The sequence below is a fragment of the Diadema antillarum genome, unplaced genomic scaffold, assembly GCF_040938485.1.
Source record: "Diadema antillarum isolate AM-2024a unplaced genomic scaffold, OU_Dant_1.0 seq00001381_RagTag, whole genome shotgun sequence".
In the NCBI taxonomy this organism is placed as follows: domain Eukaryota; kingdom Metazoa; phylum Echinodermata; class Echinoidea; order Diadematoida; family Diadematidae; genus Diadema; species Diadema antillarum.
This window is the reverse complement of record NW_027272139.1, coordinates 4,015-70,000: the sequence shown is the minus strand read 5'-3', so window position 1 is coordinate 70,000 and position 65,986 is coordinate 4,015. Positions and strand designations below refer to the sequence as shown.

General features: G+C 40.3%; 1 protein-coding gene across 1 annotated transcript; it reads right to left on the bottom strand.

Annotated features, from left to right (window-relative positions):
* Positions 1-5,411: 5,411 nt before the first annotated feature.
* LOC139708883 (uncharacterized) lies at positions 5,412-33,654 on the bottom strand. The gene is made up of 3 exons (XM_071620846.1): positions 33,362-33,654; positions 8,215-9,087; positions 5,412-7,847 (listed from the first exon to the last, which is right to left on the bottom strand). The coding sequence occupies exons 1-3, from the start codon at positions 33,468-33,470 to the stop codon at positions 6,121-6,123; spliced, it is 2,709 nt and encodes a 902-aa protein (XP_071476947.1). The 5' UTR covers positions 33,471-33,654; the 3' UTR covers positions 5,412-6,120.
* Between the last annotated feature and the right edge of the window lie 32,332 nt (positions 33,655-65,986).

The window sequence follows — 65,986 nt, the reverse complement described above, 5'->3', positions numbered from 1 at the left end:
GATATTATCATGTAAAAACCATAATATCGAATCGAAGAAACTAAAGTGAAGTAGCCAATTCACACATACTCACATTATATAGATGTGTGTATGTGTACGTGTTTGTGTCAAATGTGTGTGTGTGTGTGATCGAGAGAGGGTGTGTGTGCGTGTGCGCATGCATGATGTGTACAACTATATGTGTGTGGGTGTGTGAGTGTGTGTTTGTTTTAACACGCCACGCCACCATAGCCACAATGCATAAGAGATTAGCGATGAGTAAGACCTTGGTATTTTATTCTTCCGAACATTAATCACATCACATTGCTTGCAATACCACTGCGTGAACATTATATTAGAAAAGTGATATAATTGTACTGTACTTGACAAAAACAAAAATCTATATACAAATTAAACCACCACAGTATTCTGCATTCATACATACCTCGAGTACAGTAATATCAATGCATACATTGATCTACAGTTCATCAAAATCATTCCACATTACTTCACAGTACTTTATGGTACATAATACTTACTCTACTTAACTTGACTCAAGTTGTAAAATTTAGTATAGTCGCAGTAACATTGGAAAGGTAACTGCATTTCATTTCGGATTATTTTCATATGATAATAATGTGACAAAAAGATTTACAGACGACAGGGTCATGGGGAAAAGCAAAACCTCAAAACATGATACATTTTGTGTTGATGGTGATTATTGAAGTGCGTTCACGCTTGCGGCCACGCATGTAACGTTGCTTGATGGTAAAGACATACGATGTTGTCTACCGTTACTGTTCATGTTTACTCTGAAACGATGTGCGAAAAACGGAAGAAAAATAGGTTAAAAATCCCAATCAACCAGCCAAAGTATTTGCCTTTTCTAAACATGCATTTTTCTAATAAGATTGCTTCAGCGATGGTTTCCCAATACATACCACCAAATGTACACGCATTTATTCTTGATTTAAGAGAGTTATTATGTTCTGGGCATGTATTTTTTTTCTTTCGTTTTTTCTCAATGCGCTGTCTTGTTTTTATCCAGGCTGGCCGTCTGTAGATATCATGAAATCATAGCAGGAAAGCATATGTAAAATGTTGCAGTGACGCTTTTGGCAGAAACAGGTGCATGAATTAATTAAAGAACGATAATATTAATGTTCATATTGTGTCGTGGGTCCATGTCTATACCAACAAAATATCATCAGGGCCTATTTGATGCTGATACATGAAGCGTATGGCTAAGAAGACAATGTGTATCCACGTACACAACGCACATTTCAGAATTCTTGACTAGGCGAGAATGCGAGGATACGAAATATTGTCGCTGTGTGTGTCGAGTGACGCACGTACCACAAGTAACATCCGTCCTAATACTACAAGCGACTGCTTTTAGTAACTACCTATGTACTCGCATATCCGAGGGTCTACTTCCAACAGGTGAACATCTTTTTTGCTCTTGCGTATTTTACAATCTGACGCGATAAGGACGAAGCTATGACAGTGCATGACAAAAAAAAAAAATAGAAAGAAAGGAAAAAGAAAGAAAAAAGAAAGAAAGAAAGAAGAAAGATATAAGAATACCTGTCAAGAAAGCATTTCTTTACATAGCAGGGAGCAGCAGTGAATTGTTCTGTTCAGTGTGATGGATTTTACCGGTAATCAAGTTTTAAAAATTTTAGTACATAATTCATGCTGCCCTCACCGAACCAAAGAGCAAAACATGCCCTGACTGAGGTGTCCGCAGGTCGTGCGCGGTGCTATCAACAGGGCAAGCTTGATATCCGTTTTGTCGATATTTCATGCAGCAAGCTTTGGAAACCGCCCCTCCCCTGGACGGAAGCTATTAATTTCGTGAAAATAGCCGCCGAATATAATTCAAGAAAGAAAAGAGCCCGCCGTGTACTAGTAATACTCAAGAACCGAGAAGCTAGGCTGTCTGTCACTTCAGAGACTAGTGTGAAATGAGACACCAGACGGACAGGGTACACCGCCACTAATAATATTTCAAGGTTCCGACCGCCTTCTTGGTCATTCAGATTAAAAGACTTAGTTTCTTGCCCGCCTAATGCGCATGTCAGTTATTCATGGTATTTCCCAGCCACGCACGAAGACGAGAGCGATTTGGTATTGGAAGAGGCAAAGAAATTTAAAATGGCATTGATAATCACTTGCTTGTATGTAGATTGGATAGCTTCTTGTGATAAAGGCGCGCGTCACTACCACTGCGGTTCATTTCCCTCCACATGCAGATCATGATAATTATGAATTTGAGATGTGAATATGAATATCTAAGCGTTCGACGATTACTTTTCATACCTGTAGCTTAACACGAATCGCGGAGGGAGAATAAGAACCAGAGGAGAAAGATAGCGCGCATACAAATCGTCTATAGAGAATGACTCGACAGTACCCACATGAGGAACAGTTAACTAGACTTCACATACCAATTTGTAAAAATGAAAACGTTATCAGAAACTTGAAGATTACTGTCCTTACTTTAGATGATAAATGAAGAAACTCGTGCAGTGACCTATCTTAGATAAGGCGCTCTGTGCATCTTCTTTCAAAATTGGAAGAATGCGGAAGAATTCATGCCAAAATAATGGGGAATCTATGCCACTAAAATCCCGTAAAGGTGTAATGTATTTACCCACGTAGGGGAAAGATCTGCCATACATTATGGAGGTTACAGAGTGAACAACGCCATTATCTACACGACGTCGTCATGGCAGCAAAAGCAAGAAAGTCCCTACATTGTAGAATGGGTGGAGTGCTGACGAAAATAATAAAGAGAGTTAAGAGCGCGCCACATGCGAGCTATCAGTTGTTGCACGCGGGGCTGCATTAACAGTTTGGAAAAGTGCAACCCAAATAGCATTTCCTCGTACGATTTCTTCCCACCTGTGTTCGCGGTTACTTTCTTTGTTTCGCCTTTGTTTTGTTCTCTTTTGTTTCTTGGTAAAATGGTTGCTGACAAGTGGGTTGAGCTCCCGGGGTTGAGCCATAGGGTATTGGTCTTAGTCATAATACCACGGGTGCTCGAGAATGGACGTAAATCCAACCCAACGCTCACTTTTAATCATCCATTCTGCTGTCCGATGAACTTGAGCGTGATGATTAGAAAGAGGGGAGACATGTCTTGATTGTATTGCACGTTGAACACCTCAGTTGCATGAAGATACCCACTGATTGTGATCAAGATATCCTACGCACAATAATATGCTTGTGCTATACGGTCGGCGTGCTGTATGCAGATACCATGCTTAAAGTTGTGTTTCGCAACTCATCTCATGAATGATAGAGCTCATTAAGAAATACATACCTTTTTTACACATAATTCTGCAAACAGATCCAATTAGCACACATTTCAAACAAGTTGAATAATGTCAAAGCTAAAGCCAATTTCAATCGCATAGTATACTGAAGTGTTCGCTCCAGATAAAATTGAAAGGAAATATGTCGAATCAAATCTAAGAAAGGCGACCACCAGAAGTTTATCTCTCCACCATTCGTACTCTAACAGATTACAAGTAAGCAAATTAATGTTAATTCAATGACAAACTGGTCGTTGGAAGTATAGAGCAAACCTGACAGAGATTTGATGAGAGGAAATTTACTTTTGTGAAAATTGTCTACTCCAGGCCCTAAAATGCTCAATATCGGTATAGAGTTTCATGTGTCCCTGTAGCAGCAGACCTTAGGTTAACCCCCCAAAAAGGGGAGAACGTTCACAAACTGTACGGAGATAGGCCGCAGATATTATGACCACACCCTCGTATACTCGCACAATCGATCTCAAATGTAGTGCGGTATGTTGGGTGTACGACCGCGTCTTTATCCCTTGAAAATGTCGACTTCCTGACTTTCTAAGACCTATGCGTTAAATCTGCCCTTCAACCCCAAACCTAGCAGTCATTGTCAGGGCTCCCAGGAAATTGACAATGTGTAGCATAAAAAGAGAAATTTAGAGTTAAAATCTAGGGCCCTTTCAGGGTCCCGGGGAATTCAAAACAGTCACCCAGGGGAAAAGGGGGGGGGGCGGTGGGAGAGACAGCACTTGAGTCAAGTTGCATGTTATTCATCTTACATTCTCTATCACTTGAGAGAACGATACACACGCTATGGACGTTGACATTGATCAAACTTACGCTCTGATTGAACAGGACAGGAGATTGCACTGATTGGATAAACATCTCCCGAATTTTTGTTTGTACTTTATGTCATTTAGTCGTTATGGGACTAATTCTTCCTAAATCTCGAACGATATCAAAATTGTATCGTGCAGAAGCTGTTTATCACATATGAACTTCAAATTCATTTCTTACGTTTGTTTTCAACGTGAATGATAGGGCCAGAACAATGACTGACGGACGTTGCAAATTCAGCATATTTTGCCATTCTAAAATATAACATGGACTGCCCTAATTTTGATTTTATTTTTTTTCTGATAAAAAAACCCCACGGAAAACATCATTTAAAAGCTTTAAAGTAGAGGGGGGATGGAGGAATTCGTAACAATGAGCATCAATCGCCACTTACTACATGGTTAACTATTTAGTGACGTTTCGTTCACATGATGATGATAATTGTGAAGCGTCAAATACTGTCATTAGTGACTTTATGCAACTATCAACAGTGCATGGATCGTCTGTGCTATAGTCAATCAAACAGGCACGAGGCACGAGCAGCCGCTAAATAGCCTCAACATAGCTCCCTCTGCCATGCTAAAAGTTTGAGTCCCGACCACATAAATGCATCTACGGTTCACATAGACGATGCATATGAAAAAGATTAAAAAGACACTATAGAAATAATTTTAGAAGAAGAAATCGCCTTTCCGGCAAGCTCTCCCGATATCTACCGAATCTATGCAAACAAGCTAATAATATAAAAGTAATTATGACACATTAGTTATTGAATGTGCGGAGTTGTATGAATCGTAAGCACATGCACAATTTCATCTATTTTTACACCGATTGCTCAAACTTTTTAATAGTCACCAAACACGAAAGATGTCAGGTAAGTTATTACAGAAGTAATGTTAGATTTGTAAACTATAAACGATATATGTCATTGCACGTTGTGAGAAAATTATAGCATTATTTGTCAGTTTAAAGGGACCGTACAGTTTTGGTTGAAACTTAACTTCAGGTTTTTATCATTTTTTGGTGAGATAGTGAGAAACCTCTAATGAAATATGAAAGAGCATGCAATTCCAAGAGGGATTCAATGTTTATTTGATGAAAATTGGTTTTGAAATGGCCGAGATATCCAAAACATAGCGATCCTAATAAAGTGCGGGACCCACATTTTATTACCATCGTTTTGTTTTACTTTGTTTTTGGATGTTTCAGTTATTCCAAACCCGATTTTTATCAAATAAATATTGAATTCCTCTTAAAACGGTATGCTCTGTACTATTTCATAAGTGTTTTCTTGGTATCCCGCAAAAAAGTTTGAGCCCAATTTTCATCTCCACCAATACTGTACCATCCCTTTAACTTAGGCCTAACAGTGGGATAGCTCAATTTTTGTATTTACCAGTGTGCCTATTGCCTTGCATCAAATTGATAGTTTTATAACCAAGAGAAGCATTCGAGGGAGACGGGGAATATTCTCGCAATCCCTTTAAGTCACTGTATTCACCAATCTCAAGGAAGAAATATTCCTAGAAAACGTCGATGGTTGTATAGAACAACACTCCCTTCATATTAGAATCGTTACAACGGTCTGTATCGTGTGCCAAACTGCTGGAAGATAAGATTATAAGTATAGTCAGTTTAAAGGGCTTGTCTACTTAGCAAGAAGTAATGGATAGATTCATAAAAAGCTCGAAAGAGTTATTATAGAGCATGACTGTCTTTATATATAAAAGGAGAAGCCGTAGTGCTTAAAAGAAATCTGCAGCATCTTGCTTATTTGTTTGCAAAGAACAGATCTACATTGTGTCTGTCTGACACTCTATTTATATGAGAGTTTCGTTTTGAACAGCAGTACTTGTTTTACCTCGATTATGCAACGAATCTGCGCGCATGTCATGTCGGCGAAGTAGCACTGATAAAGGCAAGTATTGGGAATCTTTAAAAAAAATCCCAACTACCAAAGTACAATGCAGCGAATAACTATTCATACTAATCAGTACAACTCTGTGTAGTCCGTAGAGTCAGTATCACCAGCATCGTTTGCATTGTTAAAATTCTCGTCCGGAATGGACGTGTACGCCTTGTCCATCATGCTGGTTGCTATCGAAGCCGACGTCTGCGAAACGTCGCCCTGATGCGAGCCGCTAGCCTGACTCGATACGGACGTTCGGGGGTCCTTCATACTCATGTACCCGTCATCTTGTTTAGATGACAATGTGTTCGGAAACTGCGTCAAGAATATGCTGGCTGCGGGCGAGATCTCCTCGCTGCTAGTCCTTTGCCTCCGTGGTCGGTCGTAGTGTGTAGAAGTACTGCTTACAGTGCCAGTGGTAGTCAAGGGACGATTGTTTTTCGGCACTTCGTATAACACTTTGACGTCACCGTGAACACTCGAGAAAGGGTTGACTCCTGGGTTGCTCACACTCCGCCATAGGGGTTTCCTCTGGCGACGTGTTTGAAGCAAGTCCCCATGGGCAAAAGAGTCTAGATGAAAGCTTGTGTGTCGATTGCTACTGCAGCGGTTTGGAGCCAGCGGGCGGAGCTTTGGAAACGAATCCATGCTGGTTTCCTCGCATATACTCCCATGTCTGCTTAGAGATATAAGTGCAGCGGTAGATCCGTTTGATTGGCTTACTCCGCCACAAGACTCGGTTGTGCTGAGTTGTCTGGTGAGGCCCGTAGCAGTCGCCTGGTCCTGTGGTGTTGACTCAGTAGACGTTAGGCGTCGATCTCGAAAGCTCCCTTCGACACAGGGCGTCTTTCCATTGCATTGGCCGGTTGCGGGTGAGGACGACTTTCCAGTGGCACCACTGAAGCTCCTAAACAAGTTGCGATCAACGCGACGAACTTTCCCCACCCGCCATACCCCGTCTGTGTTATTGAGTGTCATGTATTCTCGTTGGGATATTTGCGACCCATCGAGATCTATGTAGCCATCTGGACCAACTTGCATTGAACTTAGCCGGAGTTGGCCAAGAGCTTTACGCTCATCCATCAGTCGCCGTAGTCTTCTTCTCAGCACGCATATGTAAATTATGAGGATGGTGATAATCACTGAAGAAAACATTGCAATGATGATCGCGACTGTGAGGTAATTTCCGCGAGGCGTCGGCTGTTTATTGGGATTCAACCCAGTGGTTGGCTCGGTGTTGACATCATTGACAGTATGGTCCAAGGGGAACTCTGGGGCACCGTAGTTAACAACGTCGGATTTCGTGGTGGCCATTTGTGGAACGGGTGAACCAACCGTAGGGCAAACAATACCAGCGGGAGGGGACGGAGTTGACTTGATCCTCATCGGCGGTGTGGGGCACGAGTTATTCCGGAGCACCAGGCCGGCTGGCATCCCGTATGCCTCAATTCCCACAAGAGAATAACCATAGACAAGCACGGTGAACGAATTAAAACCGCTCAATCTGTCTTCGAGAAAGTACAACCCTTGGTTCCGACTTGTGAGACCCTGATGGGTGATGCAATATCTCTTGCCAAGTAAACTCTCCGTCGCCGTTGAGGCAGGTACGAAGTCTGCTTCGGGAAAATGAAAGATGCCGTGATAGAGGTTATCCTTTGACGAGCAATCGATGATGATGTTGAAGTTGTTGGTGAGATTTGGGCGGGTCGCCGCGGTGACGGTTGGCACCAGCGCTTCCCCTAGAAATTGTCCTACACCAGGTACCAGCATCATAAAAGGGTCGGCTCCCGTTCCGTCAATGTTTCCTCCTGAGATACAAACAAACAATTGAACAAAATTACGACAAAGATGTACATCAATAAGATTATGTGTCAGCTAAGCAGTGACCGTAAAGCGCCAGGATAATTAGGAGCTGGTTAAAAAAAAATTGAAGAATTAAATCGGGTCATTCACAAATAATTTGCAGCCTAACGTGCATTATGCATTAAAAAACAGTCCAGCGTGGCATACACACTATCTCAAAGATTACAAAATACAAACAAACGCTTACAACAAGATGTTTGCCCCCCCCCCCCCTTAATTCTTGTGAAGGATTTGTGAGACAATAGTATTTGTTGTAAATACGATTGGGTAAATTGGATAAATCTTAGTCTGCTGGTAGTCCCCTGCACACACCTTTGCTGTACTGCATCACCAGTATTGGATAGTCCGATACAATGGCCGCGCTTGAGTTGGATGCTACCTCGAGTTCCTTGAACTCTCCTGCTTGCAGAATAAAACTCCCCGCCGATGTCGTAGTTTGAACAAGTGTGTTGTTTCTGGAGGCAATGACCCGGAAGCGATCTCCACCAGAGCGTCCGTTCAGAGACGACGTGATGAACCTGGTGTCCCAACTACTGACTGGTGGTAACTGTTCCACAAGATGGTCGCAGTAACGTTGATTTTTAGGTACATTGGCACACCGATTCCCCGACACAACACCAACGGGTTTGCTGGAAACCACGTGCGTGCCAGTCAGATCCTCGTCGGCACTGATACAGGTGATAGTTTGGAGCCTATTCAAGGTCACCTCTAATGGTGATCTTACCAGTTGCCCGGCACACGTTGCTCTTCCAGTGAAATTAATGACGACACTGGTACCGTGGTGGGCGGCCATCACCATAAACTGTGATCCACGCTTATCTCTCGCTACCCGTGTCGGAATGTCGTAGGACATGACGTAGTACTCTGTACCCAATGCATCGACGGGGAGTGCGAGGAACGAGTCCATCGTTTGAGCGCCGCGATCGACGCCGTACACGCTGACATCGTGTTCCGAGATAACAAGCATGGCGCTGGACCCGACGAAATCCGGATAGATAAGATCTACGGTCTTGATTGGAGCGTACGCGGTAACGTCTAAGCTGAAGTTGCCCTTCGTCGTGTAGATGACGACTCGGCTACTGCGACGCGACCCAACAATGTAGAGTTGCGGACTGATGTCTGGAGGAGCCTCAAGGAACCCAACTACGAACTCCTTGCCAAGGTGGTCTTTGGGAGCACAGGGATCTATGTAAGGCAGAATGAAGAAAAGGTGAAAAGGATTACCGCTCAATACTGGATTTCTCCCCATATTGACTCATTCAAAAAGTGGAAGCACGTATTTTCACACATTCGTTTCACAAAGGATTAGACGTGAAGACATTTGCCTTTTCTTTCACTTGGTTAAATCATTCCATTCATTAATTTCTTAATGCTTATTCATATTGGATCTTGTGCACGATTCTAGAAAAGTCTTCAGTTTTCGCGAAAATATAACATAGGAGTTAGATGAAGGTTTTGAAAATTCATTTAAGTCAGTTCTGACTCCTTCGCTCACTGATAAAATGAAATGTCATTGCAATTATAGTATTACATAACCGGTACAAAATACTTAAATACAAGTTGCAAACTTGTTTAGACAACTTGAGTGGAAAACAAGTGATATGTTATTAATTAGTTTTTGTTCGATGATAATGTTCAAATACCAACATAGTGTCAATCTTGCACATAAATACGCATGCGACATTTTGTTACTCTCCGTAATGAACAGCGTGGTAATTCAAGTCATAACAATTAACACATAATACAAACTATAGTACCACGATTTTTGCCCACATTTTGTTTGAAAACACTTTGCTGCTGCTATCTTAATCATGAACTTTGAACAAATTTCAAGGACCTGCCAAAAAGGCTCAGTTTGAGATTAAATAATGACAATGGACAGCCAGCCCTACACACAGCGCAACGTGCACCCTTCTCCGCACGAAACACTCTCGCGGGAAGTGGGGGCGAAATTGCGGCCGATGTTTCTGAATTGAGCCAAACACAACTTCACGGTCACGTGACGAAGTCTATATAGTCATGGGCATTATTAAATCATCAGGGACCAACAAGAGCTGATTGAATTCAACGCCACTGTCGGGACTTGTGATTTCCGTGCGTAATAACTAATCACGTGGTTATTGCTCTTCCTCCGTAACTCCCAGCCTAAATGTCATCGACATCCCCCATGGCGCGTTTTTCAAAGCATTTTACCCCGATTATGAGTTGTTTTAACTGACCAAGTCTCTGCAGATACTCCTCTTGAAACTTTTTAACAGCATGAACACATGCAGTTAAAAGGAACCTAGTGCCACACTCCAGGAAGGCAACATGATTAAAAAAAAAAAACACAACAAGCTGCTGGATGAGACGTAATGAAAATTATCGGATAAATGGCATATATTGAGGCTACGCAGTTTAAGGGGAGAAGTGCTGTCAGAAAATATCAACCTCGTCAGCACATTATATTGAAATTATAGAATTTAAGCAACAAGCTCCATGTTCATGTTCAGATCATTTAGAATCAACTGAATCCTAACTTGATACCAGTCCATTAAACTTCCCTATTCGCACCTGGAAACACTTTTTTGCACATTATCTATTTTGTTTGTTTGTTTGTTTTTTGCCTGTTGGTGTTTGGATAAACTTTAAGTTGTCACTAAAAGCTCCTAAATGCTAATGAACACACGGGCTATAGCCGCATTCAGTCCCTCCGCGTATATTTGTTCTTATATACAGACACCTGTAACAGTCTTTTCACTGAACCCTATAACACCGATGGAATAAAGTTTGTGGGTAATAATATTTCGGGCTCAATATCATGTAAGTTTCTCTCTTCTGATGCAGATATATTAGCAATCATCGCAGTCCCTTTTAACACACATCATCATGGCGATTATTCAATTCAATTTCATATTTTGTATTATTATCACTGTGATCCAGATTATAGGGTGATACAGGTAGTCACAGGGACCCAAGGCATGAATAAGAAGAATTTAGGGGACGCCTGCACCACTTGCCTCGCACTGTTGTGGCTGATCAAGACTGTTTTGTGGACTACATTACGCATCTCTGCAGACCTGTGTAGAAAATACTACTTTAGTAAATGACACACATTGATGACCAGCATGCAGCGAGTCCATCATTGAGATCAGAGCAGTCACTTATGACGTCACTGCGTGATACTTTTGCATTTTGCTGACTCTGCAAGGTGAGTACAGTCGTATACCTCCATCCATGCTGATGTTGTGGAGTTTGTCATTTTTCTTTAAAAAATGCTGAAAATAATTTCGTCTACAAGCAATATTCTAATCGTTGCTAGATAGATGCACATGGTATAGTGTATTAGACTGTACAGAAAGGCAGATCATTGTGAATCCTTCCCATTATGCGATTATGCTCTTTTATAGGACAGATATAGAGGGTCCAATTAACTATAACAATGGAACAGGTTACAGTTCAATGTCATTCTGACCATCCCTTGAGAGTGGATTCTTCAATATTAAACAGAGAAAAGGGGAGAAAAAGAGAAAGAAAAGGAGGAGAGGGAGGGGGAGGGAAGAGGTGAGAGCGAGAGGACGCAGTGGAAATCGGACAAAATTACTACCTGCTTGTCTCCACTGGCCACGCATGCACCACCGCCTTCTCTGACGTAGGCATATTAATACATCTTTTCCGCCTAGCGAGCGCGTTGGTAATGAATAAGGGAAGTATTTGCATTTCCCCCCTTTAACCGGAGTATGAACCTCGAAATGCACGGTTATGAAAATGTTCTGGTGGGGGACACTGCTTTTTTTTTTTCCCCCCAAAGATTTCGAAAGGTCATTTTCCGTTGCTTTACACATTGAAGTAAACTTCATAGTAACACTTTTCAAAGCAAAAAAGAAAAAAAGTCACGATTAAGCTGTGTCCTACTATACTATGAACATAGTTATTACTTGGATAAAAGGTGACTTTATCATTTCGAAAGACAATTTGGGAGAAGAATATAAATTAATGGTAATAACAGAGCTGTGCAGCGGCATGGCAGCTCAGCATGATGGAAAGAATGAGGGCTTGTTTCTTTGTTTCTTCAACACAGTCGGGATCTTAAATCATAAACAAGTACCAAATCCCTAGCAAAGGTTTCTACAGTGGATAACTCATTGGCCTGGAGACTACGGATGGCGACCTGTGGTGGTGAGTCGTGTCTCTGTTGGTTGCGGAGTCGACGTCTCAGCATGCTACGTTAAGGTCTCCGTATTACACTAAATACACACTAATGGTTAAGTAATTTATTTGTATATTTATTGATATTTTCGTCATCGTCGACCGTCCGACAAAATGTGGTCTTGTTTTCCGCCGCTATAAGGGACCATGAAGATACTTCCGAAGACAGCAGAATTTCTGTATGTAGGTTGTGTGTTTCTTCTGACGAATTTCCTCAGTCAATGTATAGTCTTACACGTTACTCGAGTAATTAACCCTCTGCGTACCACATCTATTACCTGTCCATATAGGTTTGTGTGTGAAATTTGTGCACATTTGACTCATTGTCACAGAAAAAGTTAACCATAGCACTTACTAACACAGATGGAAACGTGCAAGCATCTCAGTTTAATAGCCACGGTCATGATGCCTGCCTATTTACTGCTCTTGTTTGCCAACGAGTCAACGACTTCGGCGGAGGCCGACGACCTTCGCCCACGGATTCCAGAGATGCCAAGTTCAAAAAACTTTTATGAGTGAGATTTTTATGACTCGGCGTCTCGGCGCTCGCGCGCATGCGCACGCGAACGAGGAGGGTGTCCCCCTCCCATGGTAGGGAGCTTTTTTAAATTATTAGCTCTTAATGATGCGATCTGGTGCATACTTAAGTGACTATTCTTTACTAATTTTGAAAGGCAAAAGGGAAATATACCTTCAATTGCAACTATCACTCTAATCCTTTGAGCTATTCTTCTTATTTTTGGCCCAAATTGCAGACTTCACCAGATGCGTGAGAAAAATGAGTGCCATGCGTGAGATCGTGAGACAGACCCTAAATGCTTTACTCTCACGCAAAATGCGTGAGACTTGGTAGCTCTGGGATTCCTATAATTGGCGACCCTATTCGTCGCTGAAACTCAAATTTCTCTCCGATTTTTAATTTTAATTCACTAGTAGTTCGCTGCACATCATTCAGGGTATATTCTAACCGCATTTTTTTTTATAGGGAATCTGGCCATGGAGGTGTTATAAGACGTTAAAAGATGCAAGTTATGCGCGGTCTTAGGAGACGATGGCGTCCAGTGTCTGTTGTTTATTACATTTGTACTGTACCAATCACAGACAGAAGACACCATTGACAGAGTCTTGGTTTGGAAGATTGATTGTGAGCGAATCCAAGTAATCTGAAGCAAAATAGCAGAAAAAATATCATAAAGCATACGACAAATTGGCCACATAGGTGGTGATCATGGATACTGCAGCAATGCAAGTCAACATGCATTTGTATTGCCCAGTCCCTTTACGCACACTTTTTACATATTTCTTTGTTTAATGTTTCTTTATGAAATATCATCTGTCAATGAGAACTTGCTCTTCAAAGAACTCATTGTTTTATATGTTTATGCCACATTAAAATGAACTAAACTAACAAAGACAGAATTATTTTATTACCTCACTTTCTTCTTTCAATATCAACAATAAATGCAATGTCAAGGTGGTATACAACGTTCAGTTTCGGAACGAGTGTTTTGAGTAGGAGAAAGTGCAGTGATTACCAAATAATTCTAACCCTTATATAGCTGACATCGCATTTTAGAAAATCTAAAAATGAATTCAATATGGCATAAACAAATTCCTCCTGAACTGTTACATTACCATGTTGGCTTGTAGACTTTCTACGACAGGTCGGAGGTGTACTCTACTCTATAGGCCTGGTTAAAGATCCCAAACTATTTCGAACAACGAAGTGACTTGTTAGAATATTGGCGAAAGGCGACAAAAAAAGTGAAAAGACGGTACCAAAATATGCACGCCATCTCCGGAGTACCTATTAATCATAGTCAGTAAAACCACTATTAATAGTCAGTAACCGCATCTAATTTGAATTCGAGGACATTTTCCTGACATCCATCCATGAATGACTTTGAGGCAAATGAATTGCTCACGATAACCAACCTGCCGAAGTCGATGAGCAGTTCTGGGAGAATTCACAAAACACAGTATGTGCTCTTCGACTGGTTGCAGGTTGTCTTTTTTTCCTGGCCTATTCAGAATTGCAGACGTAGTCATCTATTCCATGTTCTTAAGAGCATTAATTCTTTGAATTGTCTTTTGCAGTATAGTTCTTATTTAACTAACCATAAGATTTTGAGAATTCTGAGTTACAAATGACTATAATCAGCATCATTATCAGCATCATCATTATCATCATCATCCTCGTCGTCGTCGTCGTTGTCGTCGTCATTATCATCATCGCAGTGCAATGAATTTTGATTCCTTTTCGACGTAACTCATGCACTTGTTCCAATGCCCTAAGCATTGAATTTTACATTCCTAGACTACAAATGATATCTTGGTTGATATCTCTCACGGCTAAGCAAATTAAACGGAGCAATGCGATGTTTATTCGTTCTTTTCTCCATGAAGCATAGTACAAAGCTCCAAAACGCATGGAAACTGAATCGCATTGTATCGTATAGTCTGTGGAACCCTTGTGTGTGACCTAATTTTCAAAGAAGAGTCAACTTGAACTGAACACCTGCACGCCTTTTCTCGGAATCCAGTATTGCACAACACTCATGAAATACATTAGTTAACGTAGAGCAGTACGTAGCAACTATGAGCTATTTTTATATAAGTGTTTGCAAAGAGAGAGAGAGAGAGAGAGAGAGGGGGGAAAGGAAAAATTTCGCGAGGGCTTTCATGTAACGTTTAAGAAATATTTCAGATAACATGAAAGGAAAACCGTTATGTTGATAATATTATGAACTTCAAAGGACACCTCATGTTCCATCACGAGTTTCCTCCGTATTATGAACTATGTCTTTGTGTAGCAAAGCAAACTCTGATTATATCAACAATAATTGAGCTACGTATGTTACCTGCACTACACTCTGGCGCTGTGTCAGCTGGAAAACTTAACAAGTGCCTATAAAACTGGCTCAGCACTACGCAATCACAGATTGCTTCAGGCTATTGCATGGATGCATAGTTATGATGCTACCATATCACAGCTGCATTTTCTGTGTTTGTACAAAGCTGAACGAATGGCTGTACGTGTGCTGCAAAAGTCAACCTAAGTTTGGCTTGTTGTATATAAGTACACCGTCTACTGTCAAATATCGAAGAGAAGGTAAAAACTTTCCCCGATTTCTTCCCCCTCGTCCACCTTAATCTCTGGTTTCCTGTCAAACCAGCGTCACTCGAGGAAGGCAAAGCACACCGAAGAGCGCAGAAAATCTGAGAGAAAGAGAGGGAGGAGGAAGAGAATGCTCATTATATGCCCTCGCAGCCAGTTGTAACAGAACAAGCGCAACATGTCATCGCCAAGCCCCCTCGTCCACGAGAGAGAACGATAGGGGCTGTCCCATGTCCATATAACTGTGTGTTTTTTTTAGCTTTTCTTTCCGTAGATTGAGGAGGTACTACTACTGAAATGTCTTTTTGATTACTCGTCGTAGAGACGGTGAGGAGTTTGTCGACAAAAACGACGTGTCCGGGAGGCCCTGAGAATGACTTTCCGATTTCCGGGAAATGGGGAGAGAGGGAGAGAGGGGAAGGGGGGACATAGAAGGAGAGAGGGGGGAGGGGGCGGAGGTGAGGAAAAGAGTTACAATAATAATCAAACGTTCATGTTTCATACCGGGATGAGCCACTATTCCTATCCCTTTGCAAACATTATGAAAGTTTGCATGGTTGAAGAATGATTATCTCCTAACATCGTGTGTGAAATCTTAAGGGAACACACCAAAGATTAAAAAAAAAAAACAGAAATGAAAAACTAATCCCTTGATACTTTAGAGTAGGCTCTCCTTCTGTACCGAGAACAGTGAAGAATGACGGTTGACATTTTTGCGGGTTCCGAATAACTTCCCTGGAAATCTAAAGTATATTCCCCCTATACACCATAAAGAAGTTTCCAGTTTTATCATCCTGAGGGAAGATCTGAATAACCTACCACCTTTATATACCAGTTTACGAAATGAATTTGAATTTCAGGGTTGCAAAAGGGAAACATAAGCGCCGCTCCATGTTTCAATATACTTTACAGTGAGAACATCTGGGGGTCAAAGGTTTGAAACAATCAAATAGAAAAGGAATAATAAAGTTATGGAGTTTTAAAGGCATTCATTCATTCTCGAAACAGTGATTTTTTTTTTACAGCTCATCTGCAACAAAGATGACGCTACCATGCAATCATCCAGCAAGTCTCCTATTGGTTAGCAGGTGCTGTCTCACTATGCAATGTGATGAAAAGCACAGGATTTCTTTGTTTTCGTTTACTTTCCAAAGTGATATTCTATAAAGGTAAATCTGGAGTTAAACAAAAAGTTCTGGGGGCTAGGCCACGATAATTATGAGCTCGATGTATGCTGTTGTTATTGTCTTTTTTTTTGATCGTTTTGAATTTATTTCAATTCAATATTTGTGTGTGTGTGTGTGTGTGTAAGTGTGTGTGTGTTAGGCTTTTTTCATCATTCTTCGGCTTTCCATCCAAGTCAGCTTCAACTTGGAGTGACGCTACTCTATAGCACATGAGCCAAGCTGCGGAGTCCCAAATGAGCTCGACGTTGAAATGTTGTCCCACTGCTGAGCTCGCTAGCTCTCGGTGGTTTTGCGATAAGGCGCTAGGCATGAACTCGCCTCTGTATATTTCCTGTCACGTGAGCAAACTGCGCTCAAATCTAGGCGATTTCTTGACAGGAAATACCAGCTCTTGGTGCTCAGTCCCATATCAGCGCTATGCGAAAGAAGGAAAAAAAACTGACAGAAAAGAGCACATATGTGTGCTTGAAAACGGGCTGGAAAAACCCCCCAAACATCCAAAATAATGAATTATACACGTTCTAAAACTATATCTTTCCCTGAATTTTCCTCTGCAAAAGGTTGACTACGAAAATGTTGTATGCTCCTTATCAGGATATCACATGGAGTATGATCCCCGCGGTGAAAAAGTTGGCGATATCAAATGCTATATACAATATCTGCAACTATATACCATTACAACCCCTCCCCTCAGAATTACCACTATCACCACTAACAACCTCATCATCACTAAAGATTTTTATTTCAATCATCGCTCTATCACTTCTTCCAGTTAAAGTTACCGCTACCACGGCAACCCCTGTCCATTCTCCTTCTCCTCCTCCTCCTCCAAATATACCATTATTCCTGCTCTTGCTGCCACTGCTATATATAGGCCTACCATCTGCTATTCAACCAAAAAATATCAACTACGACTGCTGATATCATATGTGCTTTGCTCCTTCTTCATAGCAATCGTATTCTTCTGTCATCAGCATCGGTTTCTGTCATTTCACCGGCTGTCACTCCCTCCAAATAATAAAGAAACAAACTGCACTCATACACAACAACACCTAAGTCGTCTCCTATAAGGTCGCTCTTGGTCCTTGGATCTCTATTGTTCGATAGAGAATAACATGCCGCGCGTCAAACCAGAGGGGTCAAACTATACTATCTCGGAAAGTTGCTTCTGCCCCCCCCCCCCCCACACACACACACTTTCCCCTCCTTCGCTAAGGGAAATGCTTGTGCCAAAGACTGTTGCGAGGAATTATTTTGAAAATTCCCTTAACAAGAACAAGAACAAAATAGATCATTGACAAGACAGGGATAACAATCCCCAATAAGAATTTTTATACCAGACGAAAGCAGTCCACAGATGTGGGAATACAATGGATCAGATATTGATCTTTTGAAACAAGAGGGCTTGGGTTCGAATCCTATGCTCAAGATGAATTCATCCTTGATCAGTGTAGAGGACACTTTGGCACAGTGGATAAGACTCCTGACTTTCAGTCGGAGGACCCGTGTTTAGTGCTTACGTCCTTGAGGACAAGATGTTTTCATACACCATGTCCCTCTTGATCCACGTGTTCAAATGGGTACCTGTGGCAACGATAGGATAACGGTAATGCCCGGGCCCTCTGGTAGAACAGTGGCAACACTGAAGAGGCTGCCCTGGATAGAGAAGACCACATTATTGGATGACAATTTGGCAAAGTGGATAAGACTCCTGACGTTTAATCGGAGGACCCGAGTTCGAATCCAGTCCAGTGCTCAATTACGTCCTTGGACAAGATTTTACCCACAATGTCCCTTTCGACCCACGTGTTTAAATGGGTACCTGGCGACGCTATAGGGTTATGACAATGACAAAGTCCTCTGGTAGAACAGTGGCAACACTGAAGAGGCTACCCTGGACACAGAAAACAGCATCATTATCTCTATTAAAACTATAATGTGTTGTCCATTACGTCCCTCTCAACCAGAAAGTAGTAAAGATAACCCAGCAATGTTGAGAGTAAAATTACGATGGCAGCTAAGTCCTCTGGAAGAGCAGAGTTGGTATTAAAGAAGCTACCCTGGGCAAATAAAACTCTCACTATTACATAATACGCCACCTACAAAGACAACACTGCGGACGGTGTCGTCCCGTCTGGCGGTGTCCTCACCGACATCCGACCGCCAACCTTGGGGCAATCCTCTCCTAACGGCGAGGTTGGGGTCTGCTCTTAATCTGACGTTATGCCTGGATGTTTCGATCTCTCGATGCTGTTGTCTGGACTTCCGCGATACCCTAGGAAAAGACATCCTGATGACATTCTAGTCAGTGGGGATACGACGACTTGGTTTTGCGCTCTATATCTCACTGAATTTTGTTCGCTTTCTTGTTCCCATTTAAGTTTCATTTCCAGAGAAGGCTGTTTGATTCTTCTCTTTGTTGTAGACTATCATAGAACCTTCTTTATGATACTCTCGAACATGTGGACTGTAGAAAATAACCTTATGTAGCCAAAGATCAAATACAGGAATAAAAGCGCCGTGCCCATCCGCATCTAAGACGAAAAACCAACAACAAACAAACAACAACAGGGATTCAAATAAGAATCTGCCTTGTCTGCAGGCAAACATACCGAAAGGATAAGGTCCGGTTCGTCGAGGGGCAGAGACGTAACAATGTCAACACTATAGTCCAAGTCATTTAACACATACACACACACACACACTCACAAGAAACCGACAAACCATTTCGGTGGACAATCGAGGAATCAGAGCGAAACGCGGTACCATAATATTTTATGTATCAGTTTTGAATTATCGTTTTAAAAAGAAATGAATGTGAAATATATATGTTAAAGCATGGAATCGGTGGCAACGAATCGGCGAAGATTTATGCAAAATCGAACAAGACAGTGTTAGAAAAGTTAAAACTATTTGAATGTCAGCGCAGCATTTGATCCTGCGTCTATTCTGACATATCCGAAAAGTTGTTTTTCCATGGAGTCACTGACTCATAATCAATTCCATTACGGCTGTATGCAAAGAGATCTCATAAGTCATTGCAGACTTTCGTTCAACTGCCATGGAGATAGTGTGAGAGCACTTTGATAAGTCCTTGAAATAATTTTTAGTTAGTCGCAAAGAAATGACTATTCTTTGCGAAAAACTCCAACCCCCCCCCCCCCAAAAAAAAAAAAAAAAAAAACATTAAATGCTCTGGTCAGGAGGCATTCCATGATAGGTCAAACCAAAACCAAATAGCTTCAGCAGTGTCCAAATACGATTTTTGCAGCCGTAAAAGCTTTCTCTCGGGGACAGATTATGTTGGTCAAATCACTAGCCGACAGTCTCTCGGCCACTACGAAGATAAGAGAAGGGCAATGAGCAACAAAAGACACCACGTGATGCTGGGCTCACGTCGCCTTGTGTTCCGGTGACCTCCCTTCCCGTCGGCCAGTGCGAGTTGGTCATGGGATCGTTCTAGGTCATTGTGCGGGTGAGGTCGACGACATGCGTTTGGTCCGAGGCGACTGATATTGTGTGTGTATATATTGTCCTTGTCTTGTTTTGTTCTTCATCATTACCGATCCGACAAAAGCGGTTTCTAGTCTTCCACACACGCAAAGAGTATAACAGAGGCAAAAAAAAAAAAAACCAAACAAACAAAACCCCAAAACATTGACCTCGCAATTAGGTCAGTCAGGCAGTCAGTCGGTAGCCCCATTGCGAAGACGAGTTCACAATTTTCTTGAATGACTCAAAACGAGGCAATCGGACAAAGTCGTGCTTATCTATGACAGATGTGAACTCATGAATAGAACCCTGTCGGGGTTGCCTCCATCAAATTATCGGATATCGTTTTTAAACACCGAACGCTTCGTATGTTATACGCTGCCCATGAGAAATGATTCTGAACATCTTACCTGGTCAGTGTGATTTCTTTTTTAGTTCTGATAATTACTTAGCGGAGAATCCTTTGTGCTTTCTTGATATAAAGACAGGGCTAGAGTCTTACTCTTTTGAATTGTGTATAGTCTGTCCAGTCTGGTGACATCAGTGGTCATCGGTCACTAGGGAATGGAGTGAAACTATAACATGAAAAAGAAAGTACCATTGTGAAGTTTCTCATGTGGCAGATTTCGTTAAAAACAGTGAAATGTTGAGTATAACATAATATGCAGAGAGGAAGAGAGAGAGAGAGAGAGAGACATTATAGAAGGAGAAAGACAGGAAAGGGATCAGAGAAGATGCAGGTTTAATCTGTTGGAGGAAATGGTGACGGGCATTGTGTAAAAATTGACAGATCAAGTCAAGGGTATTCAAGCTAGTTGTCTCCCATAATCATTGGAGTTTATACTCGTGTGATCGATGTGCCTGGCACATCACCATACAATGCAGGGCCGAGGCTTCGCTGGAGCCTAATGCACGTAACAGGGTATGTCAACTGTTTGGTCGTTGTCTATGTAAATATGATTCGTAGCTTCCTTTCGCCTGATCAAGTCTTTGGTCGTGTGGCGCGTGCGGTGTGTACGCTGGCTTGGAAACACCTTGCAGGGAAAGGGGGACTCTCTGGCAGCGTGTGCCTTCTCCCTGCCAGATGTCACTCGGCAACATGCGTGCAAAGTCAGCCCGCGATTTCTTCTGCAGGTCATGATATACACAGGGGACCTCCTTTTGCGGTTACCCTTTAAAGGTAACACCGCTAACACCAGACCTTAAAATCTTATCAGTTAACAATATTTGGCAAAGATTTGGGGAGTTGAAACTGTCTTCTGCGCGCTTAAGGAATCAAATTGATTCCGTCATTTCCTTTAATCATCACAAAATTATTCAGAAAATCAAGGGGATGTAACTGTGAACGTAAAATCACTATTGGCGACGAATGTAATAACAGACTAATGTTACATAAAAGAAACGTTATGAAGAGTGATAACAACATTAACTAAATTACCACTAAGTCTGCGTATTTTTGCAATAATTTTAGTCTCTTAAAGAGACTACCTCAAGATATGTAATCACGAAGCGGATTTTAAATTAAGACTCATGTAGTCAAATTGATGGTAATTTTCACAGCCACTCTCACACTCTTTTGACAGAAAAACTCTCAATATCAACCGATCGAGGTCTACAATGTTTTGGTGGTGTTCCACTCAAAATAACACTGTTTACCTCTGCATAAAAATGAAATATTGCAGCTCTCACATCTCTGGAACTAAGCTGTGAGAAATTAATAAATCTCCACAATATTGTATGCCCTATCAATCTCAAAATTATCTCAGATGCCATTGCCCAAAAGTATATTTGTCTTATACGTAAGTATAGGCAAGTATCATTTTAGTGTGCATTTTCTGAACAAAAGTGATTCTAAAACGTTACATTTATCTCTAGCTGAGACCCCAAGAAGAATAAAACAACAACAACAACGACGACGACGACAGCGGCTAACACTTTAACAAAATCGCAATGTACAGATGGTATACCTGTCGCAGTCTTAAATTACTGCTCTTTTCCTCTCAGGAAAGTGATTAGAACAGAGAATGCTCCCATCGAATCTCTTCGAGTTTCTTGGAGAGATCTAAAGCGCCTTGTGACGAGCCAGTCTCACAGGAAATGGAACAGAGCCGTTTGCCTACGTGATGTGTTTTCGCTTTTGAAAAAATCAGGGTCAGAATCCATCCCAGCTGCCATCCGACACTGTACATTCGGCATGACTGACATTGTATTTTCTCATATTATGGGTTCCTCACCTTGATCAATGTTCACGAGTTAAGTCACTTGTGTTTTTTTTTTCCAAGTGGAAAAGCCACAACGGATATCGCCTTATTTGCCTCTTACCCAATTCAGCCTCCAACTGCTGTCACTTTAGAATCTTCAGTAACTCCATGTCATTCTTAACTGCTTTTCTGGAAGAAAATGTTTTTGTCAAGTGGTGAAGACATTCGGTTCAATTAAGAGCAAAAAGAATAGTCCGAGTAGCTCCAAGTTGTGTCCGTGGGCTCTTAGATCTGAAGCAGATTACAGAACCACAACACATCAGGCCTATAGCCCTTCAAACCAGTACACGTACACGGCGTATGTTAAATGAGCAAATATTAGATGAGAAATAATGAACACAAACGAAAGTATCAGCATCTCGCATATCTCTTCCCCGCGCTTGACGGAATCATCAAGGTGTAGTTTCTCTCTATAAACTCTTAGACTACGACAACCCTTTAGCTATTAAGATCGACTAGTAGTATTAGACACGGGCACAATCGGAGGAAATTAATATGGCTTCACGTAGCAGTGGCCGCTTGTCCGAGATAAACCCTCTCAATCAAGCCCACCACCCGACAATCCTACTGGCATGGTACCATAACATGTTGCCTGTGGGACCAAAGGAATCAATTCTTCTGAAAATTTGGAAGACATGGTGGATTTTGCGGCCATGGCTGCACTGATAGGGACCTTGTGATGATATTCCCGAGAGGAGTTGCTGGTCCTTTAATAAAAACACTGACATAGGGGAGGGGGTAAGGGGTAAGGGGAAGAGTGTAGGCGCTTCTCCGCTCCGTGCGGGTGAAATGAGAACACGCGAGAACCACAAACTTCAAGGTGAGACATCCACAAAGAGTGACAAATGTTGCCCGCGGGGTCAAGCTCCGGCTCTTCGCGTGGCACTGGTCCAAACTTCGCAAATGATTAAAAAAGAAGAGAGAGAGCGATTCTATTCGATCTAACGCTGACGAACTAATGTCAGTGCAAAACTTCAGCCTTCCATCGTTTGGGGGACACGGAAAATTTTTTAGCAAGACTGGCGCCAGCCGGCTGCGTAACTTGCACATGGTTTGCTGTATCTTTGCGTCATCGATTAAAAAGGTGTTTCTCCAACTATTTCTGTATGATATCTCACTTCGATCGAGATAGTTATCTTCTAAACGGGTCGGATCTGTAAGGTGCGTTAAGGGAGCACGATGAATAATTCGCGATTAAACCTTGTGCACATCAAGCGCATGATATGGCGCTGACATCTGTATTAGGCAATACGGGCAGCTGTTTTTAGCCAGTCAGCAAAAGAATAGGAAAGTAATGTTTACTTAAAAAGCAAATTTATCGTCATTACCCCTTCAAAAGGATACTGTCATTCCTTACATGGCCAAGCTTATTTATGTTGAATGTAGTAATTGTAACACGCTCAATACAGTAGTGCATTGCTGTTGTTATTACTGTCTGAAGCGGGAGAAAGACTCGATAAGGTTGGGAAAGGGTTACAGAGGACGTCAACACGAGGGAAAGTTCATACATCCGCCAAGAGGCTGAAACCGTGGCTAAGCCGGTGCCGGACAGTTTGGCATCTGTTCAGCCAAAGTGCTCGGCGGAAGGCAGGATTCAGGGCTGACGATGTGATGCTGCGAGAGAAAGCTCTTAGCTTTGTTTATGTTCCCAAGAGCGGGCTATGTTTACGGGCTCCAATATATGCATATGTTTTGAAAATGGGGCGACGGACGGTGATTGTTGATTATACCTGTAATGTACGCAATTTAAACAGCATTATTTTGTGAGACAGAAGAAGCAATGGCAGCTAAAGAGGTTAGTTTCTAAGGCTCGACGATCATTGATAACAGTAAGATTATATCAAACTTCCACAACTGAAAGTCGATTAGTAAAGTCGATTACACATGTATCCCTGGACAGCGCTGGATTAAAGGTAACAGATGCAATGCACACAGACACAGACACACACACACGCACACACACACACACACACACACACACACACACACACACACACACACATAAATCCTATGAAAATATACGTCTTAACCTAGAATCGAATCCTACAGTAAGATTTCTGTAGTTACTCTTGGTACTATCCTCGGTCTGAAAAGAAGGTACTCATTCACAATAATTCTAAAAGAGTTTAGTGTATCACTGCTTCATAGAGCGCAGTAGAGTATATCATTATAGTAGCTGCGCGATATAAATGTCCTTTATTATTATCATAGAGAGACTTTTGTTTAAATCAGGCTGAGGAAATATTAATATGTACTACTTTTTTGGTGAAAATGAATTGAACTAAACAGAAATGAATTAGATATGCGAACAAGACTCTTTGATAAAAAGTAAAGTAGAAGAAATAATAGATATATAACCTCTGGTGAAATACGGGAAAGTGCTTTGCAAAGAATGTGGAGAAATGCATATACATTGTGCTTCCATGAAAGACAATCACCCTCTATTGTCCTATCGACATCGACACTGTCATCTGCTCATGAGACCACTTCCGCGCCCTACGAATTAAAGGACATGTTCACCTTAACATGTGGTGTGGATTTAGCGAATGCAGCAATATCAGTAGAACACATCTGTGAAGATTTGAGGAAAGCACTCACCGCCTTCTGAAAGAGGCAAGTCAATTGCTCTTTTATTATGACATTGTAAAAAAGAGAAAATATGTTGAATTTTCTTTATATTTTCTATATATTTTCTTTCTGCACACAATGACATCAAAAGCTGTAGTAGTCTACTCATCCAGCGATGATTGAATTGTTCGGTTTTCCTCAAACTTTTACTCATGTGATCTACTGATATTGCTGCATTATCTCAATCCACATGTATATGAAGGTGAACTTGTGCTTTATCAAAGTCGAGCGAAGTTTCATTGTTACGAGGGCTGAAGAGCCGCGGCCGCGTTACTTTTGCGTACCGCTCGCCAAAAGGGCGGAGTGGGAGCTCTCCTGCATGCAGAAAATTCGTATCTCAAACGAACAATTCGTACAGAAAGCGTTAAAGCACTGAAAAAGGATGCTAGGATAATGAAAATTGCACTACTAGCGATGAACTCATGCAATGTGTAGGATGAATGTAGTGGAAAGGTAAAGAGAAAATACAGGGAGATATGAAGAGAGATGGGAAGAGCGAAAGAGGGAGGGAAAAGGAGGAAGGGGGGGGGGGGTTGGAGAGATGATATCAACCACTTGTAAAATCTGAATGTCAATCTGTATGTCTGGGAAATTCCCAGCGATTCGATCATAATCTTTAAGGAGAATGTAATCAGTGGTGTGGTGGGTGCATTGCATGCAAGAATTATATACTATTCAGCCTCAACTTCCGAGTGTCAGCTGAGAACCAAAAGGGCGCTATGGCGTTCTAATAGAAAAAAACCCCAACGAAACAATGAATTTTCATGACATAAAGATGTTATTTAATCAAAAGTGGGTAGATTTAGAAGCATTGTTCCAAATATAGGGTAAAATAGTGCACTTGTGGTTTTAATGTTTAAAATTTTACTGAAAATGAAAGCAATTTAAAATTGACAAAATAATGTAGAGGAGATCGAGCACTACAAAGTGATACATATACCAATAACTCAAATCCCAAAATTTGTGATAAAGCCATTCTGGTTCTAACAAGAGTGTTGTAGAACCCCGGGTGTGGAACGCGACGGTTTTAAATTGAGTAGATAACATAGTGGGTCATATTATCTCGTCGAGTTGAGCTTATTGATGATGATACGATTCTGAAGTTATGTGCCACTTTGAAAATACTTTATGATAATCACATTATACTACACCTTGCTCCTCTTGACGATAACATTGCTTTAAAAACTGGGCACAGAGAGGACAGCAGAATGCTGCATGACCAAAAACCCGCAGATTTCTGGCTATCTTATCATGACGGTTGTGAACGCGTAGATAAGATGACAGCATATCATCGTTTTGCCAGCATATCCATCGATACCGTCAGTCACAAAGTACACACGAACATATTATGGAGCCACCCAAATACGGCATGCACAGAGCTTTGTATCCTCCGTATATGAGTCGAAGAGCCGTCTGTCGTATTGCGCATCAATACTCTCCCGTCTAACGAGATTTCGATATGTCATTGCGATCGCGATGCCAGATACAGTCAACCCCCCATTGTCTGCCAGGTACTTTTGCGAGGATTTTGATCAGAAATGCAGACGATTTGGGACCGCTGCGTCGCTAGAAATCATCTCGTTAGCTTCATTAAGAGTGAATTTGATTATAATTATCTCGGAGTATATAGCGGGCTATGATTGATTAAAGCGATCTGGGGAGACGATCTATGCCTTACCCACCAGATTGTCATGATTACCGCAACAGTCAAAATTATCGGTATAAGATGAATGTTTCTCGAAATTACGTCACACCTACAAACTTTGATATACTGAACTCTCAATATTTTTGTGCTCTTTTTATTTTTGAGTGCAAGTTCATTTTTTTTTTTCAGCACGAGTCATGAAAGTCACAAACTCGTGATCACGATGCCACGCTGGCGATACAATGAAAAAAAAAATAAACTAAAGATTGTCATGTCGGTATCACAACTTTGAAATTCATGTTTATAAACAAGTATACATTATTATCAACTTAAGAAAGTGGGATAGGCGATAATGATTTTGATAATAACAATAATGATGACCATTAAGATAGGAATTCGAACTCGGGGCCTTCTCTTTTACTATACAATGTATAATTACCATAGGTCCTCATATATTGTTGTACAGTCTTTTCATTTCACTATGTTCTATTTACCTTATTCTCTGTTATCAAAGGAAGTGAAACATGTTTTGTCGAAAAATGAAATAGACTTTGAATTGAATTGAAAAAAATTGACCGTTAAGTTCCTTTTTCTTCATACCACAGGGCTTCCACGCAGTAAGCTGCTTACATCACAATTAATCTTTACAGGTGTTTGTCTACGCAATCATTTTGCTGCCGCTCGGTGGCGACTGATGATTATGACACGGGGATTAACGTACGATTGCGAACATAATAACGGGCATGTCGTCCAGGACTCGAGAACAGGTGCGCCCGTGTAGATAGTAGGTTCCTATATACTGTATAAGTTTACGCGAATGTTTACCAGATCAGTAATCCACTGCTAACGGGGATAGGTTGCGCCATGTACGAACTCTATAGGGTTCACAATATCCCAGATTCAAAGGATTGATGTTCAATAAAACTACCCTTACTAATCCTAACAATTCATTGTGAAGCCTGCTTGCACGTATGTATTTCATTTGTAAACTGTGTAGTTAAATGACATGGTCCTTTTATCTATCTATTCTTCTTCTTCTTTAATTTAAAGACCACTGCGAAACGATATCTTCTTATATCGGAATAAAGCACAATTGTGAAACGTCTATAAAACTCTGATCTGCTACTTCAATTGTAAGACTTCATATTCTATCTCTGAATGTCTCGAATTTTTTTTTCAGTTTTCTGTATACTTAGTTAATTGTGAAGTATTGAAATAGTAGTTAGATACATTGTTAAATGCCGACTCTGTATACTAACTAGCCACGAATTCCTTTCAGACACTAGCCAGGTGGAACTCCTATTATTTTCTTGTGTACTCATGAAGCCATTTAAAAAAAATCATTATCATTCTAAGAAGTTAAATCATTTGCAGACAGTCGAAACACCTTCCCTTTAACTACTGAGTCACGCATGGTCGTATTGTGGCTGCAAACTTTGCCATGAATTTGGGATCAAACCGCTCTATGAATGCGTCTGGCAGCTTGCATCTCGCAGAGAGCAAACATTCGGCCATTAGTTTGTCTGAGCAGAGAGGAAGCGGAAAGCTTTGGGTCGCCGGTTTCGCTGTGCCGTCCATCCCCTGCCAGCTATTTCAGGAGTCCACAGAGCATCGTCAGTGAAGTGGTATTCTGAAAGTAATGGTATACATGGCGACACTTTTCGTGACCATAAAAAAATGAAACTCATTAAATGAACTGGTGGTCCTCTGCAGTTCTCCCGTATTGCTCATCAATCATAGCTGTGAGCGAGAGTCAAATTCAGGCTTTGTTAGCGAAACATTTTGGCCATGAGCATGATTTGACTCATACCAGCTCGTCAAGGTGACTAATGAGTAAAAATGTTGTACATTCGATTCATTGTTTTTTCCTAAATCTGTCTGTGCCAGAGAATTTGTGTACAACATCATCATTGAGTTTTCTGTGCCAATCGGCACTCAAAGAATACAAAGGATTATCGACGGCAGACTTTGAATTTTGAATATTCTTGAGGTAGGCTGAACGACGCCAAGGGAACCATTCTCACACAAAATAAGTGAGTCATTCACAAGTCTAATATGTGGTAGATTGAAAGCAATGTTTTCACTTCATTATGTTGTTGACTAATGATTGCAATACCTCGTAATGTACCCTGAGCCTTGGCCCTTATTGCATCATTGATCGGAGCACTGTGGTAAGGCTCAAGGCTTTAAGTCCTGAGATCGGCGGTTCGAGTCATTGAATGCAATACTTTCTAGGTTCATATCTTTGCATAAGACATATTAATTACCCACAATGTCCATCTTGACCCAAGTGCATAAGTGGATGTGTCGCTATAGTTTACAGCGGCGGCAGCACTACAAATTTCAGCTTTTCATTTAATCATGAATATGATTTTTATCATCTTGATTACTTTTATTGTAAGAATTATTATTGTTTTTATTACAATTTCCATCATCATTATCATAATCATGATAATTACTATCATTATTGACATGATGATTGTTAATATTGTTTCTATTATCATGATTGTCACTATTTTAAGACAAACACGATTACTTCATTCTGCCAGGCCATGTTATCAATGAGTTATTGTATATAGTTTGGCAGTTAAGGCCAGCAGAATAATACACTTGCTGAAGTGTTCGGCTGAAACGAATCAGGGAGGTGAGAGGACCTCCCTGAACGGATCAATACGAATACTATATGAGCGCGTAAGACATGCTCCATTCTTTCTTGCCTAATATATATGGAACTAGTAAGTCTGTGAGTCAGTGCTCACAATGTGGGCATTCGAACTACGAAATCATTTAAAAGAGAATTATGAAAAATCAACTACTGCTTATACAAACCACTGAAAATGTTGATTAGTTTTTCAAAGCGTTCCTGTGACTTTTCCCCTCCGGAACAACATCTTCCCCCCATCGGCCATGCAGGAACATGGAAAGTTTTGACAAAAGTTTACTAACCCAGTTTGCTCGATTGAATGCCGCTCAACGGCTGCAGGGCAGCTTCCGGTGCCTCAGTGGTGCCACTGAGCTCGCAAGGGATGTTTATCTAAATGTTTCCGTTTCTGACATGTGCCGGTGAATTTGGACGCATCTTGCTGAATATCGTTGTTTCGCTTTGCCCAGGTGGCAGTGGGCCAAAAAAAAAAAGAACCACGACTTTAAAGGTGAGCTTACTTTTTCGAGACAATTATGTTTTGCATGGAAGCTAGTACAAATGCCAAATTCCCAGCTCAGTGATTCGAAGGAAATCAGATAAATTGAAACTTTTGTCACTGTTAACTAACAAAGCATAATATATCCCATGATGGTGGTGTCATAATAGCATCACGGGTATGTGAGTGTAGCGTAATTTGTGTACACTCACTATCATACCGATTGTGGTTTTGAATCATCTTTAATTTCTGTATCCTCGGCAGAAAACTCTTTTTTTAAATGATTTCCTCAGGACATTTCTGGGATGTTCTGACCTACGCGCATTCAAAACGAGCAGGAGTCGAATCCTTCATGGGAATCACTAACTTTCATCAGTATTCATACTTAGTATTCATACTTTGATTTGCTCTGCGTTTTATCAGTAATACAAAATGTTTTTATGCAAATCAGCCAACATCATTAACAGAGTCCTGGTGATGTGTGTTCGAGTGAAATTAGTTTTCTTTTAAGAAGTCTTTGCCCCATTTTGTCCACTCCTCTATCTATCTATCTATCTATCTATCTATCTGTTTGTCTGTCTGACTGTCTGTCTGTCTGTCTCTATAGTTCCATAACTGGCCCATGCAAGCTTTCTCCGCAGTGGATTGAAGTTCAAAAAAGTTTACCATTCGGCTCTGCTTGACGTATAGATTTCATTTAGTGTACCAGCCCTGTGAAATTATACGAACTTATGTATATTATCAGTCAACATGAATTGGGTTTGGTGACCACGAATGTCTTCCTTTTTTTTCGTTAGTACATTGTATATTGTAACTGGAGGCCCACAATCTACAAGCTTTGCTTTTCAGTAGGTTCCCCATCTCCATCCTCCGATTAATGTGTTTTTATCACTTAAATGCTTAGGTATGATTCCCTTCTAAAGTATAATGTACCCCCTTTTATTGATTACTTATGATGAAATTCTTTGCTTTCATGTACACTGTGGATACAGTATATGAAGAGTTTGTTCGCAAAAACCGATAAGTCCATATTTGCCAAATGGAGATATTTGCGATTTAAGGTCAAGAAAAATAAAGAGAATAATAAGAAAATTTTTGCTTCTTTTGACCATAACTTCAAAAATGTTCCTTTATATGTAGTGACCAATATATCATTTAAAAGGTATTATTTAGTACTTTATGACAGAGACCGTACTTCAAAATCTTCAAAAATGGACTTATCGGTTTTTGGGAACAAACTCTTCATATGTTATTGATTATCTTGACATGGAGAAAAATAAAAATGAACTTGAACTTGCCCTACTGGAAATAACACAGTGTCCCACAATGTGTTCACAGTGTGGTCACATAGTCGACTACAGTATGTGAAAACGCTCGAATTTAACAGTGTAAAGAGATTTCACACTGTGTTCACAATGTGTTCACACTGTGTTTCTCACACTGTGGGACTCTGTGTTCTTTCCAGCAGGGTGAACTACATGAAGTCTCTCTTTGTTCTTGATCTGTTTGTTTGTTTGTTCGTTTGTTTCATTTCCATCTGAGAAGATGGCTGGATAGCCCATATTCAGCTGAAAATAGCTGGTCTCCCATGGGGTCCAGTTGGATGTAAAGCGGGATCCACTTCACCGGGTTAAACACCTTGCTCTTTGCGATGAATAAATGAATCGGGATCTTTTACGTGCGTAAGCTGTGACTCTCTCACACACTGTCACTATCTAGATGTGCCATTGTGGCTTCTCATTACGGAGCAAAGCCTAGAAGACCACTTTGCCCACTAGGTGTTTACCACTCCACCTTTGTCTTGAAGCGATGTGTGATTATGTCTGGGAGATGCTTGAGTGTTTGAAAACTTTGAAATAGTTTCTGCACGCGATCACAAATGACAATTGTAACGGACAATTAATAACGACAAGTTATGGCAGTTTAAAAGTAAGCTGTCCACAAGAAGACAGCGATAGGACCGAAGTTTTGACAAATGAATTACTTCACTTAATTAATCTACAAAACAAAGACGCTAGTCCTACATTGAAGATACACTTCACGATGTTTGTTCCTAAATTGTCTTAATTAGCAATGCTTTCATACTCTATTTCAACTCTGCAAGCCTTAATGATTTCAAAACATTGGCAATTTTATCAAAGCAATATTTACCCAATTAGCAGCGACTGAAGTTAAGGTCTGATTTTTGAGGATGAACGCCTAATGTTTGTTATTTTTCTATCCGATTCTGATCCTCAATTGCAAAGAAATAATGACTACCTGACGTGTTCGATGCGTCAGTTAAACGAGCAATTGAGGTCATTATACACAGCAGCTTTCCCCGCCCTTTCCAAGAACGGTAACAAAGCCTCCGACGGGATAGCAAATATCTGACGCATGCTTTAGTGACAATTCCTCATACAATCTTTGTCATGTTTATGTGTTGGAACCTGAATATCGTGACTTACACTTAATGAGAACTTAAGGATACACTAAAGGAAACAATTATGAAGTCCTGAATTGGGGCAGTGTAATGAAGCAAACATGCGCTCAAGTCAATAGAAGCTGTAAAATTTTGCGCAACTCTAAATATTTCTTATTTAATAATATAGTGTTTCCGAACGCAGCCTATTTACAGCTGTTGGCTCACTGAAACTGGGATAGCAGACGAGTGTACACACGGGTGTGAAAGACGGAGCAACCTCTGACCAAGTGTAATGAAAGGATGGATGCAACACAGTTATATGGAGGAAAATGAATGTACTACTACAGACACGACAACGATTAATGTCATACTCATAACATCCACTTCTCGTTGCCACTGAGATCTCGAAAGGTGTGCGAACGATTATCACATTGTTGATTGGGCAACGGAAGCTGAGAGCGGAAGCAGCACACCTGAGCAGAACCTGACATTGGACATCAAAATAATGCTAGAATGATGAGGAGAAAGATAGCCATCATCATCGACCATGTACGTGCCACATTTCATAGAAGAGGGCAAAGGTTTGGTTTGTAGAAACAACCCGAAACTGTGTCTCAGGAAAGGTTTTTGTTTTCAATTTTTCTTCTTTTTTTTTTTCTTTAGCAGTGGATGGTGATTTGAATCACTATGGTTCTGTTCCAGCGTATCTCTCTGCTCTAGACGTCTCAATCTGAGGACTGATAAAAACACAGGGAAGAAACACCAGTGCATAATGTCAGACGTAATTTAAGTCATTTAAAGTTTCATTCCTTTAGCCCTTCATCAAGCTGGTGAATTGGAAATGAGAAAGCACCTGCCAAAGTGCTGCTTTCAATCGGGGCTTAAGTAGCGACTTGGTCGCGGTGATTCAAGGTTTTCTCAGAGGCAAGCTGCGCGCTATCAGGGTGCAAGCACCACGAGTGAATTCTTGCAGCGCTCGAACGAGGCCGAATTCTCTCCTATCATAATTTCTATGTTCCCAATTATCGCCCACGAGCCTTCCTTGGGATAATCAGGTCTTTCCAGGGGACGTTCGAGATTTTGAAAATAGCACTTTGGCGGAAGAAACCTAAGCGGTAATTACGTATTGGCATTGGCGGCGCTCGATTATAGAGAATTTTGCGCTCGCCTCCCAGTTTGGCTTAGTGCACGTGAAAGAAATGTGGTCGCGTTTTTGTAGAAGATTATGGGTGCATATAAATCAAGGAGGAAAATTCATCAAACGTCTAGCTGTGGCCATTACTTATAGGTATCTGTATGACGACCTTCTCGTACAGAGATTATGGTAAAATATGTTTGTCAACGATTGATGGTCCAGATATAGGCACATTAAAGAAACTAGACCGGGGCATCTCACCTTGGGGAATTGCATTTGCGAAGTCGTGGTGCAGCATTAACCCGACGAGAAAGAGATACTGAGCTAGAAGCCCAGATATCATGGAGGGAACGTATCCAAAGTACTGCATAGTGAATTCCGGGAAGTACGTTTGAATCTCGATGACTGTCAAAGACAGAAAAAGACACCACTCATTCTGAGCAATAAAGAACGTTTTCCATCAGTCCCGCTGATGGTGTCAGAGATGGCAAAGCCTGCTCCAGTCAGGAAGGGCTGATCGTTAGCAGCTCTGGTGTCCTGTCGCCTAGAGTGGCTCCAAGCTGACCGTTAATCCGTGTATTGCTCCAGCCCCGGCATCTACGTCCAGCCGTTTGATGTTGCTAGTGGTAGGGCTGAGGCGTCCTGAACCTTGACATCGTTTTGTGGTGCACAGCAGTCTACCACCGTTCTTCTGTCGTCTCCCAAGCCGTTCTGTTTTCCTACAGCGAAATAGTTGACGATATAAGATAGGAAATGCCTCTTTGTTTGAGTTCGATCGTCCTGAAGAAATGGTTTCCGAGCATATGAAAGAGCGGCCAAGTTTCAGGTTGCCTTCTGCAGGTTGCCAAACCGCAGACGTCCCCGTTACATAGCTGGTTGCCGCCGTTCACGAAGGAGATATCTTCTAAACTTTTGAAATAATCACGTCCCGCTGTAGTCGTTCGCGTTCGCTGTCTGGTTGTTCTGACGGGAAGACTCCTCTGGCAGTAGATCATGGCAGACCTGTTCGACGCACCGCTCCTCTCAGTGCTGGATCAATTGTGGCAAGTTGCCGCGAGCTCCGCGCAGTGAGCACCTCTTTCCATCGAGCGCACATTATTCCTGCTCTTCTGCGCTTAGCGAGCGCAGTTGGCACGTACGCTCATCAGATCGCCAGAATAGCGGCTTTGCAGCTAGTATAGGATGGCAACCCCGAGAGGGCTGTTCCGCGCAATAATCGAGGTCGGACGCAGGGAAGAAGCGATGGACATCCGCGACCCGCTAACTTAATTTGAGGACACATCCTCCATGCTCGGGTGCGAGCTAAGAGGCCTACATCCGCCCGCGCGCTACGGAAGGGGTGGTGTGCATGCTGAAGCCACAGATAACACGCGCGCGTTCTGTTTCTTAAAAGTTGACGGCACAGCAACTCTTTTAACTTTGGCCCTCTACGAAATATCCAATGATAACAGTATCACAGACATGTCACTCTCAGGATAACGCACGAGGAATACTAAGATTTAACGAGTTTAGTTCCGGAATACTTTAAGTACTTAATGAGGAGCAATTGAGTATCACCCTCTCTTTTCATTCCGTTCACGTGGCGGTATTACTATCCATCCAAAACCATAACATCTTGTACAAATTGCTTAGGAACAAGAAACTTTATAATTTCCACGTTTATATTGAAACATTCCCCAATTTTTATCAGTGTCATGCCTTTTGGTTTCATCTACATCCTCGTCATAATCCTCGTTGGTTATACCTGAAGTACATAGTTTATTCTTTCATTTTGTTTCATAAACAACCGACAAAGTAAAGCAGTCAGTTTACAAAATTGTTTCCAAAGGTAGTCATTTATTGAAAAGAAAAATTATCATTAGAGAATGTTTTGTGTTTAAGACTGAAATAAAATATTTCTTTTCTCATGGAGGCGTGTGGAAATAAACATTACTCCACTCACACATACACATACACACACAAACACACGCACATACAAACACACATATATAGGCCTACATAGATATGTATATCATTATATTGATATACAGATACATCTTGATATCATGATAGGACCTATGCATTTGAGAGTACGGAGGAAGTTTTGATAATCCAATTTCGTCCAATTTTACGTAATTAGCTTGCATATTGAATGCTTTCATTTTTGGAGAAAATGTTACAGTAATAGGTTAACAACATAACGTTTTAAAGTGGCATTTGCGTCTTCTCCTTTTCACGCATTAGTATATCCATATACATAAACAATATCATACACAAGAATAACTATTGTTCCCTTTGAGTGAATCATATCGTCTGCTAAAACTTGGAAATGAGCACATAGGTCTGCAATAGTTCTGCATGTGTAACCTATACGCATTCGTAACTTTGTTTTTATTTGATTTCGAACCAGTTATAAAAGAGAGTTCATAAACTGGACCGTTGGAGTATATCAGCTGACCTCCCTAGTTAAAGTTCTTCACGTCGTGGACATTTCAAGCAGCGTCGATGGGTGAAGGAGAAGCACAGACGCAAGTACGACTCGGATGTTGGGGTATCGCTTTTAAACCACGTGATGTCAGATTTTTCTCTCTCGTTATCAAGTTTATCTGTCTGGCTTCAATTCATCTATTTTTTCTTTATTATTATCATTATACCTCACTGGCTTTGCCTGTGTTTTCAGTCGTTATCTCTCTCATTCTATTTTCCCCTTTTCTTTCGAAAAGAAAAAGAAAATCATGCTTCACAGTTCGAGAGTATCTGAGGTTGCCCGACATTTTTTTTTTTCGGGGGGGGGGGGGGATTGTTTTGTTTTGTTTTTTTCGGTATCGCAGCTTCCTTGACAGTGCTTTTTATCATGTGCCCGCTTGTACTTAACCAATTTATAATTAGCTACATTGCAACGAGGGGAAGTGTCTACATAACTGTCTTGCGCGTGATGTTATTTACGTAGAACGCCGTCGAGTTCGGCACTATAATTATGTATACAAACCTTTCGAACACGAGGTGTCTCGAGCAGGAACTTGGTATCGCTAGACTGAACTATTCGGAGACCAGTGAAGCTTTTTCGTTTGGTAGAATGCTATTCGCGCACTTTATTATTATTTTTACCTATTTTCATGGCATTTCTCGTTCATGGGAGGGCAAGGGGGGAATGAAGCGGCCTGCATTGAGCCGCTTTCAGACACAACGAAATATAATTGTACTACGTATATCATATTTAGATGTTGTATGAATGTACGACATATTGATATGAAACTATTCACACCAAGTTGTCGTATATTTATACGACGTTTATACCACAAATTCACATGAGAGCATTCAGACATGAAGTCCCAATAAGGTAATCGTATGACAGCATCAGAACTTTCGCATTTTCATGTTTTATGGGAAGCTCATTGTTAATATCATTCATGAGTCTCTCCCATGCGTAGTATAAACTTTGCGCGGGCTTTGCGCATAATTATTTGCTGTCCATTCATCGGTAGTTGGCGTTATCAATTTCATCGAGAGCAGAGAATAAGCCCCGCCTAATCATTATTACGGCATATGGATATGGGAGCATCCAGACACGAATAAACGTCGTATGGATAGTCTGGGTGCCTGAGGCTGAACCTTCTTTTACAGTCCGCCCAGTGTTTTCAGTGGTTTTACCTTATTTTAAGGGAACTGATTCCGAGTCTCGATGATGCAACTCTTGTATCCTAGAAGGTTTTGAGATATTAGGAATGGATGCCCAAGTCTGAAATTCCTTTGGGCCTATATTTCCATATAAGTGGCGAAAATTGTCCTCTAAAGTGATTCGGGTTACTGTACCCATGATGAAAACCAATAATTCTTTTATAATTCAAATTTCTATTGAGAGATCGATTTCTCAAATCAGCAAGAATGGTATCCAAAATGGCTTCAACAGTGATAATTACATAATAATGGATTTTAATGGCAAGATATCCCAAAAATGTATATCTGAAAGGATGCTTTCACACCTAACCTGGAAAGGGTTGATGTTAATATCCTCTTTGATACTGTGACACCTACGAACACCAAGATATGACTAATAACTTTACAATACAGAAAAAGACATACAAAAGTGACCGTAAAGATGACCGCGAAGACGGCTCCCCAAGATGTGAAGTTACTTTGATTCGAATTGTGTCAATTGTGTGACCTTTTGGTTTTTGATTTTTATAAGCTCGTCTAGTGTGCTGCGACCAGTGGCTGAGAATTCGTGTTACAAGGGGGGGGGGGGGGGGGGCATGCACACAAGGGAGGAGAGGGCGCGTGTGCCACACAAAGGAGTTTTTTTTTTTAATTGAAATTCAACATTCCGTGCACACATTTTTATGAAATTTGGAAATGTTTAAATCACAAGAGTTTGAGAACGAACATTCAGACACAATGTGAATGGCTAAAACGTGCTATCTGTCATGTCTTGATCCGCGTGTGTGTCTTCAGTGTGAACTAAGTCTAATCATGGTGGACCGAAAGGTTTATAGTGACCTCGTCTACAGCCACTCTATCTATTTTCCAATTGGTCTACTGGCAAATCGTCTATTACCGATTCGTCTAATACCCATATGGTTTACAACTTGTTTCGTCTAATACACATATTGTCTAATAGTCACTTTGCCCACTACCCGTACTGTCTAATACCCAACTCGTCTAAGGAGCATTTCGTCTACTGAGCAATTGATCTAATAGCCAAGTCTTCTATACTCACAATGTCTACTTGTCATGTCGTCTAATATCCATTTCGTCTACTCCCACCTCGTCTACTCCCACCTCGTCTGCATTCACTTTGTCCAGTTATCATATCGTCCAACCCTTAGTTCGTCTATACCCAGCATGGTCTATACCCATCTGGTCTACACCCAACTGGTCTACACCCAACTGGTCTATACCCAATTGGTCTACTCCCAACTGGTCTACTCCCATCTGGTCTACTCCCAACTCGTCTACTCCCATCTGGTCTACTCCCAACTCGTCTACTCCCAACTCGTCTATACCCAATATTGGTCTATTCCCAACTGGTATACTCTCAACAATTTACCCAAACTGATCATTCCCATCTGGTCATGCTAAATGAATATACCATTTTGTCTAGTGTCCAGTCCGTCTCACTGTCACGAACTATTGATAACCCTGCCCTGGTACAAAAATCAATGATAGTCTATTCTTTAAAGTTTTTAATCATTCCGCACATGCTGAATATAAAGACATATTAATGGTGAGACACGACTCTCCAGTCAACATCCTGATCGTAAAATAACTAAATAATGATAAACTAGCTCAGTTACAATCCTCCATCACAAACAAATTGTCAGTCATACGAAACAGAATTACATTTCAACCGCCCACCCCGTCCACCTCCGTCCATGCATGCAGCGATCTTGGCGGGATCCCGAATGAGGAATTATCGAGTAATATTTCATCGCGTTTGGTACACAAATGTAACACAGCAAGTTTTTCACACTGTGACATTATTTTTTTTATTTAAAAAAATAAAATTGTCATGAATTAATTAGAACAAAAATTTTAACCAAATTGGGCACCTAGAGTGTTCAACCTATTTCATTGGGAAAGAAAACTGGATGAAGTAGACTTAGGTAAGGAGTTTGGAGTAGACCAAAAAAAATATAACAAGTAGACCAGTTAGGAGTAGACCAGTTGGGTGTAGACCAGTTAGGAGTAGACCAGTTGGGAGTAGACGAGTTGGGAGTAGACCAGTTGGGTGTAGACCAGTTGGGAGTAGACCAGTTGGGAGTAGACCAGTTGGGTGTAGACCAGTTGGGGGTAGACCAATTGGGAGTAGACCAGTTGGGAGTAGACAAGTTGGGTGTAGACCAGTTGGGAGTAGACTAACTGGTTATTAGACTAATTGAGTATTAGACAAGGTGGATGTAGACCAATTGGCTATTAGACAAAATGAGCTGTAGACTATTTCATTTATAGACCCAATGATTAATAGACGAAATGGTCAATAGACATAATGGGTATTAGACGAAATGTGACTTAGACAAATTAGAAATTAGATTAAATGGTTAGTAGACGAAATGGCAATTAGACTAATTGGCATTTAGACAAAATGGTTGGTGGACGAGTTGGTAGTAGACGAAGCGAGTTTACACGAGATGGCATTAGACTAGGTGAACAGTGGACGGTGTGGTTGTAGACGAGGTGCCAGTTTATCGACCGAAAGGGGGAAGAGGTATGCCCGTCCCACACGAGGGAATTCTAACATCTTTAGAATTGGTATTCAACGATCTGGTACACACTTTTGGTAAAATATTTGGAAAATCTTTAAACCGAAAAAAAAAATCTATTTCTACCAGATATTATACCTTTCGAACAGGCTCGCAGAATAGGCCTACCTTTTTTTGACGCGTCAAGCAATTTTATTGAACTACATCGTCGGCTAACTTCACATCTCCGGAGTTATCTTGACGGCCATTTTGAAAGCAATTTTTACGTCTCTTTTTTCTTTTTGCATGTAAAAGAATAAAGTCTGCATAATGAATAAAGTCTGCATAAATGTCAGACTTTATTCATCTTTTAAAAAAGCTGTTAAGCTGTTTTGACGCGTCAAACAATTCAACTTGTTGTATACCGTAGGTGAACTTCACATCTTTGGAGTCATCTTGACGGCCATTTTGAAAGCAAATTTTACGTTTTTTTTTAAAATAAATATCAGACTCTCATCATTTAAAAAAGCTGTATAGATTACTATTGTTGATACGTTTTACGTCTTTTTTGCATAAATGTCAGACTTTCATCTTTTAAAGAAGTTGTATAGATTTGGTGGCTACTTTGGCAGCAATCTTGAATATTTCAAATACGAAAATTTATAGGAAATCATATATGGAATTTAAGTTTTAGCCAGTGGCAATTCCGGCGGCCATCTTGAGCACCTCAAAACACTCAAGGATGTGAGAATCGGATTGATAAGCGACTGATGCACTTGTGTGGGCTACAGGTACTTAACGGTAACGATTATGCAGTCCTTTTGGTTTTGTACGATATTGTAGTGGTGGTGGTCATGTGGCTTGTAATTGCTGGGCGTGAGTGTGGATGGTGGTGATGGTTGTGGCGGTGCATACACTGCAGTTTTGCTGTCGTGCTCATGGTTTGTTCGGGATCGTGGTTGTTGGGGGTGGTGTGTGGTTGCTGGGCGCGGGTATGGGCGGTGGTGGTGGTGATGATGGTGTGTTGTTCCTGTGATGGTTGTGTCAATTTGCGCGGAGAGTTTATGCTGCACGTCCACTCACACCGACCACCAGGGAGAATTCCGCCCAACCATCCGGGGGTTGCATCTTTTTTATCGACTCCTGGCGTTCTGCATGAATGATCCCCGAGTAGCCTAGTCTTTTCTTGACAGCCGCTTTCCCTGAAATCAAGAGCGGACAGTGTCCTACAGCCCGAGTAGTTTAGTCTTATCTTGCCAGCCGCTTTCTCTAAAATCTGGAGAAGACAGTGTCTAACAGCACAATCACAATATTATGTAGAGTGATATGAAAAAAAAAAACTTGCGTGTGAAGACCATGCCCTTTATTGTCCCGATCAAGTGCAAACGATGCAGAAACAAAACATAGAATTAACCCCTCGAAGCCACAACCCCAGGGTTCTAGTGATTCCGTATTATATAGCAGGTTGTGAATAGTGATTACAGTTTCAATACACCTGTTGGTAGACGTTACCCGCAGTTGAAAAGGAATTTCGGACGCCAAGCATTCTTTAAGTATGGTCGAGGATTGGAGTACAAAAGACATCAGGATTGGTCATTTGATAATACTAGCAGGGCTTTCTTTACGGATTGCGTAAGAACACCACTGTTTAGTGCCGAGGCTTTCTGCCCGTATCCGCGCAAAATGTAAGAATACAAGAGTTACGCGCCCTATTCTTACAATATATCATTATATTGTACATTCATAGCAAAGCAAGGTAACTTCATACAGGACCTGCCTCCAAAGGACTGACAAGTTGTCCATATAATATGTTACATGTACTTAGTGTAGGATTAAGGTACTTGAGGTTGGATGACTTATTGTGTTCTAGGTAAATCACCAGACTTACTATAGAGCACTTATGATTTATGAACTGGCTGGACTTGGAGAACAGTGCAGTGAAACTGATTCTGTTTCTCTATCTGTCTCTAGTGGGGTATGCATGTTATAGTTCTTCACATGGGTTTCAAGGCATGATTTCTTCCTCCGATAACTTCTTCTTGATATTATTATGATTTATGATAAGAACTACCACTTGCTTGTAATTTGAAACTCTTCTTTGCAGGGATACCTGAACTAGCTATTATTTGCTTTTGCACAATATTTAAGGAGTCTCTAATTGCACCTCTCTTAAATTGAGTACTTGAAGTTTGAGACCTGATGCACACCTCACACAAACACTGTTGACACTGTAATTATATCTATAAACATGATTACTGTCTAAATAGCCACTAAAATGTAGATCAATTATAATTATGTATAGTTTGCGTTATACTGTATTTACTTTAGTTCATATCGTACCGATAGCCTCCTTTTATGATGTCATTTTTGCAAATAAATAAATGATGTTATGTATTCAGTATGCAACGTGTATTTAATGTGCATATAATGAATACATCAGTGATAATGTATGCATAAAAACTATGTGTATGAATTTATGTATATGTTTATTGATATTACATACATAATTATATCATTATCCTATGTCGAGTACACGTACATGTACACGTACCTGCGCAAATAAATGATAATAGATAACAATAATAATGATAAAATGTATATAGATGTACAATAGATAGATAGAAAGAAAAATAGATAGATATGTGTAGAAAAAGCAGCACATAACACTGCGCAAACACAGATTTGCTTTATCATGCGGTTTTGCCAGCAGCAATTAACCTTGCGTATAATGTATGAGCAGGTATGAGTGTGCACATGTAACTTTTGTACGTTGTGCATAGGCACGCGTGCCAACACACCACCTATTCCCCTACTGAGTACTGGACCCCGTTTACAGTGCGGGGCTGGGCCGAGCCGCGGTCGAGCCCAGCCTCAATTGCGAGGCCGGGAACCGCAATTTTGTCCGTTTACACTGCCGGGCTCGGCCGTGCTTTTGATTCAAACCTTTCAATATTTTGTCGTAGTGGCGCTCTGCTTGTAAGCAAACGCAATTTGGTATTGTCTGGTTTTCAGACCCTTTGCCAAATGAATTCCGTGGCGACGAAGTCGCCGTTCGGGCAAAGGCCTTTGCCCAAGGAAAAAATCCTTTGCAGGACAAAACCACCTTAACCTATACTAGTTTTCGACGTTGAGGGGGTTAATATTCTGAATAGCGAAATAGTACAGGCAGAGGGTTTGGAAGCCAGACTAAAACTGGCCGCGCATTTGGCCCAGTTTGCGTTTACACAGAGAAAAGGCCGGGCTCGGCCGCGGCCGAGACCACCTCCAGAGCGAGGCCAAATGCGAGGCCAATTTTGGCCTCGCATTTGGCCTTTTGCGCGTTTACACTGAAGCGGGGCTGGGCCGAGCCGCGGCCGAGCCTCGCACTGTAAACGGGGTCTAAGACCCTGGTACTACACTTACCATTGTACGTGCACCAGCTGTAGGAGTCAAAGGCTGCATGATAATGACCACGAGAATGCCCATTGTTCTGTACTTCCAAAGCATTCCTCCATAACACACTCACATGAATGCACAACCCACCTCCATAAGACACCATCAGACCCAAACCCTGCCACACACGCACCACCGCACACAACACACACCATCCTTCCAAGTATATCACATGATTCCTCCTCATCCCGCCACAGACAGCCCTAACACAACCCAAGCAACACTCAAGTCCGCCAAGTGCAGGTAACGTCACTAATCATGATATGTTTATGTATTTCTGCTTGCCATTTTCTGTCGTAATATGTCCGTGTATACTGTAGTCTATGCCCATTATTTTATGCTTATTTACAGTAACTTCCATCGTTGAATTTTTATGAAATTGCCATTATGTTGCCAAATCTGTCCTGAAAGTTAGTCTTAACGAAACAGTAAATTCTAACCAGCACAACAGTAAAAGTTTGATCAGAATCGGATTAAGAAGTAAGGAAGTTATGAAATTTCAAATATTTGCACATTTTTCGTGCAACAGTTTTTAAACAGCTGATATGAATATGAAAATGAGTGAGCTGGTGACGTCATCACCTCACAATTTTCCTTTGATCTAGCACCCCCCCCCCCAAAAAAAAAAGATAGCATTTTTTTTCTGGTCTAACAGTATAAAACAGGTTTGTTAACCACAAGATAACGACCAGTCGGATATATTATCAAGATTTGAGGCTGGGGCATAATTGTGTTTGATTAGCAATCTGGAAATTTCATGATAATCATTGTGTACAAAGCCAGCCTCCCCCCCCCTATTTTATGGCAAATTGTGAGTGAATGATGTCATCCGTTCACCATTTGCATATTCATATTGACTGTTCAGGAAATGTTTCGTGAAATTTGCAAAATTTCGAAATTCATTACCCTTTTTTTTATTTTCATCCGATTTTGATCAAACTATAACCGTCATGCTTGTAAGATGTTACTCTTTCTTTTTAGGCAAACTGTTATTTGTTCCGAATTTTAGGCCCTTTAGAGACTTGATATCTCCATATAGGCCTATTTATAACTTTGTGATTTTAGTATAGCTCCGTCATGTTCGGATGAACTTCACCGTTGCAAGCATCTCTGTTGAAAATAGCTCTTTTCTTTTACTAGCGTTTTCGGTTAAAAATCGCCACCTAACCCTTGGGCATTGTTCATTGTTCTACCATAGTCATACATATCGCTAAATGTCACTGTGTGTGCTGATTGATATTTCCTTGTGCATTTGCCCATATAATGTCATATTGTTGTTGTTTTTTTTCTGCGTTGTTCAATGTCAGTGACTTCCAATACGTGTAACACAAACACACACACACACACACACACACACACACACACACAAACGAACACACGCAAACACAAACAAACGCATACATGGACAACAGTAGCAAAAAAAAAACCCCAAAACAACAACAAAACTATAAGGACGAGAACAAGAGCAGCCAATTTTTCATTCGGAAGGAAAAGCATATCAAGGGTTGAGGCCTTAGAGAGGCCCGTGAGAGTGAGAGCACAATCATAAGGCCCCTGCTGAACACTCCACGTGGATTTGGTAATTAGGTTGGCAACATGGCAATCAGTTCAACGCCTCGAAATAACCGTTTTGGTCACGTGACTGTGATGTCACTGGCTTTTTTTTTTCCGGGAATCAACTCAACATGTCAATCAAGGATATCACACCATTCCGCAGACTTCAAGACGGCGGAAGTTGATTCCTTCGCAGAAATTCCAGAAAACATTTTATTTGGGCACTTGTACGACGAATTTATAGAATAGAACTTATATGACTTGAGTGACGTCATGATCACGAGACCAAAACAACTATTTTGAGATACACAGAGGACGTGTCTTGATATTCACATGCTTGGCTGTGTTAAGGTTTCCTAACCCGAAGTCTTGTTCAATTCCCTGAGGGTTTTTGCCTATCTACGTTCTGGTTTCAACGATGATATCCACAACTGCTTCCGTGTTCATAACTGCAAGATTATGACAGACCGACATCCATTTTACTGTTTTCAATTATGTATGTGTTTTTACAATTGGCATGTTTTAGTTTGCATGTGTGTATGTGCGCGCGCGCGTGTGTGTGTGTGTGTGTGTGTGTGCGTGTGTGTGTGAGTGAGTGTGGAGAGAGAAAGAGAGTGAGAGAGAGAGAGAGGGAGTGTGTGTGTGTATCATGCGCGTTTGTTTGATATGTGTTTGAATTAATTTGTTGAGTTGGGTTGTAGTCTACATGTGGCCATGACTATGTTTCCTGTAGTTACCTTATGACGATCTTTTGTTTGTTAGGCCGCTTGCTTTTTAGCTTTCTGATATCTGTTGCTGTGAAATTTTGTTTCCTTTTTTCGTTCCATTGAAGGTATGCTCATATTTATTTGTGCATCATAACAGATACAAATTGAGTGCAGAACTAGCATATTAAACTCCAGAATAACGTTATATCGAGAAATACGAAGAATGTGATTATAAACGTTTTGACTAACGGCGTTACAAATATCAAAGTACCACCGGAACCACCCCCCCCCCCACAACAAAAAACTATACAAAACAAATAAAAACACAGAAACAAGGGGACATGTTCAAGTGCAAAATAGTAAGTACTTAAAATTTGATCTGCTGGCCAGGGCAGTATGTTATGATATAATGAAGGAGATGAAAAATAATCTCGTAACCAAACTTAAAGGGATATTGTATAATTTTACTTGAGATGGGGGGTTCAGATCTTAACTTTGTGCGAGATGATTAGAAACCACTTATGAAAAATTACAGAACATACAAATCTAAGAGGAATTCAAAATTTACTTGATGAATACCGGTTGTGAAATGGCTGGGATATTAAAAAAAAAGTTAAACAAAGTGGTCCTAATAAAAGGTGGTTCCCACTTTTTATCAAAACCTCTGAGAGTACATCATGGATGTTGATTTACGATGGTTTCACTTGGAAATGTTGAATTGAATTTTATATACATATACTATGTTGAATACGATTGAATTGACTGAAAGATAAGAATATGTTCGTTTTGTAATGTACACGTAGAAACTATAATACATCCAATGAGTGAGTGTCAATATCTTAATACACTAGAGTGAAATAAGAGAATGGATTAATAATTATACATGATTAGAAAATATGTTTATGGTGGAAAATAAGTTATTCAGTTTTATTGGTGCCAGTAATTCGGAATTAAATTGTATTACCACATGTAAGAGAGGAAATTTGTGATTGTAAACAAAGGGAAATGGTATGTTTTCATTTATGTAAAGATAGCATAAGGGAACATTATTATAATAACGAAAAAAAATATCACAAGGCATAATTGCGAGCTGCAAGCGTTTCAGAAAAAAAAAAAGAGCGGGTCTTCTTTTACACTATACTAAAATTTGGTATCATAAAACGGGCAGGAAAGTGTGTTTTTTTAGCAGTTTATCTCGAACATTTTTGGTAGAATAGTGTGATTAGGTGTGTCTTTAGAATCCCTTTTTCATTTTCTGAAAAACCTTGTCCACACTCTTTACTTTCAACTCTAATAACTTTTGTAAGGATAGTGCTACTGCTTTGAAAGTTGGCATCAATTATGGACAGAATGTGTTAATGAGGCATGCTTAATTTCAATTTAATCTGATAATCCCTTCATTGTTGTTACACTGGTGGTTTACTTCCTGGTTTTTGTCCCATTCATCGCACAGCCAGCACGGTTTGGTGGAGATTAAGCGCTTGAATAGACACTGTACTTCAGAGCCTCTTTTCTCAGTTCACACTTTTCCTGAGTTTGTGCTTTCTTTCCAATATTTAGATAGGTTAGGAGAGTCCATTTGATTTGAGTTATACATCATTTTAAAGCTTAAAGTCTGCTCTTTTAGAATATGGCCTTAACTAAAAATTCATGTCTGGCGACTTTTTGTTTGTTTTGAGGTGCAGGGTCACATATGCTCTGCCAATTTCAAGTTTCTTGTTAACACTATGGGCCGCGATCGGTGCCTCCAAAAGTACCAAACAGTACTATTTAGGAGTCACCTCTGCCCATAGTTTTAACCAGAAACCCTCAAGGCAAAGGATATTTGGATACCTGTACAGAGATGACGCCTCAGCTCATCCTTCAAAAAGATAGAATTTTGTTTATTCACCACTCTCTATTCCTTTGGATACCTGTTTGACCACGTTGACCATCACGACTTGTAGTAATGTAATTTACGCAATTTCAATTTACGTTCTAAGTCACTTTGTTTTTTCCATTATAATAATAAACATCTATCATGCCAATTACAGGCACACTATAAAGCAAAACAAAACATACAATTTTAAGATAGTAAGCATTTAGGTCAACTGCAAGACTACAACGAGAGAGACAGAGAGATAGAAAGAGAAAAAAAAAAGAGTGAGAGAGAGGGGGAGGAGGGATGGCATTGTCTGAGGAATGAGACATTAACTTGCAGTGCGCGCATGACGAAGAAGGGACGTGCGTAAGCCCTCATGTAATTCAATAAGCGTTCAACAAGGTCTGGTTCAGAACATTTATCTTGCTCATTAGCCACATAGAGTATTGCTGTCCTCAGAAGAAAGGAACTGTACTCAGACGAATTTGTAAAAACGAAAATAAAAAAGAGAGAAAAGAGAAAAGACTTTGCAGTGGTTTCTGTACCCGTTGTACCAGTTCACCTAACTCAAAAGCATTGACTGTATAGGTCCATGCTAAAAGCATCCCATGCCATTCACAATAATTCATGACCAAGGCACTGTTTTACCGACATGGGAACTATATCGAGGCAAACGGTAAACCTAAGGTTTAGTTGTGACAGAGTCAGATCAGATCTAGCTGGGAAAGATACATAGACATTCAAGATGCATTCTAGAACTTGGCAAGGTGGATGCAAGATATTGTTCCCAAATGGTTTAGTGAAACAGTTCCTAACTTCCGAGGACTGATTGATCCCAAACTTGGCCCTAGTAAAAAAAGAATATAAATAAAAAAAAATAAAATAAAAAACAATTGAATTGAACTTAGAATATGAGTTTAGAGCTTAACCCGTTGAGGACAAGTCAGGAGTATATTCGGGCAAGCGTCTATGGGAAATGCATGTTGTAGCAAAATGAAACCATCCTCAACGGGTTAATAAAACAGGCCCCGGGACTTGAAATGGTTGTAATCCTTTTATTTGAGAGGAGGGGGTAGGGAGGGGTGGGAGGATATACTTGTCGGCATTTATAATAGTGCGTCATTCTTGATAGATCCCGGTGCTACTTACAATAGTTCAAGTTTTATGATCTATTATGATTTTTTATTCATGCTATTGTGTTTGTTATTATACTAATCTTTGTTATTAATCAAAAGTATAGCAGCATAATGATGTGATAGAAGCTGCGTATACTTGTATGAGTCGCCTCACCTGTGCGAAATAGAAATAAAAATGAAAACGGTAGGGACATTGAAGGGTGGTGCCCTCCCAATTGCCAAAGCGACAAAGCGTTCTGCATAAAAGCGTTATTTGGTGTTTTCTCCCAGTCACCTTTCATGGTACAATGACGCATCCCTGGCAGTGTGTTTCAAATTGCTAGTGTCTCCTTGCGCCAGATTTTGGAGAGAGAAAAAAATGATACAATAACGCCAAATTACCGACGAGACTTATGCCGAATTACCGAGGGATATTCTCTGGGAAATAGGATGTGATAGATGGGAGGAGAAGAGGAACGAGACAAAAGCCCTAGAGCAAACTATTCAAGAACGGATCGAAGTTCAAGGATTCTTAGGTCTCTATAGGCACAAGAGCGTGCACGTCCCAAATAAGAAGAAAAGTAACAGAAAACAACAACAAAAAGCAAAACAAAACAAGAACAGGAGGAAAACTGAGAAAAAACACACGATTTCAACGTATTTCTAGAAAAGGCAGAGATCACCTATACACAGAAATCGTAAAGTAAAACAGAAATATGTTAGTAACTATGGCACGATTTCTTTACTGTCAGGTATATCTAAAATATTGTAATAAAAATGGTTACAAGATAGCATATATTATTTATTGTTATAGCGCATAATGTACCTGCAAACAAACAAGCAAACAAAGCCATTAGTATATGCTGTCGCAATAACATCACGCTGCCAGACGTATTTTACATGGGCCGATTACAGCGGAAGCCCGAAAGATAACGATGTGATTCAGTTTGGGCGGGTAATCAATAAACGTTTATTCAGATAATACTGTGTTCACCAATATTGGTGACAAACTCGCAGTCTGGATTCGACAAAGTTTGGACTGGCACCGTCGCCGATTTAAACAACATTAAGTGCAGTAGTCTGTCTGCGGCACTAGACACTCCCTCATTCCTTTTTCTTACAACATACTTGGGAAAATTGAGTTTATGGATCAGGGAAAGGATCAGATCCGTACGCCATATTAACATGATTTTTTTTTAACTTTTTGTCACATAATATCCTCGCAGGGAAACACTTCATTAGATTAATAAGCTTACCAATAAGCTTAGATTAGAATTTGCATCATGGTCTGTCACGTTAATCACATTATGTACATTGTTTCAACATTGGTGTAGCTATGCCGTCTGCCGGCTCAAGTTGTTGGCTTCTTTCCACTTCAGAGAGCATTTTAACATGGTGGGGAAGTTGCTAAGTATTGTGCAAGGGCAAACTAAAATAACTAAATTTAGGCTGTTAAAATAATGACATTCTTCTTCCATTTATTGAACGATATGAGAGTGAAAATGATGATAGTATAAGCACAATTATCAAAGCTTCGATCAAATCATGAAAATAATCCTACGACTTTATGTGTAAACCGTGACAAATGGGACAGATAATCATTATATTCTTTATTCGTACGGATTGCGACAACCTTTTTTTTCTTTTAAATGATTATCTTATGACTGTATCGATACCCTGGCTAAGGAGCGCAGTCTTTAGGAAATATGTACAGTGCACTCCCGTTATAACGAACACCGTTACAACGAAATTCCGGTTACAACGAAGTAAAAATCCAGGCCGCAACATCATCTACTCTATAATGTCTGTTGTTGTTTATTTGTTCGGTTATAACGACATTTCGATATTACGAAAGAAAACTGCCGGTTCATTATAGCGGGAGTCCACTGTATTATGCGCAGAACGATCAAGGATCGCACGGGTCAATGTTTGACGTTGCAGTCACGTGGACACGACTATTATACTAGTAACCTATAGATGGCGAGCCTTGTTTACGAGGGGAAGGGACTTCAGTACTTTCTTAATGGAGAACGACTATTCATGTGAAAGGTGGCATGCCAAGAAGGAAGGAGGGGGCATAAAAAGACCTTTCTGACGTCATCGAGTCAGACCACAATTCTACATCTTCTCACGCACGTGATATCACATGCACTTAATTGCTATCCTTACGAGTATTGCCCATACATACACATGCATTCCCCCGTGCAAAGTGTATGAGAGATAAGCATTATACTTAAATAGGCCCCTATTAACAGGACATATTCTTGTCTGCTTGTTGATATTTATGAATAAATTACTATAAATATTTTACTAATAAGAAAATTGATATACAGAATTCAGCAACGTATATGAATAAAAATCTTATAAGAATTACCACTTCATTGTCATTACTTGGCGTCATTATTGATAATAATATCTTGGCATAAACATATTGATTCAGTCTGTAATAAGATTTCTAAATGTATCGGTATTTTATACAAATTACGATATTTTCCTCACAATATTTTATGTATGATTTGTAACGCTATTATATTAAGTCAACTTCAATATGGTAACATTGCTTGGGCAAATCCATCAAATTATTCTATGGTCAGACTTTTCCGTCTGCAGAAGAAAGCAGTAAGAATGATATGTCACGCCAATTATCTTGCCTCCACTAAACCTCTTTTTATGAAATGTAATGTTTTAGATATTTTTGAATTGAACAATTATAATATTGGTGTATTTATGTATTTATGTTTTAAAAATTGTATTCCCCCAAGTCTTTCTTCCTTGTTTCAGTTAAATAGTGTTATTCACTCGTATTGTTTGAGAAATCCTCTGAATTATCATTTACCTCTTAATAAAACAAATGTTGGTTTATATTCTGTTTTGTATGAGGACCTTTAATTTGGAATAATTTGCCACAGCCAATTAGAATGAGTCCATCTTTAAATGTTTTTAAACGAAGATCTAAATTATTCTTATTGGAAAAAGAAAAGTAATCTACGTATTCGGGTATTACTCTGTGTTTAATTGTTTGTTGTTTGTTTGTTTTTTGTCTTTTTATATGTCTGTTGTATACAGTACTTTTAATTACTTTGGTCTTAATTTCTATGCACATTAAGTTATTTGTTCGATTTAATGTGACTTTTAGTATAAATGCTTTTGTTATGGTGGCAGCTGCTCATAAAACTTTGTTTTTCTTGCTGTCTCGTCAATTTGAATTTTATACCTTGTCTGAATGTTTTTTATCTGTTTGAATGAAATAAACGCGAATTGAACGCGAACTGAATTGAATTGAATTCATATTTCCACACTCTTCATCCTCGGTGATGATGGTATTACATCGTGTGAAAAGATCATAAAGCATACGATTTGGAGGATATGATAGTTTGAAAATAAAACTGGTGGATTTAAAATTGCTTTAAGGGATATAAATGTACTCACATTTTTTGAACCCACGCAAAAAAGGCTAAGGTTGTGAAACATATAGATAAACCTATCTATCTAATCATTACCCGTTGATTTGTCTGCTAGTGAATAGAGACAAAATTCATATGGATATGGCACAACAACAATCGCGAATAGCGACTTAAAAGCTGTGTTGTGTCCACTATGAATCGTTTGTCGGCAAACCTGAGCTATAGTAGCTGCAAGACGGGGGCTGATAGTACATTTACTTACATACATATACATGTACAAGAAATTGAAAAGAGAGGGGGAAAACGAAAGAGAGAGAGAGAGAAAGCGTCGTGATTCAACAGTGGCACGTGACGATTCTCAAAACTCCAAGCCGCTGTATCAGTTGCGCTTCTCTCTCTTTGTCAAAAATGCGAGCGCACAGCATCAGTAACTATATACCCACTTGCTCTTAATGTCCGAAGAACAGAAGTAAGACAGACATAAAGGCGGCTCTCCATGCAGTATCTATTTACCCTCCACGTTTTACACCTTTGTCTGACGTATCACGTCTCACCTTAGTGTCTCGTAGGGGGCGGGTCAACTGACAGACGTGATTTCCCCCTCTCGCTGCTGATTTGGGTTTCAGGGGCATTTTTGTGTCAGGCGCCGGAAGTCGTATTCTGTGCCTCGTCGCTCCTAACGATAACAAGAGACACGGTCAATAGATCGGCGGCCGCATGGGTTGCAGTTTGGGACAATTGCGCCGTATCATCGTGAACGGAGGATATTTTGCTCTTGTGAGTGTAAAATGAAGCTTCGGCGACTGACAAGGAGTATAACGTGTTTCAGTTTGCAAACACACAAAAACTGAAGACATCTACATACGTTGGCTTGATATCGGCGGGGGATTATAGTTGTATCGAACAACACTGCTAAGGACATTAATATCGGCCGAAGGGAAAGCAAAACAAGACATTATTATTATACTCCATCATCTACACGCCTTTAATGACTTTCTCGTGGCAAAAACACCCACGCAAACACAGAAAGACATGAATGGGCAATACTGAATCAATAGATATCATTAAGTAATATCGATGTCCAGATGATAGCAGATTTCACTCCACTTACATACATTCAAATGGAAGTGACAAACATTCAGTTCAATTTCAATTTCCATTTATTGTCATATTTCTCGATGAAAGAAATACATCAAATATAACAAAAGTAAATAATATATGATATCCAGCTAGGAGGCATGATATTAATGAAATGCATGATATCCAGCTAGGAGACATATATAGAATATTGCAAACATATTATAGAACATAGTGGTCTATATATGAAAGTTAGAATCTGAGAATGAATGCTAAAGAAATATGATGGAACCTACTAACGAGAAGTAAGCTTGTCGAACGGAGGTCCCAGTTAAAATCGAGCGTAAAGATTGAGATGAGGAGCACGGGTACAACAAATGACCGAAACATAGAGGGAAAAAAAGAAAATACAAAAACACATACAAAAGACAAACATGGGGGTTAGATGACAGAAGAATAAAAGTGATTAAGATGTCAAATACATTATACTGTACAGACAAAAAGCTGATGAATTTTATTCATGAAATGTCTGCTTAAGATGCAAAGATGCGTTGCATGATACCTGGGCCTGCTCAATCAAGCTATTCACTTTAAACTTCAGTCACCGAATGTCGGCTCCGATATGCGATATAAAAAAATTGAACTCACACACACGCCACATTATTGCCCCAGCGCGATGAATTCTTCTGATTTTGAATAATCAACCCATGGACCGCTTGAACATCAAGTAATTTCAGAGCTGCCAAGTACACCTGTCAAGTAATCCAATTTGGACCATTTTGTTGCATCCCTTCTTTTACTTTCTTTCGCAACATGTTGATTTCAAACTATTCTCTGTTTGAGTTTGATTTTCCTTTAAGCTGTTACTCGTATATAGTGACGCACCGTCAACGAGGAGTAGTCGACTTCATGTATGAGGCCAATGACGCTTTCACGGAAATCAGTCATTTGAAACGAGACAAACGACATGGTCTTGAAAATAAACATCAGTTGCAATGTGTCCACGTGTTTTATTTTTCTTAGACGAGCACACGATACTTCGATCGAGGGTTGCCGTTGAAGTTGTTCTGTTGTCATAAATTCGGATCACGATTAAAGTTTGCAAATGCTTCCTTTAGTAATATGCAAACAATAAATTGAGTACTATATGATAAAAAAAATAGCTCAAACAAAAGGAAAATTTTGAGGACAGCTCCGGAGAAGATGTGTATACATTCAGTAAATAATTGATCCCCTGAATACTGTGTATATCTACTGCTTTGTATCTTTAGTGTATAGGCCTATTTTTAAAATTATGTGTTTTGTCTTGTAATTGGTGAAAACAAAATCTACAATAAATTATCATTCAACTTTACTATGGCATTTTGGACGGTAGGAATAGCCTTATGATCAGTAGCAGTGTTTTATATTAAACTGAACATCGATCTATACGTTCGTGATGTTATGTATTTTTGCTTTTTTTTTTGGGGGGGGGGCTGAACACACACACACACACACACACACACACACACAAAGAAATCCTTTGTCCTTCGTCGTCACGCAATTTGTGTGTGTGTGTGTGTGTGTGTGTGTGTGTGTGTGTGTGTGTTTGTAAACATGGCTATAAAGCTAGACCATTGCAATGAAAATAAAGAACATGTTTTCTTGCAATTGTGTTCTTTCGACCAATAGATTAGCATGAAAAGCTAGGAATTCATAATCTTTACCACGGAAAAGTCATTAAGATTATTACTCCATGGGGCAATAGACGTTTAAGGGTGATACTGACTGTTTTGTTTTTTTTAGGCAAACGGTGTTCTTGAATCTCAACAAACGTTCACCATAGCATGTAGTCCGAGGCTGATCTTTGTGTCGTTAACCCCATTTCATTAGTCAGCTGATTTTTGGCGGCAACACAGATCGTGCTTCTCCCGCTGTCTGCTTCATTACTTGCCTTAATGAGTCGATTTCGCGGTGACGGTTAATGTCTACCTCCTCCCGTGCCTTGACGGACGAAATTTTTCTGGCCACAAGTCTCTCAGGTGAGACAAAAGCCCCCGAACTCATCGTCGCATCCTCATAAGATTTGAAGAAAATAGCGAGAGTGCCAAGAATGACACAGTTTTTCTCTTGATGCGTGTTGCTTCAGAAAGTTGATAATTATGGAAGTAATTTCGGGTGCCGTCACACTCCCACAAAATTGACACACGATGGCAATACGAATAATATGGCATTTTCAATTTCGTGAGAAGTTATCCAAGAACTTGGTCGAAAGCTAATCAACAACCGAAACAAATACGATGCCTATACATGAGGTCGCACGATGGTAACCGAACCACACACGAAGGCTACACGAAGATTTGAAACCTTCGCAAGAAGTTTACCCGAAGGGAATGCAATGGCTATACGAAGATTTTGCCATCACTCTCGAAGTTGCTGCTGGACGGACTGGACCCTGAGAAACCCTACCGGCGCGCGGCGCGGCGCGGCGCGGCGGTCGTACGATGGCTTAAGATGCCTTACACGTTTAAACGGGTGCTGTTCGTTATTGCGAAGGTTCGCTATTCCGAAGGTTCGTTATTCCAAAGGGTCGTTAATACGAAACACGCAAATTCCCTATACCTACAGGTTCGTTAATCCGAAAATGAAAAGGGGTTCGTTAATCTGAAAATTTGTGGCGTTATTCCGAAGGTTCGTTATTCCGAAGATTGGATAATCTGAAATGAAATTCGGAACAATGAACCTTCGGAATAACGAATCTTAGGAATAAAGAGCCTTCGGAATGACGCCCTTTGCGCACTGTCAGTGTTGGTTGGAAATAATGTAGGCCTATCCAGTGATAGGCCTACATTATGTATGCGCCTTGAGGACTCTATATACAGAGTGGATTTGGCGCAATATAAGTCATGTATATGATTATTATTATTCGACTGCATACGTTAGTTATTTTTATTTTCTTGTTCCGTATTCCACATTTTACAAGTACATTATAAATATAATCAAGATTGAATGTGCAACTGTCAAATACAGCAGATAAGAGAAAAATGCAAAAAAATCTTCATGGAAACATTTGCTTTAGTAGGGCGTAGATGCCAGAAGCTATAATCTAAAGTAGATTCTTACAGTATATCTACAGTTGTAAAGAATAACAATTTATGAAGTTCAAAAGGCACACGTCGAAACATATAACAAAATGAATGTCCATTACATTTAATAGCAAAAGAGCTGCGTGAATTCTAATTCTCTGAAAGTCTAGATTTCTGACTTATTTCACTGTCTTCGCAGTTCCTGTCATAAATCATGTTAACCCTGGTGCTTTCCTTTCTTTTTCTGATCTTTCAAATATGAGTCAAGAAATGGACGGATACCACGAAATTGAAAACATGTTATGATATTTGGTAACTGTCTGGTTTTAATTCTTCCCAGGGTACACTGTATTGTTTCAGAATGTTTACGCTGTTTTTCGCTATTTGTTTTTTGGTTTGAGTTTTTGTTTTTTAATGGTGGCAAAGGGCGTAGTCTCGATTTTTTGGTCGAAGGATTACCTCCTATACCGTTGCCCGTTATTTCCACGAGGTTACAGTCATGCCCAGGACCTAATGATTTTTGACACGGATCAATGACGCGCGTAACGGTGATGGACGAGCAACTGCCCAACAGATTCCCGGATTTATGACCTCGCCTTATAGATCCCGAATTATCTTTGAACTTTTCCCCTTCGACTGTTTGATCTCTCATTCGTTTTGTTTTATTTTGTTTTGCTGTTTCTCAATCTCTGTCCACGGCTGCCTTCTGCCGCCAGGTGAAGGAAGGCATAATTCCCATTCCTTGAGATCAACGTTACCATAAATGTAGCTCCTTTTCTAGACCATTATATCAAATAGCCACTTTTTCCTTGTAAGTGAGTCGCCATCAGGGGGGCATTTCATGAAGCGTTTTGTCAGATATTTCGTCTGACAAACTGTTAAAAGCTATAGAAATCCTTGCATCTGATTGCCTGAGAGCAAATTTGTCCGACAAAGTTGTCGGACAAAATGCTTCATGAAATGCCCCCTGATATACGGAGAGGGTTAAGGACGTCCTTGGATGTCCTCCTCATTTTGTGTTTGTGTATGTTTGTATGTATGTGTATTGTATTTATTGTGTGTGCATGTTGTGTGTCAAGGCACGTTAGCATGTTATTATGTTCATACAGCCTGACACGTAAATTGTTGGGTTTTTCTTTTGGTTTTGCTTACTTTCTGGGTTTCTTTTTTCTTGATGCTTGTTGATGTTTGTCGTCTTGTTCTTTAGAACAAGACGCTATTGTCTTCCTCATCATACAAGAATACCCCGTGAAACGGGCTTGTGTCCTTGATTATATTTTCCATATGTGGAATCACCCCTCCTCAACAACCAGTACTCTCTAATAACCTACTTATTATCATTCTTTTTTTTTTTGGCAGAGCTGAAAAGCCGACATTTTTCTCGTCATTGTGTGGGTGGGTTGGTGTGTTTGTGGACGCGTGTTCACGTTTTACATCCAATATCCGCTAAGAGAATCAGGTAATAACTCGCAGCTGCCCGCTTTTCTAGCTATCCCGTTATCTCGTGCGATATTAACCACTTTTTATTGTCAAAGCACCATAAACATTGTCCAAGACGGATCAAGTAATCCTAATCATTGGGTTACGGCTGACCTTCATACTTCGTAAGATCGAATCGTCGGATAAATTGATGATTCCAAGAAAAACACATGCCCGAACAACAGACATGCATAGCTTTGCCAACAAATGAGCAGTATTTCAACACTGTAGTTTCAAAAGCGAGCCGTAACTCTATAGGAATTAAAGTGGTACATACTCTCTCAGAGACCCACTTCCTGGCTTGACCAACTCAGCCACAATTTAAGACCAAGCAGACCAGCCGATAGAGGTGAACTACCTGTAAGAAGAAAATACGATCAAGATTTGCTGCCAGCGAGCAATATTCGGGGAAACAAGGGAAGCTGCAAAGGCTGCGAGGATGCTGGATACTTGTCTCGAACAATCATCTTTTATATCCTGTGAACTGAGACGCTAAATTGTGCAAATTTCCGATACAACATACTGAGCCATCGTCTGCCCAACATTAATAATTACAGCGGCGCAAAGCCCCTCTTGCCCACGCCGTATTCCGCAGAGCCGAGTGAAGGGACCGCTTTGGAGTGCCCAGGGCCGCCAGTTCTCCTGGCTTTCATTTTTCCTTTAATCTCTAAATCTCCTTCCGCTCCATCCACAATTGATTCACTTTGACCCATCTTCCAGAACAAAAACACTATGAGTCATCTTTCATGTTATTGCAACGCTGAATATCCGCTGAACTTGATTTGACGTGCAAGCTCAAGAGTGGAATCGGCAGATGGAGTATTTTGTTCCTCAAGTTAGGTGAACTATCACCGCAGATACCAATACGTTATTGAGTCCCTTTTGTCACGTGTGGCCCTCTGCGTATCCTACTCGCCTTTCTGCCCTAGATCAACACAGGGCCTTGAACTCCTACTTTGAATGTTGTTCGTGATCGCAATCCATATTATCTCGTTGATCCAGAATGATTTTCAGAGGGGAAATGATCTTTCTGTCTCTTATCATTACAGGAATAGTGTTTTTATAATAGTGATTTAAAAAAAACACCAACCAAGAGAACACGGGGTGGTAGATTCGTCTCCAGCTGCCCGAAAAGGGAACGAGAGTTTCAATCACAGTCATAATTAACTGACGATATGCTACTCGTGAAATACTAGAAGATGCGAAATACAGGATAACGTTAACGGTGACGATGATGGTCATGATGGTGATGGTAAAAATGATGTTGATAATAAAGATGATGCAGGTCTAAGATGATAATGATGCCGATGGTGACGTGCTGGCGCTGTTGATAATAATCGATGCACTGCAAGTATTGACTATCAAGTGGGCTTATCATTATCACAACTGTCCATCATGTAGGAATAGAGTGGTTAGATATCATTTGATGGTCTAGATATATCAGCTGTAACTTCATTGTTGCTTTCTGCCCAAAGATCATTGTGCTATTCTTAAAGGTATTCATACATACTAACGTGTATGCGTGTATCGATTGTGCATGCGTGTCTCGGATCTCCATATCTCCTAGTCCATTAGTCTTTCCGACATGTCACTTCTTTGCTTCTCTCCCTCTCTCTCTTTCTTCCTCTCCTTTTTTTTCTCTCTCTCCCTTTTTACACCTTTGTATGACAGGTACGTGTTATGGAGGAAGCGTAGGAAACTGATTATCCCTTCAGAAACTTTCCAGCCGGATGTTTAGACAGAAAGAAAGCAAGGGCAGGAGGATCTCAGGAAAAGATTCAGACTTTGGGTGAGGACCAGGGGACGGAGTGGAGAGTTCGAGGTGTTTTTTGGCAAGAAACCAGAAAAGTAGTACTGCGGGTAATGGTAACTACACAAGGAACATCCACTGCCTTCAGCCACAGTATACACAAAAGCACAGACCACATAAACATGAATACTCACCTTTGTGTGTCATTCGCGTCAGTCAGTTGTTGTGCAGTTGAAACATTATATGGTATTGAAGGGTAAGACATGCATAAATAGTTGCTAACAAGAAAATTGATATTGAAACTATAAGGCATGCATGCGATAACGAAATAATCTGATGATGTTGACGACGAGGACGGAGAGGAGAATAATGATTAAAAAATAGAAGAGAGGAGGAGGAGGAGGAGGAGGAGGAGGAGGAGGAAAAAGAGCCCTACGTCGAACGGGCAATATGCGAATGGAATCTGGCAAGAGACTTGAGGGAGGAAGAAAAATAGAAATATGTAGACGGAGAAGCATGCATGTTGGCACGCGAGTGGCAGTGCAAGTCTTCCTATTTCTTTATTTGTATTCACAAATCTTACATAGAGTGATTATTCTAGTATGACATCTCAAGACGTCAATATTATTCAATGAGTGCGCAATATACATCAAAAAGTCTGACCAAATCAGCATGATATGGTCGATACGAAAGGAAAATTGTATCATCGACTTTTAGTGAAGGTTTCGTATATTTCCTCAATTTTAGCCGTCCTTTCTTCACACCCTCCTAACCCTAAAATGTCAATCAAAATTTCCACTATTGGATGAAATTTGTAAGGCGAGAATGAACAGTGGTTGTAAACTCCGAATGGAAACATGTCTTAGATAATAAATCATCATTGTCTTCATCCGCTCAAGGCATTTCCAGATTCCATGACAAGAAATCGTCCATTCTAATTTCCATTCCAATGTACTTTACTGAACTAATGATTGAAGGTTTATGTTTACCTGTCTAGACATTAGTTCCGGCTGTTAAAGACACCCTTGATGCCTCAGAATATAAACCATAACTGTACTTGTACCTTTCGTGCTATGCTCCACTTCTCTTTCAACGAAACCTGAAGAAGGTTTGGCATTTTCTGACATAATCATCGCAGACGTTTGCGTGAGTCGGGTACTTCTGGATTCTTAGGAATCGCTTTAAAGAAAAGCAAAGTAAGATGAAGAAAACTCAGCCATGATGATGATTATTATTATGGGTATTACCTCCTCTCCCATTCGTGCTAGCAATTTAGTCATCTTGTGTGATATGTTGTGAAACATAATAGCTCTGAATCATCAGCAATATCAGCATGTTCTGAGAGGAAACTGATTTAATGGCTATGTGATTACCATGAACAATCATAACTTCCTGGCTTAATTTGACAGACTCTGAAAATTCAATCACCTATTTAGTCATCTACTAGTATTATACCGCACAGTGTTTTTACCCCCACCCCAGTCCCTCCCGCTTCCTTTTGCAAACTTTTGGATGAAGGGCCTGGATTATTACAGGCAGAATTTAAAGACTTTATGAATAATGACCATTATTTTAGCGGGCAAGATCATTCCTGCCTAATGAAAAAAAAAGACCAAATCTTTACTATTGCATCCCTGAATGCTATCAGCATGGTCTTCGTTGTAGTTTCAGTAAGGATGTAGGGGTACATCAATGCTCGGCACTCGTCGAGTCAAACACGACTTCGTGAATCGTCTTCCATGCATAACGCCGACCACGTTGTGGTTTTTGCCCAGTTGCATGACATTTGCTCTTGCGACAATTGCTTCCATGAAATATCTGACGCCATGCCAAACATAAATTCTGACCACAAACATAACCCTAACTCTAATCCTAATCATCACATCATACAAAACCTAAAACCCTATCACAACCCTGACACTAACCCTATATAAGTCTTCGGAGAAAATAAGACCGGAGCAATTAATTGTCGTAGGAGCGTTGTGTAATGTCGTGTTTGCCCACGACGCGTCGCCATACCTCACTGGTTAATCAGAGTGACCAAGGATCGTTTGTATGTTGGTTTGTTTTCATTTGTTCGTTTTCTATAGACGTGAATAGGTTCTGGTATTACATAGGATTAGGATTCTACTCGAATCCTATAAGACTGTTGTATTCTGTATTTCATAAGAATTCATTACACCAATTTTGGTATTCTCCCGTTGGTTGAAATCGATTTTCGGGCAACATTGACAAGTTGGTCAAACCTTTTGCGACTTCAAAAATTAGCCTATGTGGAACACAGGGTAAGTGTCAAATATGAAATCGTCATCTAATTGGAATACAAACAGCATTGTCTTTCTTTCGATTAATTTTCGAGGCAGCACCGATGGTTCAAGAACAAATTTGAAGTCACTTCTGAACCGTCTTTAACATGTATTGTCTGCGTTATCGTGCTTATCTAGCAGTGCATGCTGCATGAGATCACATTCTAAAATGGTCCTGTGAACTTTACGTAATAGTACATTTACACTTTATCGAATCAACATGATTTTCCTAACTGTCGTTTTGCTAGCTATTACCTCGAACTCTTTAAATCACGTTGGTTTTAAATTTCTGTCTGCACGAGGGTGGCCCATAATGAATGTGCTGTGTTGAAAGTTTGAAACTGTCGATTTTGCAGGCTCGGTCGTAAATGCCTTTACGAGCTGCTACGAACGCCGTACGAGCGATTTTTAGACCATTTCGTAAGACCTTAAGAAAACTGTACGAAACAAGCGTTCGTAGACCTTTCTTAAACTGTTCGTAACTTTGTAAGCTTGTCGATGGTCTTGTCCTAGATTTTTTTTAAATATCATACGCAAACTTCTTTCCGTTAAGCGGCCGTACGAACGTCGTAAGAACAACGTAAGAACCACGCTAGATCATTGTAGATATCATAGGGCCACAAGATAATTCTAGAAGCACCAACTTCTTGTCAGGGTCGTATAGAACGCCCTAGATACGGTAAGTTGTTCATAGAGGGCTCTTACGCTGTTCGTAAGAAGGCCTTAAGCCCCTTTTACACTTTCACGGATCACATCACGGATGACCACGGATCGACGGTCCGGGATCATCCGTACTGTTTCCAGCATGACCGTGTTGACTCCGTGAAGTCATCCGGCATTATCCTTGATCATCCGGCATGTCAGCGGCAAAAATTAAGCTTCTTAATTTTTCATCCCGGACATCACGGATGAAAATCAATACGAGCTCTTCCTTGTTGGAACCGTGTACTCCGTGTTGCATCCGTATTCCTTCCTTGAAGGCACCGGCTACTCCGTGTTGCCTCCGTGAAGACATCGGGATGTGAATATTGGAATCGGCTCCAGTCAGGATGAGAAATTCGTGTTTGCTCACATCTTCCCCCATCAGTACAGCCACCAACTCCTCGTACTGTTAGACCAGGCGTCCACTAGGGCGCGGACAAGACGCGGACAAGCCCCGGAATGCAAATTTGGTATTCCGCACTCCTTCGGGAACCTGTCCGCACGTTCCTGAACGTGTCCGCTCACTGTCCTAAATGTGTCCGGGCGTTTCCGCACCTTCGGGAGAGACAAAAATTTCCGCGTCCAAATTTTGATCGAGACCAAAATTTGGACGCGGAAATGAACTTCCTGACACCTTCGGCGACTTGTCCTGACGATGTCCTGAGGATGTCCCGCTTGTCCGGAACCCTTCCGCTCCTTCCGCACACGCTCCGGAAAGAATCCCGCGGTGTGGGGAAGCTTCCCGAATGAAAGCGGAAGACACCAGGAATGTTTTAGGACAGCGCGGAGCCGATGCGGATCTATATATGCAAGTGTCCGGAACCGATGCGGAAATTGTGTGATCCAGACAAGAGAATGTCGACACTTTCCGCGAGCGTCATGCCAATGAAAAGCAAAATGAGCAAGAAGGGAGGCGAGGCCCCCATGCAAATATCCCATCACAGGCACTCCTTTCGTCTAGTGATGAAGAACAGGTAAATCTAAGGAATTTCCGGTCCCAGAAGGCAAAGAAGAAGGTAGTAGAGACTGTGCCAAAAGCAACCAGAAAGAAGTGAAATTAGCCCCCTAACATCCTAGTAAGTTTGTTTTGATTTGATCTTTTCAGAAATTATTTTTCATCTGAGTGACTTTCCTGGTTCCTATTACTTACTATAGTACATTTTCCTTTATGTTGTTTTCGTATTTTATTTGCAAACAAACTAGGTTGTCCCATGTGACAGCCCAGCTGAAAAATCACAAAAGCAGGTGGAATTACACTCAGAAAAAAAAGCATAGAATTTTTGGCTAAATGTTAATGTATTATATAAACATGAACAAGTTGTTATTCACACGTAAATGCGTTCTAATGATACAACATATTAGAACAAAAGACAAATTCATCACACTAAAAAGCATGACTTCAATTGCAAAGATATACCTGTGGTGTCATATACAATGTAATGTCTTTGAACCCCAAAATAACAATGAAAGCTACAGATAATGGAGGAAAATGAAGAATTTTCTGTCACTTCAATATTCAAGTGAAGTGAGAGAAAAAGCAATAAATCATGAACTCGAAAAAGTGTTAAATTTCTGTCTTTCTTTTGTTTTGTTTTTTGCTGAGTGTATATATTTAAGTACACATTAAGCATCACAAATCATTTCAGAAATATTCTTTACCTGAATGATTTTCGTAGTTGTTATTACCTAATATTTTTTCTTCTCTTTTTGTTTTAGTTGCAAATAAACTCGATTGTCCAATTTGACAGCCCAGCTGAACCCCCCCCCCCCCCCAAAAAAAAGTAAATTAAAGTAGGTTACAAATATTTCCCCCTTTTTACACTTCATTGACAATAGGCTAGTAAGCTCTAAGCATGAAAAAAAAAAATCTCGGACTTGAAAATGTTCAAAAGTGATCAAAACAAGAGAGTGTTAGAGATGCACAAGGGTAAAAATCAGAGAAAGAAAAACAAATTTAATGATTAGGATCATTTTGGCATGCTCTACAGAAGTATCAAACAAAACATGTATATACTTCACGATGGATAAAGCACAGGTCTAAAAAAAGGAAATAAAGAATATATATATATATATATATATATATATATATATATATATAAGTAACAAAACTGCAAAAAAGTTCATGCTGTATTCACCAACGGTTTATTTCTTGTAAAGAAAAAAAAAAAAGCAAGGGGGGCACGTGCCCCGGGCGCCACTCCTTGGGGGCGCAAAAAACGAAAGAAAAAACGAAAAAAAAAAAACGAAAAAGAAAAAGAAAAAAACGAAGAAGAAGAAAAAAGAAAAGAAGAAGAAGAAGAAGAAGAAAAAAAACTCGCCCGGAAAGGGGGGGGGGGGGGCAGAAAACCAAATCAAACCAGATAAAAACAAAACATGATGATGACGCGGACAAAATGACAATGTTTATAGTGTTCACACAAGAATTCCATGTTCTGTCAGCTGAAATACAAAAGTTTTCTGCTCGCTCGCTGCGTTCGCTCGCCAAAAAGAAAGTAAGAACAAAACGTGATGATGAGGCGGACAAAATGACAATGTCTATTGTGTTCACACGTGTCATTTTATATTTTGCAAGCAAAATGTTTCACGGAGCAGCGGCTGCAATTTCTTTCGTTCTGAAGCGATCGCCAATTGGATCAAAAGAATGCGCCAACGGTTTCGAACATACGGGGGGGGGGGGGGGGGGAGGGGGCGCAAAAAAAAATCAAGCAAGATAAGAACAAAACGTAATGATGACGAGGAAATAATATGCAAATTTCGGCTCACTCGCTCGTACAATTTAGAGTATTTTTTTCAAGTCCACAGTTTGTTGGTACAAGTCGTTATCTATAAGGCCGTCACTATCATCTTGATTAGGATTGTAAGATTGAATAAGCAAAAAATGACAAGAATTCAATGTTTTGTAAGCTGAAATACAAAAATTTTCGGCTCGCTCGCTGCGCTCGCTCGCCCAACTTTATCAAAAAAGAAAAGAAAAGAAGAAGATAAGAACAAAACGTGACGATGACGCGCACAAAATGACAATGTCTATTGTGTTCACAATATTATGTCATTTTATATTAAGCAGGAAGCATGTTACAAGGAGCAGCGGCTGCAATTTCATTCGTTCTGAAGCGATCGCCGATTGGATCAAGAGAGGATGCCAACGGTTTCGAACATATGGGGGGGGGGGGGGAGGGGCGAAAAAAAAAATCAAAAAAGATAAAAACAAAACGTAATGATGAACCGGAAATATGCAAATTTCGGCTCACTCGCTCGTATTAATTTAGAGTACAAGTATTATAAGTCCTCAGTTTGTTGGTATAAATCGTTATCTATAAGGTCGTCACTATATCTTGATTAGAATTGTAAGATTTGATAAGCAAAAAATGACAAGAATTCCATGTTTTGTAAGCTGAAATACAAATATCTTCGGCTCGCTCGCTGGGCTCGCTCGCCAAAATCTATCAAAAAAAAAAGAAGAAAAAAGAGATAAGAACAAAATGTGATGATGACGTGGAAATATACAAATTTCGGCTAACTCGCGCGTACTGATTTAGAGTACTTTTGAAATTCCTCATGCAGTTTGTTGGTATAGATTGTTATCTGTAAGGCCGTCACTATATCTTGATTGGAATTGTCAGATTTGATTAGCAAAAAATGACAAGAATTCCATGTTTTGTAGGCTGAAACACCAAAATTTTCGGCTCGCTCGCTGCGATCGCTCGCCAAAATTTATCAAAATTCATTACATTTAAATCACCATCAAAAGACCCCTTTAAAGTGCTTGAAAAAGTATATCATGTCTTGATCATGTGGACTTTGTTTAAAGTCCCTACCGGGATGGAGTTGGGGTTGAACACTTTTTCAGAAATTAGGGGCGCAATTTTCGCGCTTGCCCCGGGCGCCGTTTTCCCTAGATACGCCACTGATCTTGCCCACACGTGGACTACCTTATCAACATGACTATATATACATATATGATAATATGTATATGCATTTACATTTATATATATGGTTCAAAAATTTATAAATAATAACTATAATAATAATTATATATAAGCGAATATCATCCATGTGACTGTAGGCAGAGAAAAAATTGTTCTCCCAGATGAGACAAATCAAAAAAAAAAAAAAAGAGTCGTCAGTCGACATGCAGACAATCCTATTCTTCGACTTTTGGTGGTCACATTTATCAAATAATATTGACCAATCATATTAATATAATATCAGCCGCTACTGCGGAAGCACAACAAGGAGCATCAATGACGGTTAGCAGTCACATGAGGAAAATTCAAAG

Bases quoted from the DNA above. Each gene is read 5' to 3' on its own strand.
- LOC139708883 (XM_071620846.1), bottom strand. From the start codon at position 33,470: ATGCAGTACTTTGGATACGTTCCCTCCATGATATCTGGGCTTCTAGCT. The intron at 9,088-33,361 runs GTGAGATGCCCC...TGCCTTACATAG, and splicing joins CGCAAATGCAATTCCCCAAG to ATCCCTGTGCTCCCAAAGAC. The intron at 7,848-8,214 runs GTGTGTGCAGGG...TTTGTATCTCAG, and splicing joins GGTGATGCAGTACAGCAAAG to GAGGAAACATTGACGGAACG.